The sequence below is a fragment of the Urtica dioica genome, chromosome 11 (assembly GCF_054948205.1).
Source record: "Urtica dioica subsp. dioica isolate 48M chromosome 11, U.dioica_male_clone48M_v1_H2, whole genome shotgun sequence".
NCBI lineage: Eukaryota > Viridiplantae > Streptophyta > Magnoliopsida > Rosales > Urticaceae > Urtica > Urtica dioica.
In genome coordinates this window covers 15382054-15451272 of record NC_142766.1, presented here as the reverse complement: position 1 = coordinate 15451272, position 69219 = coordinate 15382054, and the positions used below count along the sequence as shown (strand labels likewise).

At 36.9% G+C, this 69219-nt stretch overlaps 6 protein-coding genes and 1 long non-coding RNA gene across 7 annotated transcripts; 2 read left to right on the top strand and 5 right to left on the bottom strand.

The window, feature by feature from the left end:
• Positions 1-12340: 12340 nt before the first annotated feature.
• Positions 12341-16677, bottom strand: LOC149381595 (disease resistance protein RPM1-like). The gene is made up of 2 exons (XM_089629823.1): positions 13735-16677; positions 12341-13644 (listed from the first exon to the last, which is right to left on the bottom strand). Exons 1-2 carry the CDS (start codon positions 15194-15196, stop codon positions 12542-12544), a joined length of 2565 nt encoding a protein of 854 aa, XP_089485949.1. The 5' UTR covers positions 15197-16677; the 3' UTR covers positions 12341-12541.
• A 4968-nt stretch (positions 16678-21645) lies between these two features.
• On the bottom strand, positions 21646-24269 carry LOC149381594 (uncharacterized). The gene is made up of 3 exons (XR_016293888.1): positions 23985-24269; positions 22113-22363; positions 21646-22026 (listed from the first exon to the last, which is right to left on the bottom strand). It is a non-coding gene; the product is annotated as an uncharacterized LOC149381594 (long non-coding RNA).
• A 3085-nt stretch (positions 24270-27354) lies between these two features.
• Positions 27355-30089, top strand: LOC149381593 (uncharacterized). The gene is made up of 2 exons (XM_089601385.1): positions 27355-27763; positions 30031-30089. Exons 1-2 carry the CDS (start codon positions 27355-27357, stop codon positions 30087-30089), a joined length of 468 nt encoding a protein of 155 aa, XP_089457511.1.
• Positions 30090-30738: 649 nt separating this feature from the next.
• Positions 30739-41277, bottom strand: LOC149381592 (HEAT/U-box domain-containing protein). The gene is made up of 16 exons (XM_089630137.1): positions 41110-41277; positions 40916-41030; positions 40561-40623; positions 40354-40431; positions 39870-39961; positions 39227-39329; positions 38219-38371; positions 37166-37824; positions 36573-37020; positions 35840-36354; positions 35028-35748; positions 33710-34403; positions 32466-33502; positions 31924-32382; positions 31511-31741; positions 30739-31384 (listed from the first exon to the last, which is right to left on the bottom strand). Exons 1-16 carry the CDS (start codon positions 41163-41165, stop codon positions 31157-31159), a joined length of 5652 nt encoding a protein of 1883 aa, XP_089486263.1. The 5' UTR covers positions 41166-41277; the 3' UTR covers positions 30739-31156.
• A 5267-nt stretch (positions 41278-46544) lies between these two features.
• On the bottom strand, positions 46545-49970 carry LOC149381591 (putative pentatricopeptide repeat-containing protein At1g56570). The gene is made up of 4 exons (XM_089601382.1): positions 48874-49970; positions 47769-48026; positions 47057-47266; positions 46545-46872 (listed from the first exon to the last, which is right to left on the bottom strand). Exons 1-4 carry the CDS (start codon positions 49945-49947, stop codon positions 46747-46749), a joined length of 1668 nt encoding a protein of 555 aa, XP_089457508.1. The 5' UTR covers positions 49948-49970; the 3' UTR covers positions 46545-46746.
• Positions 49971-50258: 288 nt separating this feature from the next.
• Positions 50259-53461, bottom strand: RDM4 (RNA-directed DNA methylation 4). The gene is made up of 10 exons (XM_089629737.1): positions 53200-53461; positions 52999-53079; positions 52608-52696; positions 52447-52527; positions 52287-52328; positions 51499-51650; positions 51300-51415; positions 50961-51042; positions 50775-50845; positions 50259-50685 (listed from the first exon to the last, which is right to left on the bottom strand). Exons 1-10 carry the CDS (start codon positions 53306-53308, stop codon positions 50420-50422), a joined length of 1089 nt encoding a protein of 362 aa, XP_089485863.1. The 5' UTR covers positions 53309-53461; the 3' UTR covers positions 50259-50419.
• Positions 53462-64661: 11200 nt separating this feature from the next.
• On the top strand, positions 64662-67525 carry LOC149381589 (Major facilitator superfamily protein). The gene is made up of 3 exons (XM_089601142.1): positions 64662-65561; positions 65768-66281; positions 67080-67525. The coding sequence occupies exons 1-3, from the start codon at positions 64967-64969 to the stop codon at positions 67513-67515; spliced, it is 1545 nt and encodes a 514-aa protein (XP_089457268.1). The 5' UTR covers positions 64662-64966; the 3' UTR covers positions 67516-67525.
• The last annotated feature ends 1694 nt before the right edge of the window (positions 67526-69219 follow it).

Genomic DNA, 69219 nt, shown 5'->3' with positions numbered 1-69219 from the left:
CGTCAACAGTGTGGAAGAGAAAAAGAGTTCGAATCCCAATAGTTTCTACATTTTCTATGGCTTTCTTAGCATCACCGGATATAATCAAACCGCGACCTTTGCCTCTGAATTTAAAGGCTTTTGCATCCCAGATTTTAAAAAAGCTAACATCTTCGGCCTTCGATAAGATCACATCGTGCATCAAATCATGGACGCGAAAATAATTACCTTCTCCGATGGGCTTTTCAAATTGGTTGAGTGAGACCAAGTTTCTCCGGACGAGCTCCGCCATGTATTCTTCGGCGACCTTTTCTGAGGTTTTATCTCCTTTCGCCTTCAAAAAACCTTCGGCGATCCACAACCGGTACAGTTGTTCATCGGCAATGGAGTAATCCTCCGGAAATAGACCAATGCAGGTGAAACATGGCCTGAGGAAGTGAAGCAGATCGTCATAACTGAGGGACAGGATTTTTATGAACTCAGAGTCAGCTCGGAGCTCATTCTGATCTTGGTAAATGAATTTTAATTACTTATTGAATACTATGAAATCAATTTTTTTTTTTTTTTTTTTTTTTGCTCGGAACACTATGAAATCATTCATTACTGATTGAAAGTGTTTATACATATTTTTTTTTTTTTTTTTTGAAGTGTGTTTATACATAATTGTTCCATGCATCATGTATAATATTGAAAAATTAGTGGTTTAAAAAAAAGGATAAGAAAAAAAAGAAAATTACAGGATCAAGGCCACTTGAAACTATGTCAATTAAGAAATAGTCAAATTTTACTTCTATTTTAATAACTGGGCATGTTAGACAGTTTTTAATAAATCAATTTACTTGTTTTGTCATTCTATTTCTAACTGGTTTTTAATTAGATTTTAGTCTGATTTTTTTTACTTTTTGTTCCACATTGAACAGTTGACTTTCCTATTTTAAAGAAATCTATTTAATTGCTAATTAATCTTGAATTTCCTTATTAAAAAAGAAATTAATCGGTTTTTGTTTTAATTTTATATTTTTCGTTTTTTTAATAAATGCTAAATAGATTAGCAGTCTTTTTTAGCGATGATTTACCTTATTTATAGGGTATTAAGTATAATTCAAAAAACGTGTAGTTGTTTTGTTTTAAAAAAAAACACACATGAGTTTCTATTAGTGTCGATTTAAAATAATAAAAAAAATAAAAACAGATCCATTAACATAAACATTAAAACAACAATTGATGCGGAACTTGAACTTTTTTATTTTTTTATTTTATTTTTAAAGCCTCGTTAAAACCTCTCAAGTGCAAACTCATAGGAAAAATCTCGAGGGTGGAAAGAATGCCTGATACATCTCATTAATGAAAGACTTCAGCCCAACAGTGTCCCGGATACAATCCGCTATTCCGGGCCACCAAACTTTGTTCATACAATTTTGAAAACCAAGCTTCGCTAATCATGCGCAGCCTCATTAACAACTCAGGACAAAAATTAAACTCGACTATCGCAGAAGTCATTAACAGCTTTAATATGCCAAGAGGCCGAGGCATTGGGACTGTCTATCGCGTCACGGATGATGCAGCAGAGACCAATCTTCCCCGTGTTATTATTTATAGCAGCGTCAACATTGGCTTCGATTGATTGTCCCATCCCGAAGGAGGAGGATTCCATATCGAAATACTTGTCCGTTGGTCTCGGTGTGTGACTTTGCCTTGGTTGAATTGACGTTTCCCACTTGGAAGGAGAGAAGATTTGGAACTGAGTTGAGAGAGAAGAAAGACGACTTTGACGTATTCTTTCAACAAAACAAGAGAATGTAACATTATTCACGTCGTCTAGTACTTTATAATTCTTCATTCATTGAACTCCATTCATATGATTCTCCATTCACCATTGTATTGGAAATACACAACACTCTCCGTCATAACCTTAAAAAAAACAAAAATTATCAAGAAGATCTATAATAAAAAATTATGGATTGTTCTAATAAAATATAATAAAAAAATCCACAATATGAATACTATTAATCTGGGATCGAACAGATCGATCAAGTCAACTGGTTCAAACAAGTCGACCGTGTCGACTGCTAATTTTCTAGAATAGTTGACCCGTTCGTTCATCTTCGTTCTAATGTGAAAATTTCAGTAAAAAAAAAAAAGAATTAATTCCTTTTTTACCCCCTGAACTCGTACCTCGATTACGTTTCACCCCCTGGACTCAGAAATGTTGCAGAACTAATCTCAGAACTTAAACACGTGTTACAACTTGTCACTTCCGTCAGTATTTGGACGTTAAATTTAACTTTTTGATGACGTGTCAATATTCTAAATACTTTTAATATTTAAATATTATTATCAGATTAAATAATTAAATATCTCTCTCTCTCTCTCTCTCTCTCTCTCTCTCTCTCTCTCTCTCTCTCTCTCTCTCTCTCTCTCTCTCTTTCCTTTCTTCTTCTTCTTCTTCTTTTCTTCTCTGCATTTTTTTCTTTTCTTCAATAACGAAAGCCCTAAATTCCAACATATCTCAGCCAGAATTAATATATGTTGATCGAGCTTATAAGTGGACAAGGACTCATCCGAGGCTTGTCTGTTCAGCAAAAGGCTCACTTTCGCGTGTCTGCATATGAGCGAATACAGAGCAAAAGTTCCACCTATATAACCACCAAAACCAACACTTAGAAATATAATCACGTACGAGTCTCTCATCAGTCATAAGAGCTAGCAACTAAGTTTTTTTTACTGGCTTACTTACCTTCACCATTGTCATGGGCTCTGAGGACGACGAAGACGTACTTGAAGAGAGGGACGACCGTTAGAGTCCAAAAGACGAAAGAGAGAGCACCGTAAATCTCTTCGTTGTTCTCAGAGTGTTTGATATCTTCGGCGAAAGTGCTCGTGTAGACATATAGCGGCGAAATGCTTAGGTCACTGTACACTACGCCGAGGCTTTGGTAAGCCAACAGAAGAATATTCTTCCATGAATCCTGAATAAACAAAAAAACAAAGATAGAAATGTGGGTCTTTTACTCAAAACAAGTCAGATCTTTCACAAGCTCTCTCACCTTCTGAGGGTTCCAACATTTCCCGGGTCCAAGATCCATTTTTTTTTTTGGTTCTTTTTCACTTTCAAGGCTCTCAGTTGGTGTGGCAGATCTGCATTGAGATGAGATACTTAGAAGATTTGTTTTGTTTTTGTTTTTTTTTTTTTTTTTTTTTCAGGAGAAGTGAAGAAGAAACAGATCAAAGAACAAACCTCGAAGCTCCAATTTGCGGAGCAACAGAAAGGCCAGTCACAGAAGCAAGTCGAGCTTCTCGGCCTCCGATCTAGACCCGGCCCGTTCGGCTCCGTCAAGTCCTCCCGAACCATCCCGACCGTAATCCCGAACGAATCAGCGAACCCAAAGCTCGCCGAGCTCCTCAAACGAGTCGCGATCGACAACGAGCTCGTGGTAGCTCTCGCGAACTCGAACGTTCGAACAATGCTCGCGCTCTGCGAGTCCGAGAAAGTCCCATTCCACGAGCCGCCGGAGGAATTGTTCTCCTCCTCCGCGGCGGCGCGGCGCGCCACGCGGTCTCGGGGGCTCAAGTTCCGAGTCCTGAGACAGTTTCTCGAGCTCGAATACTCCGTTCTCCTCTCCGACGTCGACATCGTGTACCTCCGAAACCCGTTCGAGCATCAACATATATTAATTCTGGTTGAGATATGTTGGAATTTGGGGCTTTTGGATTTTTGTGATGTTTTTATGGATTGAGGTTGGTTTTGATTGTTGAGGTTGTGATTAAACTCGAATTGTTTGATGAGTTTTGTTCGTTATTGAAGAAAAGAAAAAAATGCAGAGAAGAAAAGAAGAAGAAGAAGAAAGGAGAGAGAGAGAGAGAGAAATATTTAATTATTTAATCTGATAATAATATTTAAATATTAAAAGTATTTAGAATATTGCCACGTCATCAAAAAGTTAAATTTAACGTCCAAATACTGACGGAAGTGGCAAGTTGTAACACGTGTTTAAGTTCTGAGATTAGTTCTGCAACATTTCTGAGTCCAGGGGGTGAAACGTAATCGAGGTACGAGTCCAGGGGGTAAAAAAGGAATTAATTCAAAAAAAAAGTCCAGGAGATGAGATACTTAGAAGATTTGTTTGTTTTGTTTTTTTTTTTTTTTTTTTTCAGGAGAAGTGAAGAAGAAACAGATCAAAGAACAAACCTCGAAGCTCCAATTCGCGGAGCAACAGAAAGGCCAGTCACAGAAGCAAGTCGAGCTTCTCGGCCTCCGATCCAGACCCGGCCCGTTCGGCTCCGTCAAGTCCTCCCGAACCAACCCGACCGTAATCCCGAACTAATCAGCGAACCCAAAGCTCGCCGAGCTCCTCAAACGAGTCGCGATCGACAACGAGCTCGTGGTAGCTCTCGCGAACTCGAACGTTCGAACAATGCTCGCGCTCTGCGAGTCCGAGAAAGTCCCATTCCACGAGCCGCCGGAGGAATTGTTCTCCTCCTCCGCGGCGGCGCGGCGCGCCACGCGGTCTCGGGGGCTCAAGTTCCGAGTCCTGAGACAGTTTCTCGAGCTCGAATACTCCGTTCTCCTCTCCGACGTCGACATCGAGTACCTCCGAAACCCGTTCGAGCATCAACATATATTAATTCTGGTTGAGATATGTTGGAATTTGGGGCTTTCGGATTTTTGTGATGTTTTTATGGATTGAGGTTGGTTTTGATTGTTGAGGTTGTGATTAAACTCGAATTGTTTGATGAGTTTTGTTCGTTATTGAAGAAAAGAAAAAAATGCAGAGAAGAAAAGAAGAAGAAGAAGAAAGGAGAGAGAGAGAGAGAGAAATATTTAATTATTTAATCTGATAATAATATTTAAATATTAAAAGTATTTAGAATATTGCCACGTCATCAAAAAGTTAAATTTAACGTCCAAATACTGACGGAAGTGGCAAGTTGTAACACGTGTTTAAGTTCTGAGATTAGTTCTGCAACATTTCTGAGTCCAGGGGGTGAAACGTAATCGAGGTACGAGTCCAGGGGGTAAAAAAGGAATTAATTCAAAAAAAAAAAAAATATAAATCACACACGTAATATATTTTAGAGGAACTTAAACTCTGAACTTCAAAATACTTACTAAGTAACATAAATCTTTCATAAAATAAGAGATTTGAGATAAACTTACAAGTTTTATGTCGATTTCTTCAACTTGTTGAGTTCAACAATGGAAGCCTTGAGTTCTTTTTCAAGATTTTTGAAGTTGGAGAGGATGATTAGGGTGTGGTCTACATTAAAGAAGATGAAAGACTAATGAAAAAAAATTGGATTTGATTAGGGTGAGTACTTTCCATGAGAGAGGATGAAATGCTTATGAAAGAAGGTTTTTTTAATTTTTTTTTTAGGTTAAATTCGTTATTTTTTATATTACATATATTTTATTTTTTTTAAAATGGTATTGTAGGTATTTGAATTATTTCATTTAAGGAGAAGATTAGCCTTGCAAATTGTTTAGCTAAGAAGTTAGTGATGTAAACAAAATCCATTATAAGGTCATTCTTTCAAAGAATTCGAACATACTCACAGCTTCCTAACACCACAATCTATCGCATAAACAAGAACAGAGCGTTTCATGTCATCCATGGAATGTCTTTTTTGTTGCTTTATAGTCAAATTTGATTTGTATAATGCAGAAATAAAAAAAAAATGTGAAGACTCTTATTTGTGGAATTGATGAAAATACAATCCCAATTATTTCCCTTTGCAGCTGTGATGAGAATATCATTGTGATGAGCCACCAACGTCACCAACAATAATTTTATTGTCTTTTAAACAACAATAATTTTGTAAATAATTTTGTAAACAACGTCACCATGTAACTGAGAAATTGTAGTAGTAGTGAACGTGGAACCAACAATAATTTTATTTGACCTGATACTTTTGTGAGATTTATTTTAAACAAATAATTAGCTAACTAAGCCACCAAAACTAGAAGAATTTTTAAATAGTCAATATTTTGTAAATTTTTGGTAATAGCCATTTTGTAAATATTGTTCATATGCAATAAAAAAAAAAATATTCCGAATATGGCGATTTATCAAAAACTATTAGAGTATGTAAACGTGTGTAAATGTCTCAGCCATTAGATCTAGTTTGTTAGTGATCAATGGCTGAGATTGTGTCATTCAAGTGTATTTATAGTCAAGTGTAACGAACGCAAGTCAATCAATCAAATCATCAAATCAGTTACATAAAAATCTCTCTCTCTCTCTCTCTCTCTCTCTCTCTCTCTCTCTCTCTCTCTCTCTCTCTCTCTCTCTCTCCAGTTAGTTACAAAGCTCTCTGAGCTTCTTCATGGTATCAGAGCTCAGTTCTTAGCTCAAGCGATCTCAATCATCCGCGTCAATGGCGTCACAAGGAAGTCACTCTGTTCTCCCTGAAGATCGAACTCAGGCGTATCAGAATTACATTCCGAACGTAAATCCTCTTTCTCTGAAACTTGATCGCAACAATTTTCAATTCTGGACCTCGCAAGTACTTTCAACCACTAGAGCGCATGGCCTGGATGGTTTCTTGCTTGGAACGATTCGATGTCCTCCTCAATTTCTCGAATCTGTGAATGAAAATGGCGTGACAACTCGAAGTAAGAACTCTGAGCATGTGCTTTGGATGAGGCACGATCAGTTCTTGTTGAGCTGGTTATTTCAGTCGATCTCCGAATCAATGTTAGGTCACATCAATCGGTGCACGAACTCTGCAGATGTGTGGTCAACTCTCAAGTCAATCTTTGGAACTGCGTCCAAAGCGAGAGTTCTTCAACTCCGATTCTCACTTCAGACGATGAAGAAAGGAAATCTCAGCATTGATGAGTTCATACTGAAGATGAAGAATGTCGCTGATAATCTCAGCTCTGCAGGATCACCAGTGAATGATGACGATCTAGTCCTCTATGTTCTAGGAGGTCTTGGCTCTGAGTATGAGTCTGTGGCGGTGAATCTGACTAGTAGGTCAGACAGTCCAACACTACAAGAGGCACAATTTGCTCTCCAGTCTCAGGAAATGAGAATTGAAAGCCAAAACTCTGTCAATCTCTCAGATCCAGTCTCAGCACCAATGGCTCATTTTGCAAGTCGAGGTGGCAGAGGAAACTTCAACAACAATGGTGGTAGAAACTCAAATGCTCGAGGTAGAGGACGTGGAGGTAGGTCTGGTGGCCGCAACAACAACAACAACATGCCTACTTGTCAAATCTGTGGAAGAGTTGGACATGTTGCCTTCAAATGCTTCAACAAATTTGATCCATGCTTTCAAGCAGCACAGCAAACCTCACCTCAAGGCACTGGAAATCAAAGCTCAAGTCAAAGGTCTGGTAATGTGGCTCAGGCATACATCACAGTTGGACAAGATCAAGGCACTGACTCGGAGTGGTACCTGGATTCTGGAGCCACAAATCATGTCACAGCTGAACTCAGCAACCTCAACATCCATCATGACTACAAAGGCAAAGACAAGCTAACAGTTGATAATGGTTCTAAACTCCCTATCTTGCATATTGGTAACACTGATTTAAACACTCAATCTGGTTCTCTCTTACTCAAAAACATTCTGCATGTACCTGCAATAACCAAAAACCTAGTCAGCATTTCTCAGTTTACCAAAGACAACAACATTCTAATTGAGTTTTATCATGACAAATGCTTAATCAAGGACAAGGATACGATGAGAACTCTGCTGGTTGCAGCACTTAAAGGAGGACTGTATCATCTTGACTTGTCCAAGATTTCAAAGCATTTGAAGCCAAAAATACAAGCCTTTGTGTCTTCTCTACATAGTCCAATGTTTTCTGTCAAAAATAAAGTTTGTGATAGGTCTGTTTCAGATATGTCAATGTTGTACAATTCATATCCTTGCAGTTCTAGTAAGTCAGACAATGTTCATAGCATTTTTGCTTGTAATACCAGTTCTAATAATGCTAGTACTCAGGATGTAAACATTTGGCATAAAAGACTTGGTCATCCCTCAAAAGAAATACTTGACTGTGTGTTAAAATCTCTGAATTACTCTTTGTCTGTTAAACATCTCACCTTCTGCAAATCATGTGCTATAGGCAAAATGCACCAATTTCATTTTTCAAAGTCTGAGACAAAAACCACAAAACCTTTTCAGCTAATCCACTATGATCTTTGGGGTCCCTCACCTGATCTTTCAGTCACTGGTTTCAAGTACTACATTCACTTTGTAGATGACTTTACACGGTTCACATGGATCTACCCTCTCAAAACAAAATCTGAAACCAAACATGTTTTTCTCAGATTTCTAGCCTATGTGGAAAGGCAATTCAGTGTCAAAGTCAAAACCATTCAAACAGATTGGGGTGGGGAATTCAGACCTCTTGCAAAAGTCCTAGGTGATATTGATATAGTTTTCAGACATCCCTGTCCACATACTCATCAACAAAATGGTAAAGCTGAGAGAAAACATCAACATATCACAGAACTAGGACTCACTCTTCTAGCTCAGTCAGAGTTGCCTTACAATTTTTGGTGGGATGCTTTTGTCTCTGCTGTCTTTATCATCAACAGAATTCCCTCAGCCACACTTCAAATGCAGTCACTTTTTGAACTCCTCTTCGAAACCAAACCAGACTACAAATTTTTCAAAGTTTTTGGATATGCATGTTACCCTCATCTCAAACCCTACAACACAAACAAGTTCAGATTCAAGTCAACTCAATGTGTTTTCCTTGGTTACAGTCCCTTACACAAAGGTTATAGGTGTCTGAGTTCATCTGGTAGAGTCTATGTTGCAAGATCTGTGCTTTTTGATGAAACAGTTTTTTCCCTACAAAAGCTTCTCCACTCAGCCTCAAACTCCAACACCAACCATCCCAGTGTCATCTAACCAACCTGGCATGTCCATTCTTGGATCATATCCCATCACTCCTAGGCAAAACACTTTTTCCCACACTGGCACTAATCAGTTCTCCTCTTCCATGCATCACAATTGCTCATCAGACTCACCACACACCCAAAATACTCAACAAGTGTCACATTCCTCAGAACCAGACTCTTCTGACTCATCAAATGTTAGGTACATGCTTCCAAATCAAATGTCTCTCTCACCTTCAAACCATTCTCAATCTTCACAACCAACCAGCTCACCTCATATCATACCAGAACTGTCAACCACAAACACCCACACCATGATTACTAGAGCAAAAAATGGAATCACCAAACCAAGAGTGTTTAATGTCATGTCACCTTTATGCAATATAGAGATTGAACCTACTAATGTTAGTGAAGCTATTGCTAACCCTGGTTGGAAGAGTGCTATGGACTCTGAACTTGCAGCTCTGCAGAGAAATGGCACTTGGAGTCTTGTTCCCTACAACTCATCAATGAACATAGTCCAAAACAAGTGGGTCTACAGGGTCAAACACAAAGTTGATGGCTCCTTGGACAAGTTGAAGGCAAGATTGGTAGCAAAAGGGTTCCAACAAACTGCAGGAGTGGACTTCTTTGAGACATTCAGTCCTGTGATCAAGCCTGTTACTCTCAGAGTAATTTTTACACTTGCAGTAACCAACAAGTGGGACATTCAACAAGTGGATGTCAACAATGCCTTTTTAAATGGCAAGCTTAAAGAAACAGTGTACATGATGCAACCAGATGGCTTCATCAACAGCTCTAAGCCAGATCATGTGTGTCTCCTACACAAAGCCATCTATGGTCTAAAGCAAGCCCCCAGGGCATGGTATGAAGAACTGAGTCAAGCACTACTCAGATAGGGCTTTATCAACTCCTGCTCAGATCCCTCCTTGTTTACCTACAACCGTGGCAATACCTGCATTTTTCTACTTGTCTATGTAGATGACATTTTGTTCACCGGTAATGACAAGGCTCTAATCAACAAGGCAATATCTGATCTCAACAAATCCTTCACTCTAAGGACACTTGGGCATCTAAACTACTTCCTGGGGTTTGAAGCTACACGCAGTTCTGATAGCTTATGCCTCACACAACAGAAGTATGTGCGTGACCTTCTCCTCAAGACCAAGATGGTTGACTCCAAACCGTGTCTCACGCCCATGTGTCAGAATCAGAAGCTCCACAAAGAGGATAGTCCAGCCTTTGAAGACCCCTCTCTGTATAGAAGTGTCATTGGCTCGTTGCAGTATCTCACAATGACAAGGCCAGATATCTCTTTCGCTGTGAACAAGCTAAGCCAGTTTATGCAAACACCAACAGTGAATCACTGGAGTGCTTGCAAAAGACTGCTCAGATATCTAGCAGGATCACCTTGTCAGGGCTTACGGTTCACGGCTGCAACCAACATGACCCTGTCAGCGTTTACTCATGCAGATTATGCTAGCAACATTGATGATCGTCGCTCAACAACAGGGCTATGTGTTTTTCTTGGAGACAATCTGCTCACGTGGCTATCCAAGAAACAGGCAGTGGTCTCACGGAGCTCCACAGAATCCGAATACCGTGCCTTGGCCACCACGGCAACTAAGATCATGTGGCTACGTTCCCTCTTCGCTGAACTAGGCATCTCAGTCAATACTGCCCCTGTGGTGATCTGGTGTGATAACTTGGGTGCTGGGGCTCTAGCAAACAATCTTGTGTTTCATTCACGGACTAAGCATGTTGAAGTAGACGTTCATTTTGTCAGAGAAAAGGTTGCTGCAGGCTTGGTTGAAGTTCGTTATGTTCCAACTGGTGATCAAATCGCTGATGCTCTCACTAAGCCCCTAGCTATACCTCAGTTAGTCAAGTTGTGTTCCAAGTTCAATCTGGCCTTACCGGTTTGAACTTGAGGGGGGTGTATTAGAGTATGTAAACGTGTGTAAATGTCTCAGCCATTAGATCTAGTTTGTTAGTGATCAATGGCTGAGATTGTGTCATTCAAGTGTATTTATAGTCAAGTGTAACGAACGCAAGTCAATCAATCAAATCATCAAATCAGTTACACAAATATCTCTCTCTCTCTCTCTCTCTCTCTCTCTCTCTCTCTCTCTCTCTCTCTCCGGTTAGTTACAAAGCTCTCTGAGCTTCTTCAAAAACTTACTAAAAATTGGTTAAATGACAAACTAAAAATGTAAATAACGCTCTATATATATATAATGTACCATATTTTAAATGTTAATAAAGTTAAACTGATTGAGCTTGATTAATTGTAAGGGATCTAATCGCTCTTTTATGGGATGGATCCGAGCCTCTAATGTATGCGATCATTTTGGTATCAGCTACCCCAATTAAGCAATAAAGAGTAAAGGTTCAACCATCAATTGTTCGAATCAATTTTATTATACTTATTGACCTGAGTTGAGAGAGAAGAAGGAGAGAAGATTTATGAACTCGAGTCAGCTCAGAGCTCATTCTGATCTTGGTAAATGAATTTTAATTACTTATTGAACACTATGAAAAAAAAAAAAAAAAAAACAGATCCATTAATAAAAAAAAATATTCTGAATATGGCGATTTAACAAAAGCTTACTAAAGATTGGTTAAATGGCAAACTAAAAATGTAAATAACGCTCTATATATATATGATGTACCATATTTTAAATGTTAATCAATCGCTCTTTATGTAAGGTATCTAATCGCTCTTTATGGGATGGATCCGAGCCTCTAATGTATGCGATCATTTCGGTATCAGCCTACCCCAATTAAGCAATAAAGAGTAAAGGTTCAATCATCAATATATTGTTCAAATCAATTTTATTATACTTCAGTATTAACACTTTAATATTGATCAATTATACAAACACGAGAGTAGAATGAGATGTTTAGAGAAGAACAAGTCAAAGGAAAAAAAACATTCCCATATCACCAAAATACTAGAAAATTATTGTTTTGAATGCCAATTTACTCATTAGATTGATTTTGCAACCACGTCACTAAAAAAAGAGTTCATAATTAGCCCTAATAAAAATAATGCAATCTTACTGATGTCATAGCTAAAAGTTGTAGCGATACAACCCTTAAGCTGATACAATTGTTTTCGCAGACGAATAGAGAAACAAAATGGTTTATCTGTATATTTCAAATTGTTAAAGAGTCTTGTACAAAACACAACCGACCTACGAACTTATTTACATAAGATTAAAACAAGATCTGCCACTACAAAATTTGGCTATTTGGTACACAATAGGGATGTGCATGGCAAAAGAGTTCCCAGTGGAAAATCTATTTCTCAATGCGGCAGATTAAAACCCAACCTAGGGTAGAGCATTTTGTTCCATTCAATTCTCAAATCAGAATGGAATTCTGTTCTTATTTGGTCAGATAATAAAGTGAATTGTATGTTTGATTCCGATTCTTATGTTCAGAATTTTCCAGTGATAAAGACACTCGACCCGAAATGAGAATATGAGTTTGAACGCAAAAATATACACGCGAAAGATATACAAATGGAATTTTAGCACTAGTTACCGAACTGCACGATTACCATAACGCTGTTAAATTACATGAACACAAAATCAACATTTTATATGCATATCACTATTATTATTGATGAAGTTCACAGTTATTCAAAATCCAAGTAACAATACACGAGTACAACAATCTTTAAGTAAAAGAGATAATAATCAGACGATATAATTTCCGTTTACCTTTGCATAGTTCAGGTTTTTCAGGTGTTGGACAGAAGGGACCTCTTGAAGCACCCCGCAATAGCATATCTCAAGATGTTCGAGGACAACCAAAGCCCCATCGTTAAACTTCACAGCCCTCAGTTTACTCAACCTAACCAATGTCAGCATCTTTAATCTTCGAAACCCGCCATCCTCGAAACACAACTCCTCTCCCTCGATTGCATCCTCTACCAGCTCAAGTCTCTCCAAGTTAGGCAATCCCATCAACACCTCGATCACCTCTCCAGTCAGCCTCGATGAGTTCAATGCTAGTCCGCGGAGCCTCTTGAGCTCAGAGATCCAGCCCGGAAGCCTCTCGAGCCGGCCGGCCATCACCAGGTCGAGGAGCCCAAGAGGCGGGGATGACACGTGTCCCAGAGATAAGAGTTCCGCCTCGTTGGCTGCAAGTAAAGTCAACCGTTCGAGGCGGTTCAGTTTCCCGCTGACGGAGCAGAGAGCGCAGCTCAGGTCTGCAGTCAACCCCACGACGTCGAGCCACCTCAGCCTCTCCAGCTTCTCCAACTCTCTCAGCAGTTCGGCTCCCCCGGAACGGGCATCCACGGCCGAGAGTGTTTGAAGGCCCTCGAGGTTACCTTCAAAGCCTTTTCGTAGCCTCACTCCGGTTACGTACTCGAAGATTGTTTTGCAGTTTGGGTTGTAACTGTACGCCAATATGTGTTGGAGATTTCTGAGCTCGTTGATATCTTTTGGAAGATCTGTTATCAGTGTGTCTCTGATGTCCAACGAATAGAGATTTTGCAGCTTGCTGATGGATTTGGGCAGCGACTTGAGATTCGTCTTCCTCAAGCCTAAGTACATCAAGAAAAGCAATTTTCCAAGCTCTTTTGGTAGTGTTTCGATACGTGAGCTTTCAAAATCCAACACCTCGAGAAGCTTGAACTTTTCAAACAAAGATGCCAAGAAAGATTCGGTCAGTTGATCGTCGGGGGTGTTGGAGAGTAAAAGAGTTCGAGCCCTAGAGGTTTCTACGTTTTCTAAGGCTTTCTTAGCGTCGCCGGAGATCACCACACGTCGACCGTTGCCTCTGAATTTCGACGCTTTTGCATCCCAGATTTGACAAAACTTCACATCTTCGGCCCTTGATAGGATCACATCGCGCATCAAATCATGGACAGAAAAGAAATTACCTTCTCCGATCATTTCGGATCCGTCGAGTGAGACTAAGTTTCTTCTGACGAGCTCGGCCATGTATTCTTCGGCGACCTCTTCCGAGGTGTTGTCTCCTTCGGCCTTCACAAAACCTTCTGCGATCCATAACCGGTACAGTCGTTCATCGGCAATTGAATAATCCTCCGGAAATAGACAAATGTACATGAAACATGGTCTCAGGGAGTGAGGCAGATCATCATAGCTGAGGGAAAGAATTTTGTGAACTCGGGTCAGCTCGGAGCTCATTCTGATCTTGGAATTAAGATCACAAAGAACTCTTTGCCATTCAGAGACTTCCTTCTCTTTTGTTGCCAATAACCCAGCAATGGCTGTGATAACAAGTGGCAGACCTTGGCATTTACCAACGATCTCCCTGGAAGTTTCCAACAGCTCTTTGGGGCAAACGCCTTGACACTCAGTCCGAAAGGCCGTTCTGCAGAACAGCTCGAAAGCCGGCATTTGAGGCCAGGGTCTGATGTGTTGAACGAGATCTTGAGGCGAGTATTTACAGCGATCCGCGATCGAACTGTTCCGAGTCGTGATCATGATTCTGCTCCCATTGTTGTTCTTGCAAGGCAGAGCAAGCTTTATGTCGTCCCAAAAGCTCTCTTCCCACACATCATCGAGAACAACAAGGTACCTCTTTGTTTGCAGATGGCTCCTCAAACATCCGATCAGGTCTTCCACAGTGCTGGCTCCGCGTGGTCCCACCTTTAGCTTCTCCGCCAGCGTTTCCAGAATCTTCTTCGGGTCGTACGGCTGGGACACTGTGACCCACGCTCGGGCAGATTCGAAGTGTCGCACCACGGCTTTATCGTCGAATACATTCTTGGCGAGTGTGGTCTTCCCGACCCCGCCTTGGCCCACCAACGAAATCACCACAAACTCCGACGGACCTTCCACCAGCTTTTCGATGACCTTGCCCCTCACAGAGTCGACTCCGACAACTTCCTCTTCCTCTAAGAAGAGCGATTCCAACCGAGGGTCAACGTGGTCTTTTCCGGCCCATCCCCGACTCGGCCCGGCCTGATCCAACGGTCTCAAGCCGTATCCCACACCCCGGCCTTTGATGTCAAGCAACGACCTCTTAATGGCCTCAATCTCCGACGCAAGCTTGCGACGGTGCTTCAGAGATGTGACTCTACGGACACAGCCAATGAGCCCTCTCTGGTAGTGGAGTTCAGTGAGATGGTAACGATAGTTGTCGACGAGGTCTTCAATGCGATCGGCTTGAACGCGGATCTGGCTCACCCACGCTTTCACGGCGTCGCTCGTCTCTCCATTCTCCGACTTGGCTTCAGCGTCTCTCAGCAGAGGCTGGATTATCTTCAGCTCCTCATTCAGGCTCTCGACCTCTCCATGTACTCCTTTCAGCGATTTTACTTCTTCGGTCAGCAAATCCGTCAGTTTCTCGATCAGCGGACCCAAGAACGCGTCCATTTTTTTGCCGATCAAATTGACCAGCGTACTTCGATCTGTTTTAGCTTAGTTGATCACAGTACTCGAACAATATTCCTGGCGAAGTGATGTGTTAATATTCGGTAAAGCAACTCCTAGTCTTCTTGCTTAACATTGGTACATATTTAGGGTTTAGGATTGGAGTTGCTTCGCAAAGGTATTCGGTGGCAAATCGGCGAAGGTAATGTGCGGGCTTTTGCTACCCCTTGGCTGCCGAGGAACGGTGCTTTCTCCTTGCTCTCTACGGCACCGGATGATGATTTTCCCTGGCGGGTGGCTGATTTTATGGACGGTAGTTCGTGGAATCGTGAACTCCTTGAAGCGTTTATGGTCCCTTATGATGTGGAGGCGGTGATGAAGATTCCTCTTGGAGTAGGCACTGAGCTTGATCGCCTTGTTTGGCATTACGAGGAAAATGGAGTGTACTCGGTTCGCTCGGGGTACCGGCTTGCAAGGCTGGAAGGTATTCAGGGACCGTCTTCCTCGTCATCTTCGGACGCAGCGTGGTGGGGAAAGCTTTGGGGTTTGTCTGTTCCTCCAAAAATCAAACACATTTTATGGCGTTGTTGGTACGACACCCTTCCAACTTATGGGAATCTTCGGCAAAGAGGCGTTCCGTGCCTCCCCTTCTGCAGCTTCTGTGGAGAACTCCCGGAGAATGTCCTTCATGCGACGTGGAGCTGCGAGCGGGCCCAAGCGATTTGGCGATCATCGCTGCTGTGTAGATGGGTCGAGAAGACAAGTTCGTTACCTTTCCAGGAGATTTCTAGACGTGCTTCGGAGTGCTTGTCTGTGACGGACTTGGAGCTGTTCTGTGGACTGGTTTGGGCTTCGTGGTCGGACCGAAATCGCCGTCTTTTTGATGGCAAAGTCAGACTTCCGGAGGCGTGGGTGACCGAGGTGGCTAGCTGGTTCACGAGCTTCAAGGAACACGCTCAGCGGCTTACTACGGAGAAATCGCCAATAGAGTTGCGCCGGGATTCCTGGGCTCGACCGAGGGAGGGGACGCTGAAATTGAACGTGGACGCCGCTTGGGATGAGGTAACTAAACGCGCAGCGTTGGGAGGAGTTGTTCGAGACCAACTAGGCGAGGTGGTTGGCGTGACGGGCGTACTGCTGGAGGAGGTCGATTCAGCTCTCACGGCCGAGTGTAGAGCCATTGCAGAGGGGCTGCGCTTTGTGCAATCCAGCGGGTGGCGAGTCGCTGTGGTTGAGTCGGACTGTCTGCGAGCCACGCAGCTTATTGGGAGTCGGAACACCCGGAGTCTTCAAGGCCCGCTGATCCAAGGGATTCTGGCCCTTCTTGACCTTCACTCTATTTCCTGTTTTTGGGCGCCTCGGGTTTGTAATGAGGCTGCAAATTGTATTGCAAAAACTAGTCTTAATCGCTTAGATGGCGACTTCTCGTGTCTGATATGCCCTGTGTGGCTAGAGGCTTGTATTAGGAAGGACATACTGTCCTCTTCTTCTTCTTAATGAAACCAGACCTTTTTCCTCAAAAAAAAAAAAAAACATTGGTACATATTTTTTATTTATATTTAATATCAATAAAGTATTAGTAATTCAGCCGACAGTCTAATAGTCGTATCCTTTTTAAAAAGTAACAATTTTTATTATTAAAAAATAGCACACTAAATCCAAAATAAATTAATTACCTAAAGAGTTATTTAATTTACTCTTTAATAATTTAATTTAGAAATTTGTAACTTACTAGATCATTCCAAACATCACGTTTGGGATATAGCTAACGTTTGAAAATTTATTAAAAAGTAATCAACAGATGAGGTGCCACATGAATAAACTATTTGAATTTTCTATTTTGTCCTTCATTTAAAGCCTTTTTTTTATACAGTTATTCGCCACTTTTCTCCCTCATACAGTTTTTTATTTATTTTACATCAAAACTTCAAAAATTCATATATTCCTCATATGAACTCGAAATTGAGTGATTCAAAATCCTACGGATTCGGGGCGAGGAAAGCTTCAAAAATAGACCATTGTGTTGGATGAGAATTCCTATCTACTACTGTAAAATTCTGTCGGAGTCCTCCATTGGTATATATCTCGTTCACTGGCGAGAGGTGGTTTTTGATCCGCATTTTCAAGACCAAGGCATAATAAAACTTCAGGGTCATCATTATCGCCGTCCTTTCTTCTCAGTGATACTCCAAGCTTTTTCTATGAAAAACTATTATGTAATTTTTTTATGGAAATTTTTGGAAATAAATGAAAATTTAATGAAGATTAGTCTGGGTTTTTTGGTTTACAGATAAAAACTAAGAAACGAATTTTTTGAAAATTTTATTTTTAATTAAGAAAGTAAGTTGAAATTTTTTTAGAAATTCGGAGCCCATAAGTCCATAACACTTGTCATTAATTGTCGAATTTTTTAAATTATTTACATTTTTTGTTAATCATATCATGTTTAATACGTGGATATTTAAGTCAAATATAATTGTCATTGGTTATTTTTCTAAACGTTTGCAAACTTTGACTACATCCCAATTTTATAATTTATTTTTTGCTATAAATCTACAACGCCTTTTAATTTACTACATATTTGATAAATTATTAATAAAATAAATTTTGGCTAAAATATTAAAAAAAAGTTAGAAAAATGATTATTTATAATAAATTTTTTAAAATATTAGATACAATATAAATTTTATGATTTTAAATCGTAATATAAGAAAAAATAGTACTGATGTCAATTTTATAAATTATAGATTATTTATTTAACACCTACAAAAATTATTTTTACATGATAAAATTTTATATATGTAATAAATATCGTTAAAATATTCATCACTGTTATGAGAAATAGACATGAAAAATATGTTATAAAACTCCATAAATAGTGAGCATTTTTTAAATAGAAAATTAGGAAAATAGTCTAGTTAAACGTTTGATATTGTTAGATAGCCAACGTTTGGTAAATTTTAGGTAAATAGTCATTTTCAAACATAAATCTTAAGTAAATAGTCAACGTTTAGTATATGAAAGTGAATATTTGCCTAAGATTTACGTCTGAAAATGATTATTTATCTAAGATTTATCAAACGTTGACTATTTAGCAATGTCAAACGTTTAAATTAATTATTTTTCTAATAGACCCTTTTTTTAAAGAGAAATTGTCACATTTGCCACCAATTTCATAATATTTTCTCACTTTCCACCAAAACACTAATTTGTCCCAAAATACCACCGAGATGTCAACATTGTTGACATCAGTCAACAATGTTGACATCTCATAGTGAAGGGAAAAAATAGATGTCAACAATGTTGACATCTCATAGTGAAGGGAAAAAATAGATGTCAACAATGTTGACATCTCATAGTGAAGGAAAAAAATTGATGTCAACATTGTTGACATAGATGTTGTCATTTTGGGAAAAATTAATGTTTTTTTGTGGAAAATGGGAAAATGTTATAAAATTGGTGGTAAATTGGGTCATTTCTCTTTTTTAAATAAGTGAGTGATGGGAGTTTTATTTTTTTTTTAGCTTAACGCTCTCCTTTGTGTTGTAATTCATTGATTTTGGCTTTGGAGAGGACGCCGAACATCCATAGTTTTCTCGTCATTCTTCATGGTTTATGGGCAGTGGGCAAAGTGCTTGTTTTGTTTTGGTACTGGCAATTTTTTTTTTTTTTCATTTCTAGTTTTATTTTGTGTATGTACAGTACATGTGAAATGAGCAGAAGTTGGAGCATGTTTAATTTGGGCAGGGAATTTGGAGAGGACGAAGGTGATACTTGAGTCCAACTCCTACCCACACCACACCCAAATTTGATGTGGGAAGCAGGGTGACACATTAGATTTCTCCAACCCACACCCAAATTTAGTGTAAATAGTTAACATCAAATTTGATGTACCAATACAATTCATTAAACACAATACATACTAAATAAAGTACGCAACTATTATACTAATAAAAATACATATACAACATCAATAAAAATAAAAATAAAAATAAACACACGACATAATAAAAAAAGTGCAAATTAAAAAATACAAGTACATGTATAAAAAAATTTATTAATAAAAAATGTTAATTTCGTAATATCTATGTAATATTTTTTTTATTATGATAAATTAATTTAATATAATTCATATAGAATAATAATATAATATTTATAATGTTACTATTGACATAATAAATTAATAGAGAGGTTAAATGCAATTGATAAAAAGTAATATTAAAAAGTATAAAAAGATAATATTCTTTTAGTGTGAGATTCGGTATTGTGGGTTGGAGATGAAAACACCATACTTACACTAATTTTATGTAAAAATTACACCAATTTAATGTTATGGGTTGGAGATGTTTTAACACATTTTACTTTACAAATAAAAATAAAAATAAAAATAAAAATAAAAAACTTTCTCCACTTTTCCCTTTTTTGTTTGCTTTTGTTGCTGTTGATTTTTAAAAATTTGATCACAATGCAGCAATTGACACATTGATGTTGGTTCCCTTTTTTTTGGAAATTTAATTTTATTGTCAAAAGAGTCGCGGTTGAAAACAAATATTAAAATATTCAACGACTCAAAAGGAATCCAATGGTACTTTTTTAAGAATTTGTTATTTAAATTGGAATATTGTGTGATCGACTTGGTCACGAAATTCATGATTTTGTGACAGACTAGTCACAAAATTTGAGAATTTTGTAACAAATGTGTCATGAAATTGGAAAATTTTCTGATAAATGTGTCACTAAATTGAAGAATTTTGTGATAGATGTGTCACTAAATTGGAGAATTTCGTGACAGACGTGTCATGAAATTCTTCAATTTCGTGACAGATTTCACTAAAGGTATTATAGTGTTTTTACATTTATTTAGTAATAGATCTTTCAAATTTTCATTTTTGGTTAATTTTTAGTAAGTGGTAGCCAAATGATAATATTGATGTCAATATTTTTTTTTAAAAGATGATGGATTATTTAGCTACTGGTCTAATTGTCCTTTTTTGTGTGTAAAAATTTGATCGGAGAGAGATAAAAGAGAAGGAAGAGGAGAGAGGAGAGAAGAGACATTTGGTGTGTGAAAAAGAAAAAAGAAAAAATAAATCAACTTACACTCTTTTTCAGCTTCTTTTTATGTCTTCTTTTATGCATATATATATATATATATATATATATATATATATATAATATGATCAGATTCGTTGGCATATTACAGGTCCAAATATTCGTTAGCATATGTGTATGTGTATGATCAGATTCAGTAACATACACATATGCTATTACAGGTCCAAATATTTGCCGCTTCAAAATTTCATATTTCAAATCTTCTAATTTAGCTTTAAATATTCGAGATACCAAGTCAGGTCTATTTTGAGCAGCTTCATATGGTTGCAATTCGTCATTAATTTCTGACCAGTTTGGATTACAAGTCATTGTTAAAAAAATATCAAGCTTTCCATATTTTTGTACCAATGTCATTGCATCCATATATCTTTTACGCATATCTCTTGGACTACCGATGAAAGAAGCTGGCAATACAATTCTTTTTCCAATTTGTGAACCTCGAGTCACTCCACTTTCAACGCTATCGATGATTCCTTGATATAAATATGCTCTAATTTCATTTTGTGTATTTCTTAAATAATCTAATCTTTGAGTTTCTAATTTAACGTACATATCGACGACATATTGTTGGAAGAGACGACCCGAATGTATTAGTATAGACTTATCATTATCGCGTTTGTAATTTATAACAGTAATATTCACGACAAGTAACACAATTTTTTTTCTTTTTGGTTAATACTGTTGAATGAATTAAAAAGAAAGGAACAAATATCAGGAACTATGGAAAAAGAAAAATAAAAATATAATTCTAAAGAGAAACCAGATATTACCTTTTTCTTCTCCATGGATCAAGTCAGCGACAGATTGAGTATGATTTATATTAAAGGGGGACTGATTTTGACATGTTTGAAGTCCATGTTTTTGGTTTATTTTTAGAATACCTTCATGCCATCCGAAATCTCCGTAAGGAAACAACAAAGGATATTGTAAAGGATCATAACAACCAAAATAATATTTAATTCTTTGTGCTCTTCCTGAATGTAAATATACAATTATGTCGTGACTATTATATTCTTTTGCGATATGGTCATTTAGGCATATAGCAGCTACTTGTGAAACTGAAGGAGTATTATACACTCGTTGATCAAGCTCCACAATAGACCTAAAGCGAATTTGGTAATTTTGAAGTCCATCTATATCTTTAAGATGACGGAAAAAAGAAGCGTATGGATTAACTTTTAAGACATCGAGTAGAATTACAATAATATTTGGATTTAACTTGGGAGAGTCGTTGATTCTATTTTTTATTTCATTATCTGTATCATAAAAATATAGTTGTAGATTTGCTGGAGACTGATCCGATGGTAAAAGGTCATTCATATAATGATAAATCTGCCCATGTAAACGAAAAGTGTATACACCTTTATTTTTTCTGCACAAATCTTTATCGAATTTAGCTCCAAATGAAGTAAATCCAAAGCTATTATTGTATGTTCTTATATACTTTTGAAATTCCAGAAATTCATAAGACATGGAAGTATATAATTCATATAATTGAAAAGGTATTTCATTTGAAAGTAGAGATATTGTTCCATCAGAGCAACAAAATGTTCTGCTTTCGTGTGAAAACTTCTTGGCCTTACAATAGCCACATGTTGTAGGTGAGTTCAGTGAAGTAGGTTTTTGAGCTATCGTTTTCATCTGGTCAATAGTGTTCAATTTTGTACTTCTTCCGAATTGGCGTATGCTTCTCTGTCGGCTCTTAGAATTTTGTGACTCACCTATAAAAAAAAAAGGAAATAGGGGTGAACATGATACTTGATTGAACAAATTCTTTAATTATAAAGATGTATTTATAGAATAATACCTATTTCAAATGTGTGCAAGTTGGATCTTTCTACAGCAGCAAATTTCCGTTTTCGTTCTTTTTGCATTTCCTTATCTTGTTTAGTTAGATTTCCTCGTTGTTGTCGGTATTGATGTTGTCGACGAGCTCTTTTATCTGCTGTGCTATTTTTTTCCTGACAGGCAGAGATACTTGCTGAATTTGTTTTTGATTGAAGGCTATCTCGCCCGTCTTTGGTTGTGTGATTTTCCAGTTCCATTGTATTGCAAAGACTAAAAAAACCATACGTTAGGATTAACAAAATTGATGAAAATAGTTACCATTAGAAGACTATAATATCTTTCAAGTTTAGTACAACAGTGGCACCGAGAATACGCAAATTTATGTGATAAGAATATAAGTTCATAATTGATACTTGGACTAATATATAAAAACACAACAACGTAAACCATTATTTCAGCAGTTAGGAGATCCTAAAACACTACAATCAAAACCAATGAAGCCATTAATATCATGAGTCTAGTATTCGAAACAAGCTCTGAGGGTCTCAAATTCGAAAAGCCCCAAATATAGAACCGAAATTTGGAGTTGAGAAATAAGAAGAGGGAAACGAAAAAGGATCAGAGTGGGATGAAATGGAAAAAATGGTATGCTTGATGTTACATTTTTTCATTTATCTCTCAATAGTTGCCCTCGTATTGTTATTAATAGAATTGACCAATTAGGGCCACATATAAATTTATATGTGATTTGATATTCATTGTTGCCTTTGTTTAGTCAACTAAGTTAGACTTACATGAAAAAAAAGACTGTGTGTGATTAATATTCAAGCCCTACAAACACATCACTGCATGTATTTTAATTTTAGGAGCTCTTTTTTATCATGATTGTAAATTGCGTTTAAAAACAAAAAAGAAACAGGGACATTTGATATTGATATTGGACTTGAAAAGTTCAAGACTTGGGTTTTAAAGTCTGATCCCTGGGAATGTTAATATTAAAGGTTGAGAAAAGCCATTCCCGGGGATAAAAAAACCCAAAAAACCCTGATCCAAAGGGATGAATAAGAAATTATTTCCGAAAAGTGGAAGAGATTGAAGAGGCTGAATGTACATAGGGCTGTGAAATAGTTTATATACACCAGATAGTAGCTGTGAAGGATAAAGTTTGAGCTGTGACGTTAATAATAGAACTCTAACAATAACCATGTTAGCTTAATGTGGGGCCGGACGGGGAGTGGATGTTGGGAGCGGCGGTGGGGACGAGGATGGAGGACAGGGAGAGAGTGAAGCACTTGGTTGGCGCTGGGACCAACGTGGTGGTGGTGGACAGATATTTCCTGTGATTGCTGACGGTGGCATCTCAAACTCTGGGCACATTGTCGAGGCTCTGAAGAACGCTTGTTTATTGCTGCTGATATATTTTTTTTGGTTATGTGAATCTTGTCATTTAAACAATATCTTCTTATTTTGCAGGTGGGTCAAAAAAAGCACGGAAAGAAGAAAGAGATCGCTTCTAGAAAACAATATTAAATATTTTTTTATAGGGGGCTAATCTGATTTTTTTTTTTCCATATTAATATCCATGTTTGACATTTTATCAAACATCTGCCAAGCGGTCACTATTTCTATGAAAAATGCAAACTTTACTTCGATGAATCCTCTCCAAAAACAGATACAAATACAGATAAAACAAAATTAACTTGGATTCATTGAGACTTCAAATTACAAAAAAAAAAAAAAAAAAAAAAAAAAAAAAAAAAAACCCAGCTATCAAGATGTGAGCTATAACAAAGAATTTATGACAGATATTTTGTGTACCCATATACACGAAATAGAAAGGGTGCGAGAAAGAAACAGAGGAAGAGAAAGATGGAGAAATATGTGTACTCACGGTGGTTCTTCTTCACCTCTTTGAGATACGTTCTTAGTGAGGGGGATTTTTAACTTCCTCGAGATACGTTGTTCTTGGCTTTGTTCTTGGTCAGGATTTTTTTTTTTCCAAACTTCCTTAAGATACGTTGTTCTTGGCTTTGTTCTTCGTCAGGGTTTTTTTTTTCCTCTTTACTGGTTTATTCTGCGTAGAAGAATAGAAAAAATGACATAGAAGCCTTTAGAAGTAAAGTAGAGGCGGTGAAAACTTGATGAAGAAAAAAAAGACATTAAATAGGCATATAATTACATCAAGCATGTTGAAGGTTATGCGTGTATGTAGAGGTAATGATATATATATATATATATATATATATATATATATATAATATGATCAGATTCGTTGGCAGCTTTTCAAATGTTCTGTAATCCATGAGAGCCCAAAAATAAAAGTCTATCTTCCCATAATATCACTTTTCTAAAGCCTCTTTCCCACAAATCTCTTTTATAAATATTATATAGTATAGGGAAGAGGTTTTAACTTTTCATTCTACGCAAGGAGAAATATTCAAAGCATGCAATTATGATGTCGGTACAAAATTGCCCTTAAAGAAGATTATAAATTATACAAAATACCATTGATATCTAAACATTTCTAAACTGCTTCGGTCTGCTCAGTGGAAAAGTTATCAACCTGAAAGTATGACAAGATTGGGCTGGTGTTATATAGGTCCAGTTCTAAGAGCATCTCCATCCGACCTCTATATGCTGGGAATAGCGTGTGTAAGTCCTCCAGCCGTACTCTTTATTTTACGCTATTATAGCGTTTCATGCTTTTTCAATTTGGTGTCACGCCAAAATATGGCGTGACACTATTCACTACTCCAAAATATTTTTTTAGTCCCTATAAAGTTTATAATTCATATATTTGTATTGATTTATAAAATTATATCATATTTATCCTTAAATTATTCATTAAATTTATTTTCAAATACAACATTAATATTTGGAGTTTGAAAAAAACTAAAATGACATTAATATTAAAAGAGAAATAAAATAACATTACAACGACATCGAAATGTAAAAAAAAAAAAAAGAACATTAAAATAAATTAAAAAAAAAACAAAATACAACAAAATAAAATTAAACATAAATTTACAATACATAAACTAGTAGTCAGGAAGATTAGCGCCGGATCCTCCAAGACCGGTGAAATATTGTGAATATGAATCAGAATTGGGAAATGGTGTTTGAGATTGTTGTTGTTCGGCTCTCTTTTGTAAAACTTTGGCTTGTTCAGCTTCCCAAAATGCACGAACCTGAGGATCTGATATTTTATTTAAATTCATTTTCATTATTTTATTTTCTTCTCTGATTGTTTTCAAATTATTAGCCTTATCTATATTTTCTAAGAGGCGTTCCCTCATATCACCTGACTTCTTCATCTGCTCAAGAAGTAGTTTATTTCCTTCATCAAGCTTGCTGATGGAGGAAGCTACTTTGTCATCCGTTTTCATTTTTAGTTTGGCTTTTTTCACTCCAATCGGTCGCTCAGAAGGAGATGGTTGTCTAACCGACTCAGGAGTTTGTTGTTCGGACTCCGAAAACGAACACGAACCTCGAGATGTTTGTCTCGCACTTGAGGCTCCGTCTTGAAATTTTTCAAAATTCTTGATGATGTTCCACACATGATCAAACTTCCAACCTTTCTTGAATTTTTCATCATCTGCAAGCAACACTTTAGCTTGATCCATCTGCAAGTCGATATATAACCAATTACAATAACATAATCGGGATCGATTCCAGGACGTGCTTTCATCAATCGGGATCGAGAGAGTGCAGACCGGCGACTTTTCAATGATTACTTCTCAGAATCTCCGCTCTACAACGAGGCCATGTTTCGTCGGAGGTATCGAATGTCTCGCTCTTTATTCCTCCGAATAGTGGATGCTGTTAAAAGCAAGGAAAAAAATGCCGATTTCGTTGCCGTTTCGAGCCTCCTGATTTACGGAAATTCGTCATGCCGATGGAATTTCGAACGGAAAAAGTGTGGAAATGGGCAAGTAAAATGCCGTTTTCAAATGCCGATTTCCATGGAAATTCGACGTGCCGACGGAAAACCGAACGGAAATAATGTGGCGAAACAAACACATAAATATATATATATTTTTAAATGTAGTTCAAATTTAAAACACTTCAAATCATACATATCTAGCATAAATGTTCTATTTGTTCATGAAATAAATATGTTTCACAACCATATAGTTACAATATTAAAAAAAATGTATCAATTTCAATTCAAATTTAAACATGTCAACAAATTTATTTCAACATATCAACAACTTATATTCAAACTCATTTCAATTCAATTCAAAACGTAACAATTTCAATTCATAATCTAATTTAAACATGTCAACAAATTTATTTCAAGATATCAATAAATTCTATTCAAAGTTCAAACTAATTTAATTTCAATTCAAAACGTAACAATTTCAATTCATAATCTAATTTAAACATGCAACAAATATATTTCAACATGTCAAAAATTTCTATTCAAATTCAAACTAATTTCATTTCAATTCAAAACGTAACAATTTCAATATATCAATAAATTCATACACTTAAGTCTTAAATAATTTCATTTCTAGCATATACAAGATAAAAAGTAAACACAAAACCTTACTTAAAAACAGAAATAAAACTTGAATTTTGGTTTTTTCAGTCGCCGGAAAAACTCAAGGTTCGCCGGAAAAAATGGTGTTTCGCCGGAAAATTTCAAGGTTCGCCGGAATTTAACCAAAAAATCTGGAAAAAATATATATGATAGATCGTCACATTACAAACAACTTTCATGAAGAGGATTACATGAAAAAAAATCATATTACTCAAGAAATTGAAGGTGCAAGTTTCAGAATCTAGGGTTTTGGAAATTCTTTGGAAATTCTTGGAAATTCGTCGACATATTGTTGATTTATACCTTCGCCGTGACGGAAATGATGGAAATTCGCCGATGGACGTGGAATTTCTCCGACAGCCGAGTTGTCTCCTTCACAGCCCCGTCTCGTTTTTTTTTTCTTTTCCTTCGAGTTTCTTCGAAATTCTGGGAAATGGGGATGGTTTTATACACACTTTTGAACGACATTGACCGGCATAAAACGACGGAAACGAAATGTCGTTTCGTGGAAATTCCAACGACATCTAACGTGGAAACGACATTTTCTTCTTCCGGTGGCCGCTGACCCGTGGAAATGGAATTTCCAGGCGAATTTCCGGGAATTTCTCCGGCATTTTGTTCCTTGGTTAAAAGTCACGACAACTATTTTGTACAACGGTTGGATCGTGCTGGCAGACTTGGGTTGTCACCACTTCAAAAAATAACTGCTGTCTTTCGGATGCTGGCCTACGGTCTTCCGGCAGATGCCACAGACGAGTACTGCAAAATAGCAGAGTCCACGACAATTGAAAGCCTGAAGAGGTTTTGCCGAGCAATGGTGGAGGTATTTTCTGAGCAATATTTAAGATCACCAACTCCTAATGACGTTGCTAGACTTCTCCATATAGGTCAACAACGTGGCTTTCCGGGAATGTTGGGTAGTTTGGATTGTATGCATTGGAAATGGAAAAATTGCCCTACCGCGTGGGCCGGACAATATACGGGTCGTAGCGGAAAACCTACAATTATTCTAGAAGCTGTGGCTGATTATGATCTTTGGATATGGCACGCTTATTTTGGCATGCCGGGAAGCAATAATGACATCAACGTGTTAGAGTCTTCTCACCTATTTTCCAATCTCACTCAAGGTATTGCTCCTCCCGCTCATTATATCATACAGGGAAATGAGTATAATATGGGTTATTATTTGGCTGATAGTATATATCCAAAATGGTCTACTATTGTTCAAACTATTCGAGAACCCCGTGGCCGAAAAAAACAATATTTTGCAATGAAGCAAGACACCTGTAGAAAAGACGTAGAACGTGCTTTTGGAGTTCTCCAAGAACGGTTTGCAATTGTGGCGGGACCGTCAAGATTTTAGAGAAAAGATGTCTTAAAAGATATAAATAATAATGCATAACATGATAATAGAAGATGAGCGTGATCTCAACGTGCCCATTGAAGTTAACATAGAAACGCCACCATTGGGGGTTGAATTAGCGGAGAATGATGATACACGATTTCATGAGTTTTTCAGTCGCTACAGATAAATAAGAGACAAAGATGCACATATCACGCTCCGAAATGCATTGATCGACCATTTGTGGGAGAGATATTCTAATTCAGATGTGTAATTGTACTTTTTTTTATTTTATTTTATGTTATTTGTTTTGTATTGTATTTTGTGTTTAATAAATATTAAGTTTACTTTGTGTTAATTTGTATTTTCAATAATTTTATGGAGTAATACTTCATTATTAAATAATGAATAAGTGGTATAATTAAAATATATTAAATAAATATAAGGGTATAGAAATAAATAAGAGAAAGTTGAATATAAAATTAATATTTCAATTTGGTGTAAAAAATAGAGTTCGGTTGGAGATAAGGTAGTGTTTGATGTGACATGTACTGTAAAATAGAGTAGAAAATGGTGTTATCGGATGGATAATACCATAAAATTAATATCCTTCTTTAATATTAATTAAATTATAGTGTTTGATGTGACATCATAGCCTCCTGTTTTGTAAATTTTATTTCCATTCTTGACCGACCTCATGGTTCTTTGTGGGAGGTAAAACACGATTCGGCAGAGTTTTTGCACCCCGCTTTTGTAATTAGGGTTTCTGTCCTGTTTATATAAAGATTCTTGTTTCAAAAAAAAAAAAAAAAAGAGTATGACAAGATTATCCAAAAAAATTTACAATTAGTCTTTTTATATTCCTTATTCGTCTATACATAGCTAACCCACCATATCCATTGTTGCTAAAAAATGTAAAGAAAAACAAAGTAAAAACCAGTTTTGAGTAAATCTTTCATGTTCTAAGCAAACAAAGCAGTTTATTGCCTACAAAATCAACCCAAACAAATATCACCTGATTTTTCTTTAATGAGCGGGTTGAAGATATCGGGGATTGTATAAGAGGCTTCAATTAATCTTATTTCATGTTCATTAACAGCCGAGGTTTGACAATTCTTAGACAATTAGTTTGTATTTCAAAGTTTTGGCTTTTATTTAACTTTAAACTTTTTTAAGGCAGCTTAACTGCTAGTGGGGATTGAACTCACGACCTACACTTTGAAAGTGGTGTAAAATTATCAACTAGCATATGCCTACCACACTAATTATTAAAAATTAGCTTTATGTGCAATCATTAATTTACTGTATTTATTTTCAAATAGCCATTTAGTGTATGCGATCATTTTGGTATCACCTACCTCAATTGAGCAATAAAGAGTGAAGGTTCAATCATTAACTGTTAGAATCAATCTATAGGGCGTATTATCCATGTAAATAGCTTTCAATAGCTCTTTTTTGTAAAAAAAAATTAAAAAAAATAAAAATAAAAAAATTAATATTAACCCCTAAATCTTTTATATTTTTATAAATAACCGTTTTAATTTTTGAAGTGTCAATATTTCGCTAACTAACTGTTAACCATATTTCAATAACTATTAATTAGATTTCAATAATAAAAAATTAGGTAACTAGTCAACTAAAACGTTTGAGATTATTATATAGTCAACGTTTCGTAAATCTTAGGTAAATAGCCACAAACATGACATGAAATTCCTAGTTTTCCTTTTCATTGAAATAAAATGGTGGGGTATTTACGTCAATTTACGCGTGTAAATACATAGATGTGACTATTTACCTAAGATTTACGAAACGTTGGCTCTATAGCAATGTGAAACTGTAAATATACCTAATGAACCCTTTCAATAATTGTTAAACAGATTTCAATAGCTATTAACCATATTTCACTAATTGTTAACTATATTTCAATATACCAATATTTTGAACCAGATTTCAATAAATGTTAACCAGATTTCAAAAACTATTGACCAGATTTCAATAAATGATGATCAAATTTCAATAACTGTTAACCGGATTTTAATAACTGTTGACCAGATTTGCAACACACGGATATTTTCGTTCGGAGAAAAGGGAATCGATTACCGCCGAAATGATTTGATAACATCAGTGAGATATGAAAAATGACACACGATTTAGGCTAGTTATATAATTTTTCCTATATTATCCTTAGTAGTTGTTGGTTATGACTTAGGCCCAATCCAGTCCTTAACGGGGCGGAAGCTTCCTATCGTTAACAACCAAAAGTAACGTCCCACTGGAGCCATAATTTCTATGTTTCGGTTATATTTATGTTTTTTAAAATGATTTAACGTAAAACGACATTTAATATATATATATATATATATATATATATATATATGTGTGTGTGTGTGTGTGTGTGTGAATGTTCTCCACGGCGAATAGTTGGAAGATATATATATATATATATATATATATGTGTGTGTGTGAGAGAGAGAGAATGTTCTCCACGGCGAATAGTTGGAAGACACAATCTAGGTGTTGGATTTAAAATCCAACGCTCTAGAATTAATAAAAAAAAAAAAAACAAAACAAAAACGTAAAAGTTCGGAAACTAACGGAAGCATGTACTTCCGTGAGACCATTGCCGCTTCCGCTAGGCTATCGGAAACCTGTCACCGGAACGGTACTTTTGGTGGCGTAAAATTCTTCTCTTCCGGTTATGATATGTTGAGAGAATAAGAAGTCAGATAATATTTTTGAATGCCCAGTTAACTTGTTAAATTGAAATAGCAACCACGTCACTAAAAAAAAGTTCATAATTGGCGCAAATAAAAATAATGCAACCCTGCTGATGTCATAGCTAAAAGTTGTAGCGTGACAACCCTTAAGCTGATACACTTGACGAATAGAGAAACAAAATGGTTTATCTGTATATTTCCAATTGTTCAGAGTTTTGTACCAAAAACAACCGACAACTTATTTACAAGAGATTTATGAGGACGAAAACAAAACAAGACCTGTCACTACAAAATTTGGCTATTTGGTAAACAAAGGGATGTGCATGAAAGAGCTCCCATTGGAAAGTCTATGTCTCAATGCAGCAAATTAAAACCCAAACTGGGGAAGAGATCTCATCACTAGTCATATCACTCTTCGCTGACATTAGCTATACATCGCATTTGTGAGTGCATGGAGATGATCAGAATGGAGACTGACACAGCGGGCAAGTTGACTTATGCGAAGTTGAGAACCACTTGTAAAGGCAAGCAGAGTGGAACTTATGCTTGCAAGTCTTGCAAGCGAGCCGTGGAAGGCCGTGGTTTGTGGTGTGGATGACACTGTAGCAAATAGGGCACTCCTCAACTCCTTCAAATTCTTTGTCGAAATTCCGCTTCCATATTGCAATTGCTTCAGCTAGTGCTCCGTTCTGCATCATCGCAAATAAAACCACACAATAATGCCAAAATTTAGAAATCTATACATCGAAATCATTCCGTAACATAGAAAGTAATTCAGGGTATGAGCTCTTAAGGGTTGGGTTTAACTTAAGTACCTGGTTGCGCACGAAGGACATCATCGACATTAACCATTTCCTTTGCTTCACCTCACTGATCCCCAGGCTTCTTATGCAATCAACGTCCACGGGTTTCAATGGATAAGACGTGGGAAGACGAATCACTAGATCCATCCCCGTCTCGTCCTTTGTATATGTAGCCACAACCTCATTTGCTGATTTGCTTACGACTACAGTAAAATTCTCATCTTCGAATTTATTCTTCTTGATCTGCATTTCAAATTAGATTTAGGTGTCATGTCACAGCAATTGCCAATATAATTCGCAACAATAAATAATGAAGGTTTAACTACATCAGTACGGCTAGAATAACTATTATGTAAGGTTCTTCAGCTATAAGATGAACTAGGAGATTTGGCTTGAGAAAGAATAAAAATTAAAAGTTTGCATACCTGCGACAACTCATTAGCAATTAGAGGAGGGCTACACCAAGTCCTGGTGAAAGATTCAATTAACGATGAGGTAGAGCGGTCGCGTAAATTACTGAACCATTCTCTGACATAAGCTGGAAGAACACGAAGCATCAAACCGAATAGCGCCCCAGCAAAAGAAGCCAACTGCAGTGTTGAGACAGGCCAAAGAGTCTCTACTGAAGAAAATGCTGAACCAGTTGTGATGGCTCGGATCGCTGCAGTTGAAGCCTCTGACAGTCCTTTTGGAAGCTCTGAATCTTTTTTCTTGACACTCTGTGAGGCCCAATCTTCTACGGGAATATGCTGGAAAAGGAAATCTAATATGATTGGGCTAGCTCGATCTTGTACATACTGAACTAGCCGCTCTTTTGTCGGCGAAGATGACGGCAATGAACATAGATGCGACAGCAATAAAGACCACGCAAGGAAGACATTTACCTGAAAATTAACAGTGTATCAATATACAATAGCTACGATGTCCGGAATTAAGAAACTATAACACACAAGTTGGAGAATAGTACCCGTTCATGTGCCATTAAATCTAGTTCAAGGAACTCGTAAGGTAACTTTTCAATCCTCCAAGATATTTCGTCCCTCAAAAGACTGCTCGCTTCTGTCGATAAATCAGCCGGTTGTGAAAGCTCTTCACTGCTAGGGTTACTATCCAACTTAGTGCCATCTTTGATGACAGCCACGTTCGAAACAGGTTCGTTCGAAAGCATAACATAAGCAGCGTGCTGTAACAAAGGAATTGGTTTGGAAGAGAAAAGCATGGTATACAAAGAGCTAACTGGCCCTATGCTCAATCCCCAGAATTCTACCGATTTCACTGCTCTGTCTCTAGCCAGCGCTGAGGATTTAACAATGTGTGAGGCTATTAACTCCCAAAAAAAGAGATGTTCAAATCGTGATGAAGATATGATTGATGAAGCTTCGTGGCACAAAGAACCAGCAGCAGCCTCCGAAATCCCAGTACAAAAGAAAAGGCGCAGAATCCCTTCAAAGATTCGATCATTATTGTGGTCGCAAGTCTCTTTTGCCCTAGGGTTCGCATTTGTTTCATCATCTAATTGTTTGAATCCAAAAGGGCCACGGATTAGAGAAAATGCTAAAAGGGCATTTTTGGCAACATCAATAGGAAAAGGGTCGGAAATTGTAACGATTTGCCTGAGCTTTTCCAGGTTGGAATCCATGTTGTCTGAAGTAGAGTTATTAAGGACGCTATCATCAATACTTTCAGCAACATCTTCCAATATAACAACTGCTGATTGGATCCAGCGCCTCAATCGAGAGAGTACGTATTCCCAGTCTTCCAAATCGAATTCTTCTGAACAATAACCCACTGAAATTACAATTAGGTTTGATAGCAACAGCTGTACCTCAGGTTTCCGATTATCTGTATCTGAAATACCCACACCAGGTCTTTGCTTGCGGAACAAGTCGAGCAATAGTTTCTTCTCCCCATGGCTGATTATCCTCCCATGTTTTAATGTTTGCATGCCCGCAGTTGCATTAAAAGAATAACAAGATATAACCAGCTGCAACCAATCTTCCATCTCTACGGAGAACCAAAGTGAAAATTTAAGAATAACATGAGATAATACACATACCATACTTAAGCAGTTAGAGGATGATAAAAAAATATTAAAAAAAAACAAAATAAAAAAAGTAACATCAACAGAGAAAAGGACTATTGTAGAAGCACATGAGCGGAGTTCTTGGCGCAACAAGATGGGAAAAAATCTAATTATCCAAAAGTATTTACCTTGTCCTGTTTCCCACATGAACATAGGCGGAAATAGTAGAGCTTTTTCAAGCCAGCCAGTCATTGTGGCTTGAATGTAATTTTCTCCTGCAGAATCGTGATGAGCATCTGAACCAGTACCAACAGATTCGCTTTCAAAGAGTGGGTGGACAAGAGCGCTAATGACCCGAGGAAGAATCTTCAAACAGCTGCTGTTTATTGTTTCACCAATGCACAGCTTATTTGTAAGCAGTTTGAAAAGTATTCTAGCTTTTCCTGTTTTCCATATGCCATCGTTGAACAAAGCAAGTATGTAAGATACAAGAGCTCTCAAAAACGGCTCTTCAATATGTTCCACTTCAGTACTTGAAATTTCCCACGTAGTGAAAAAACTGTGTCCAGTAACTCCATGCATAAGAGCACCATCGAGTAAGATGCTGAAAATGGAATCCAAGAGAATTTCCTTGGATGAACTATTGCTACTCTCGGCATATGCAATCAACAAAGGCAAGAAAGAAGCCACAGCACTGCCTCCTGACCATTTCCAGGTACACAATATTTCAACAGCAAGCCAGGCTCGTAGAGAAATTTCTTTGTCCATTGCTTCTTCCGAGATAATCAAAGTCTTCTTAGCATAGCAAGTAAAAACTCGCTCGATCCCAAGTTTTACAATAAGCTTGTCAATAAAGGAAACAAACTTGTCGTGAGCGGAATCCTGCATTCGTCATGCAAATCAATGTTATCCAATTTAAAGATTTTACAAAAGTTTGAAACAAAACATTCATCAATTAAAAAGTGATTCTAACATAAGAACAAAGATAGACTGGTTATGAATACAAATTCGAACATCTATTTTTTTTCATACGACTAATAACTCGGATATTCTAAAATAAATATTTGATTTCAAAAACATTTATAAAAGAAATTTTGATCAAATAAAAAGGAGCGACTTTAAGAAATAGAAATCGTGTCATACTAGACATGTAATATGTGAGAAAATTTCCACCAAATATAACATTGACCAGTTTTCCAGAAAATATTGTTGCATTTTATCTCAGAACCTTAAGGCACTACAGCACCGGTTATAGGACACAACATGGAACTTTGTTAAGCCAGCATAAATAAAGCTTATGACCTCTGCCTGATTCAGAGTCACGGACTCTCTTCTTTATGCTGAACCAATGTCCAGGGAACAACGTTTATCATACTTGAATGCCAAATTTTACATTTTTCCTAAATATTGCATTGGTGAAACTCGTAGGTAACCAAGAAAGAATATCAAAAGCAGTGTATAAAATTTCATATACCATCCTAGTATTTTTGAGTTATAATAACTTACATGGTTTCTGACGGATGATTTTTCAAGACCTAACTGCTCTGCAGGGCTGAAATCCGAAGTAGTCCACAAAGGCCAGGAGGTATTTCTGCAAAGAAGTTGGTTTAATAGCTCTTGTTCTTCAAATTGGTCTCGACATAAATAACTTAACATTTCAAGAAACCACGAGCAGCATAATGAAGTGATAGTCTCTGTGTTCAGTTTGTCTACTGTGAAGATAGCAGCTCGAATGGATTGAATTAGGATACTCTGTAGTTTCTTGAGATAGTGTACACTGAGGCATTTCCCAAATTGATTTCTCCTCTTAAGAAAAAAGGCATGAACCAATTCACCAAAATCAAGCTTGGCCTTAGATCCCACCTTTATTTCATCATTGAAAGTATTATCATTAACTGTTTCCATTCTATACTCCCAATCAATAACAACAATCGCAGCTAAAATACCGGTAACTAACTCACTTTCCTTGCCAAACAATTGCACGCTAAAAAAGCTACCATCAAGCACGTGAAGAGCAAATTGAGCCATCTCAATATAACTCTTGGATTCTGACCTCGTACTTACTGTCCCAGCATCTATAACAGCGCATATATCTCTAACCCAACTAAATGATGATTCAAGAAGAAAAGAAACCAGTTTCTTTAAAACTTCCTCAAATATTAGGATTGATGTATTTTTGGATACAAAGGACGTTTGATCGCCGTCTGTTGATCCGCCAAGTGTAGCACTGTTAAAGATGAAAGTCGTGGGTTAGAATTTTTTTTAAAACAAACCGTGGATATTAGAAATAGTGAATAATGTACAAGGGAATTACGTACCACAGGAATTGAGGAATAGCGCTACCACTCAGAGGAGAAGAACACGCTAAAGCAACAGAAGCGGATTCTAGAAGCTCTGAGTGCCAGTGAAATGGATCGGTTCCTGGTCGGGTTGTGGTATCATCACCTGCTTTCCGATTTGTAATTTCCTTTCTTGCATTCTCTAATAGTAGTGTCAATATTGTAATTTGGTCAAATTCTAGGGACTGAACTGCAATCGTAGAGCCATCTACACTAAAAGCATATGAGAGAACTGCACGCCACTGCTCATAGAAACAGTCATCATCGAGCAATGCAAGCAATAGCTCAAGTCGACTAGAAGTAGACAGGTTGCTTCCATGTAAACACCATGGAACAAAGGTCTCCTTGAATATTTGCAAGAACTCATTTGTCTCCAATTCTTTGCACAGTCCATCCTCAGACTCTTTATTGTGAACAAAAAGTTGTTGGACAATCTTGCGTGGTCCAAATATAGACACAGAAACTGACAGAAGTCTCACTCCTTCCAATGAGTCCTAAGAGATGGACAAAAAAATATATTACCGTTAGAAAATGTAAGAACTATATAGTGGGTAAATTTATGACATCAATTGGTCAAAGGAGTAGAGGACCCTAAAGAAACAAAAAAAAACAAAAAAAAACAAAAAAACAAAAAAAGAAGCTTATACTCATTTATAAGACCAATAATATACTATGTGAATGACTGAACTTAGACTCATTAAAATTTACTTACACGTGATCTGATTAGTGGGAAAGTGTTGGCTAACATTGGTCCAACTAATAACGCCAATGGCCAAGTTTCATCTTTCTGCATTGCATGTTTCCCTATCAAAATAATAAATTGAACAAGTCGTTCGCCATTTTCAGCACTATATCCCATGTCTGTAATAGGCTGAAACAAACTCAGGCAACTCTCCTGAAATGCTGAACAAAAGGCAGAAAGCAAGTCGCGTTCAAGCAAAAAGATGCCTGAGAGAATCTGAATAACGCAGCCTCTCAAGTCAAGCAAATATCCATCTGGATGCTTGATAATTGATGTGTCTGCCGTCTTCTTGCTTGAAGGCAAGTCTCTGTCGGCAGAGGATAATCCAGGGAAATAGTCGACCCACAGAATCTTTACCAGAACATCATTGATGAGTGTGACCCGAAAATGACAAATCGAATCCACTCCATCGTGAAATCTGCTATCAATAGAAAAAACAATAGTTAAAAAGAAAAAAGCAGGGAAGATTTTTTTTAGTGGAATATTAAATAGTCACGGTTAATACAGAAAATGCGAATGAAACTAGGTGCAGAGCGAATGACACAAAATGATAAAAATCCTACCTCGACGCATTTTGCAATGCCCAAAGAAAGCACTCTCTAAATGCCCCAAAAAGCTGATGTACGTTTGTATTTGAGGGAGTGGATTTGCTCCTTCCAATCCAAAGGCTCTCAAATAGATCAAGGAAAAACTTATCGCCTACTATAGCCTTTGATGGCATAGAATCTAAGAATAAAACCAAGGCTGGATAAGAAACCTGCTGGGATCCAAAGCAACCATTCCTCAGGAAATTCCACAAGCGGTTTAGGACAGCTTTCTGGATGTTCAAGGAAGCCCAACTTTCAGGAAATCTTTTCGAAAACAGCAAAACCATGTCCCACATTGATGAGTGACACGCAGGATCTTTCTCCTGAAATGCACCTAAAATTGACCCAGCCATGGTTTTCATATTTCCTTCATTAAAAACATTAGGTACGTTTTTAATGAAACTCCTCAGCAGTGAATATGTTGCTGAACGAATTGAAGCACTTTGCGATTTCAGGAAGTCTGAAAATGATTTATGAGCAGCAAATAACTTCTCGGCAGAAGAGATAGCAGCGACTCTGGCCTTTGATGCGTTCTTTGGTAAACCAGATCCGTCCTCAAAGCCTGGTCTTTCACTTTGTGCGCCAACTAAGACATCAAGGAGCGTTGCCAAAGCTAACAATGATGAAGCTATCACCTACATGTAACAGAAATACGACAAAGATGTTATGTATACGACAAAGATGTTATGTATACGACAAAGATGTTATGTATGCCATTACTGACTTGTTTCCTTCAAATTCATGTACTTGTCTTGTCCATCTATTTGTATTATGTGAAAAGCCTTGCACCTAATTACTTTGAATTTTGCTGAGTGTATTAGACCTGTCTCTTATTTCTTCTTTCTTTGGGTCTTATAATTAATTTATTAAGTCCATGTACTGAACAGAACTAATGAAGGATTAGCCTCTATATAGTAACGGATTCCTCATACTCCATTTTTGTATTCGTGACATGGTATACATATAATGGAACTAACAAAGAGTAGATGAACTATAAACAGATTAATACAACTCATTCAGAAAACTAACCTGTTTATGCATCTCTTCTAATTCATCCAAAGCAGTTGCTTTATCAGACATATCTTTTGGTGTGAGCTTCAAATTTTCTTCCAAATACATGAAAGTCTCGGTTGCGCAAAGAATTAAAGCATCTAATCTTTTTTCCTGAGCTGGAAAAGCGGACTGTTGTAACATTCGGATACTCGGTAAGTACTTTCAGTAGTATACAATCAAGATTTAAGCTTCAGCGGGAAAAAACATGTAAAGAAAGATATTGTAAAGCGTCCTACTTAAGATAAATTTAAATGCAGCAACGCATCCAAAATCTCGACGAACAATAGAACGGTAAAAAAAAATGGAACTAAAGGCAACTTTGATCATAAACAAATGCAGCAGTCAAGGCAGGGGTTCTCGCAGCTTTTTGGGTTCTATGGCTGAACAGGAACAAATGCATTTTTGAAAACGAGGATTGGCGCCTCGGAAATATTACGGAAGCCCTAAACCTAAACATAGCCCTCTGGCTCCACAACTCTTGTAAGGAGTTTAAAAACTTCTCCTTGACAGACCTTCAAAGAGATTGGGCTAGCGTTATATAGGTTCGGTTCAAAAAGATCTTTGTAAAGTTTAATATTAATCTTGACCGGCCTCTTGGTTCTTTGTGGGAGGTAAGACACGGTCCGGCTGTGCTTTCGCACCCTCTTTTGTAAAGTTTATTTTATTTTGACCGGCCTCCTGGTTCTTTGTGGGAGGTAAGACACGGTCCGGCTGTGCTCTCGCACATTGCTTTTGTAATTAGGCTTAATGCCCTGTTAATATAAAGAGTCTCGTTTCAAAATATATATATATATATATATACCTGTTAATATAAAGAGTCTCGTTTCAAAATATATATATATATATATATATATATATATATATATATTCATCTAATTAATTTGTTTCAAAAACTATAATTTACGCTCAAAGATATGGGAAAAACTGATATATGATACTCTACTGGTCTAGTACAGCATATCTTTCATTGTTATATCATCAAACCTGTAATGAACGATTTGCAGCTTGAGAAATTTCATAAACTGGATCAAATTGAGAAAACCACCATGGTCCCATCAAAGACTTCAGATGTGGAGCCAAATCCCTCCTGAGAGAAAAAGAAAAATGCACAACATATCGCTGAGCTCAACTAATTTGTAAAATAGTTCATGATAAAAAATAAAAAAATCCGAAGCAGCATCCATCATTTAGGGTGCATGTACAAGCCATAACAAAAGCATTTAAGAATCAGTAACATTTATCATTAGAAATTGCATATTTGATACAATCAGTTTTTTAAATGGACTATTAGCACGACTCGAGTCCACAACATTTTTGGTGCAGGTGGAGGGGTTTACCACTGAGCTATTCTTTCATGTTCATCCAAACAGAATATATAGACAATAAAAAAAACCAACACGGTCTTGGTATTGCACGCTTGCATAGAAAAATGGCCAGTGTTTTGTTGTATAGTAAAAAAGAACTGGATTACTGCACATAAAGAATACTAAAACTATTTGAATTGGGAGCAAGCAAGCACATGCTAAACTAAACATATTTTCAAAGATCTAAGTTGCTATCTTCAAAGAGAGTAATATGAGAAGAGAAAAGCATCCATATAGATACTATACATGGGAAGAGTTCAAACCCGACAGAAATAACTAGATTTGTCATTGTTTCGTGAGTCGCTTTCCGAACTTCCCTATTATAGTCCACCAACAGCCTTTTGTATTCAAAAGCCTACAAATAATAAATATTGACAAGTTAGACCAATTGGAAAATCAAGTTTTTTTTAGCCACAAGTAGATAAAGGACTACAAGTCTATAGAAAAACAATTTCTGGAGCTCACAAGTTAATCTGGCCCAATAAAATACTCTGCCAATGCTAACACCCTTAAAATCCAAGTATTTTATTGAGGTCTGTTTCAAATAATTTAATTTATCATTGAACTTTCATAACCGATAAATATACCAGGTTGATAGGCATTTACTTGGAGTTAGAAAAGGTAAATAAATAAATAAAAAATAGAAAACAAAGCAAAAGCTCCATATGTACAAAGATGGATGAAGACACACAAAACACATAGAAAAACTGCTTATAATGACAAAGTTATCAAGAGACAAGAAATTACCCATTGTGGGATAATTGTCACTATTTCTTTCGCGGGCTTTTCCTTGAACAATGTCGACAGAGTCGCCAATGCTTTAAGCTGTTGAAAATTCAAAGGAATCAAACGCAGTGCACACACATTAAAGGGGAAACAACGTGATAAAACGAATCAAGAAATTACTAACACTCGAATTCAAAAACAAAAACAAATCTTGAAAGCTGAAATCACCTTGGTGATCGGATCCTTCCTGGCAAGTCTCTTCAAATGTAATGCCACTTCACTATCTACATCCTGATAACATATCAACAACCGACACTGATGAAGTCCATTTCGATTCAATTTTTTATTTATTTTCTATAGTCGTGCTATCGAATCTCGCTGCAAGTTTCGAATTACCACAGAAAAAAAAATGGAAGATCACAGATATGAGCTGCTATAATAACTTAAGGGAAAATGAAATTCATCTATTTGCACTATTTTACATCGCATTTAGGTAAGAAAAAAAAACAAAAGACATAGTTCATAAAAGAACGAAATTTAAGAAAAACAATAAAACAATTGCTAGTAAAATTCAGAAACTAACCAGAAACGGAGTGGCATCGTCTCCGGAGACTGGAGAATCAAAGCGAGAGCTTCCGACGAAGCCTCCGAATCCCGCCACCGCAGAAGAACCCGACGGCAAAAGCGAAGCCGCCAAACTGCATATACACACAGCAAAGCCATATTTACAGATATATAAGAATAATTTCGAAGCAGTGAATGGTATGAAGGAATTACCTGCTGCTGGAAGGGCGTGCCTTTGTCCTGGCTCCATCTCCTTTTTGTCTGCCCATGCTCGGATTCGACGGCGTTTTGAGGGGACTCTGAATATGCAGAGAGAGTTTTGGAAGGAAATTTTTGTTGATACAATAAAGAAGTAGAACCCAAATGGGTTTTTCGATCTGCTATGGTACGGTGTATGATTAGCTTTTCTGCTTTTGCTTAGTTGTGTTTGACTCGTCGTGGCAAACTGCGTCGTTTTATTGCAGTCAAAGTCAAACTATATGCTTCAACTCTTTCTTTCATTTTTTTTTAGATAATAGTGGCATAAGTGCCTAATATTTTTGTTTTGTAACACTGTTCTCAAAGTTTAAATTTCGCGGGATAAGTACTCAATGTTACGAATTTGGCGTACCGTTAGTACTATCGACGTTAACTTTGGATGGATTTTGAATCAACGGCTGAGATTGATTTGTGATATAAAATAACTCTGATATTAATTAATTATGAATAATGATTTAAAAGAAAGAGAAATAAAATATCGGGTCTCTTTCTCTATTTAAACGCACGATAAAGCCCCAAATTGAAACTCCAAATCCCTAAACCCAGACTTCTCAACCGTTGAAGATTTGTGACGACGATGGAAACGGCCGATGGAAGTGACGAAGAAACGCAGAGGAGTCCGCCCGACGAGGATCCCACTGCTGCATCTTTTGAGCTCCACGAAGAGGAGTACGAGAACAAGGAGTCGGAGAATGAGGTCGGCGAGAACGAGGAGACTGAGAACGAAGAAGCTAGGTGTCAATCTCAGTGGTGGTCGGCCATTAACGACGTCTGCAACGACGATCAACAGGCTGATGAAGAATCAAAAGGTGTGGGTTCCGAGAGCAACCTCGACAGCCTTTGCGGTAGTGACGAAGAGCAACTGGCAAAGAGGAAGAACACAACGTACAACCCTTGATCGTATCCCTCTGATTTTAAGTTCAAAATTGGTATGGAATTCCCGAGCATGACTGATTTAAGATATGTAATTGTTGAAGAGTTCATAAAGGCCAATAGGCAATTTGAATACATCTTTAATAACAAGACAAAGTTAAGGGTAAGATGCGAGGGACTGGGTTGTCCATAGATTCTATATGCCCGCCTTAAGGATCCATTGGGTACTACTGTTAGAATAAATACATTAGAAGATACTCATATTTGTGGCATAGTTTTTAATAATAAACATGTCACAAGTCGATGGCTAGTTGAACACCTTCTTGAGGATTTCAGACTCAATTCGAGCATGAATTACAACACTTTCAAAGAGATTGCTTCGTCGACTAAGTTCGTGAATGTCACTTGTCATGTGTTTTGTCGAACCCGGAAATTGGCTAGAGAGATCTTAGAGGGAACCGTTAGCAGTCAATATTGTGTTCTTGAGGATTACGACAACTGATGAGTACTAACCCAGGTATTAGCACTTTAATTTAGCATTTTGTTTGACCATTACTGTGAATTTTCTAATTGACTTTGTACAATTTAGTAGGTTCAACCGCTATTCTCAAAACTGCTCTCATCGATGGTAAGAGAGTGTTTGAGAGAGCTTATATATGCCTCAAGGCTTGCAAGGAGGGTTTCAGAAGTGTGTGCAGGCCTTTGCTCAGCTTCGATGGCTGCTTCCTCAAGGGTTATACCCATGGAATGCTACTAGCGGTATTGACTCTTAACAACTCTCAATACCTTGTTGCATTTGCTATAGTCGAGAAAGAGAACACTTCTACTTGGACATGGTTTCTGTGTCTTCTACGTGAAGATCTCGACGTCCAGAACACTGCTCGTTTCACCATGATGACTGATGGGCAAAAAGGGCTTGAGAAGGCATTGACAGATACATTTCCAGGGGCTTGAGAATGATGCTCAGAAATGGGTCAACGTTGTTGGTAATAGAATTATGTGAATTATAGAGAATCACAAACACATCGCAAAGCATTGTATGCCAACAAATGTTGGGAATGGAAAATTTCAGGTAATTGAATTATTTGATTTGATCTTATTTTAAAATTATTTTGTAGTTTTTATTTGATATTGAAGGTTTTATTTGACAGGTCATATTTCACGGGTCCGAGAGCTTTGTTGTGGACTTAATAGAGAAGACATGTACATGTCGACTCTTTGAGTTGACTGGAATCCCGTGTCCACATGCTTTGGCGTGTATATGGTCCTCGGGGTTACAGATATTTGATTACGTTGATCCATGCTACAAAAAAGCGTCGATTGTGGCTGCTTATTCAGGAATCATCGGCCCTTGACCAGTCCAGACAAGTGGCCAGACTTTGGTCTCAATCCGATTCAGCCTCCTCTTGAGCAACGCTTACCCGGTCGCCCGAAGAAGAAACGGAACAGACACAACGACGAACCTCCACCGGGAACAAAACAGGCTTCCACTCGAAAAGGACAAACCGATCATTGTAGCAATTGCAAACAAATAGGACACTCGAAACGAACCTGTCAAAATGAAAAAGTCGTTCAGGTACTTTGGTGTCTTTGTTAAGTTTTTATGTGTTAAGTGTAAATGAACTTATGCTTCTTTCTTTCTGATAGGACTCGGCTCCAAAAAAGAAAGGAAGACCTTTCAAAACAAACCCGACAGCTGAAACGATCAAACGGGCTGAAAGGCGCAAGAAGCAAAAAGAAAAGGAGCTTGCTGTGGAGTGATAGGTCTGATATTTTTAGGGATTTAGGTGATGTAAAGAATACTGTTTTGGGTGATAGGACTGATGTTTTTCTGTTTTGAGGGACATGTTTTTTTGGGAGATATTGGTATGATGTACTTAATGGTTTATGAAGGATTATTGACATATATTGGCTTGACTGAATTATGAAGGATTATGAAGGATGTTTTGATTATGAAGGATTATGAACTATGTATTTTCAGGCTTCTTTTCTCTTTTCAATTTTACAGACTTTTACACTTATAGTCTCTTAAATGCCAACAACCATCAATAATACCAACTCATTTTACATTGCCAACAATTCATTTTACAAATCTGAAACAAATAACCATGAAACAACACCAACAATTTATTTTACATTAACCAACCAACAAGAATACCAAATACAATTCCAATTACAAAACCTACGAAAATTGATCTAATCTTCAAGCTTTTACATTTTCCAATGGCTTCCTCTTCTTGTTTGCCCGTGCAACTTCTAGAAATTTTGAATTCAAACTAGTTTAGTCTTCTAAGCAAACCAGGTATGATTTCCTTTGACCTTGGGCAAATTTCAGGGTCTACACATTGGAAAAATGGGCATTGATCCTTAACCTGAATGTGAAATTAAGTTAGTTAGTCCATGAAGACAATCAGTCCAAATATACGATATTTTCCTCTATTTTCTAACTTACTTGTGACTTATAGCAGCTTACGAATCTCCTCCCGGATTCAAATCCGTCCATGAAGTCCTCTGCACCACTTCTACGCCAGAAGAACAAAACCGAGTCCGAAATCCTATGCTTGTCGATTCTCCAGATCCCCGGATTGGGCGGCAACTCTTGCTGCTGCATCGACTAATAAATGAAGAGCTTGTTCCATCCATAAGCTTGATTCGTGGTAGAGGAAGAAGGATGGCGAAATTGGTGATTTACTGATTTGGCGATTTAGGGTTAGAAGAACGAGTATTTAGGGATTTATGTCGACAGTGAGAAAGAGAAGAAATGTTTACATAATGTAATTAATTTTCGGTTTTTAAACAATTAAATAATAGAGTCAGAATAGGATTGCGACACGTGGAATAACATCCAAAGTTAATGTCGAGAGTACTAACGGTATACCAAATTCGTAACATTGGGTACTTATCCCGCGAAATTTAAACTTTGGGAACACAAGTGTTACAAAACGAAAATATTGGGCACTTATGCCGCAATCATCTCTTTTTTTTTCTCATCCCTTTAAGAAATTGTAGTGAATTGGTATTTCTTAAAATAAAAAATTACATCATTATTTAAAAGATCTTTTAGCTATATAGCCATTTAACTTATAGCGTTTTGTATAATAGCCAACTTTTATTTTCTGTAAATAGTCACCTCAACTTATTTACGGCACTCAAAAAGACAAAAAAAACTCAAAATAGGCGGGAATATTTTTTAGTATTTTTGTCTTTTTAAGTGTCGTAAATAAGTTCATGTGGCTATTTACAAAAAAATTACAAAAGGTTGGCTATCTAGCAATTCTTAGATTTTCGATGGTTTATTTTGCTAATTTGGTGTTATTTAAATACTACTGAATATTCTAAGGGCTGATCAAGTTGAATTTGCATTCTTGGTATGGTCCCTCAAAGCAAGTAGAAAATATTTAACAAGAGAGACTAATTCATATGAATATGAAAAGCCAAATTTTAAATGTTACAAAATTTCTATATATATATAAACTGTCTTTATTTTACCAAGATTGAATAATTTGACTTGAGATTTTTAGTATAGTTGGCATTTCTGAGTATCTGAAAATTTTATAACTAACTTAAAATATCACTTTTCATATTTTATACATATTTTCAAAACATTTTACCTGTAAGTGTTTCTCTTTTTTCGAATAAAAATACCATCATGTTTTCAAAATTTAGTCAACAATTATTAAAATTCGATCACCAATTATTGAAATTTGGTCAAAAACTATTGAAATATGGTTAAGTGTTATTGAAATTTGATTAGCGGTTATTAAAGTCTGTTTAAAAGTTATTGAAATATGGTCAACAACTATTAAAATTTGAACTGTTATTGAAAACAATTATTTATGAAAATTAGAAAGTTCAACGATTAATATTGAATTTTTTTTACAAAAAACGGTTACTTTCGACTATTTCCACACTCTACTCCTTAGTATAAAAATAATCAACAAAATGGGTACCTATGTGTCCAAGTAGCAGGAGTATCATAGCTCATATGGATAATTTGGCAAATTTGTGGGTAGTTACATTGCAAACTTAAGAGGAATAAAAATGACAGAAATGGAAGAGCTCAAGCATCTTAGGGATCGACTTCGTAATCAGTCTGAACCTGGAGGTTAGAGACCCCGAGAAGAAGAGCTTCTTGTAAACAGAGTCTGAACGCCAGCGTTTCCGTGACCAGATGACTAGGAACGCCACTATGGGGGAAGATGAAGGAACGAAGGACCTTCCCGGTACTGATGCGAAAGATGCCACCGCGATCACAACTGAGACCATCGTTGGAGTGAGCGTGTTCTTTGTTCCTCTGAACTCTTGAGTACCAACTCCTTGTTCATTGAATGCCCAACTCAGGCAAATATTGAATGCAATTCTCAACTTCTTGTTCAAGGGTGCTTAATCCTAATTCCTAACCTTTGATATATTGAATTCAATGTCTTCTAAATAACAAATAGTATATCACTCTGTATTGACTTTCTCATGTCTTTGGAAAGTCTTTTTTATCCCCTTCAAATTATAGTAGAAATGGCTGACGAGAAAACTATTGAAGTGAGATAGTCCCACATTTATTGTATGTTGTGTGAGTGAATTAACATGTGTGTATATATAGGTTGAACCTCTCCATTTGACACCAATTGGTTTTAAGATGAAATTCAACAAAAACAACATAAGAACAAAAAAAAATAACGGTAATTGTACAAATATGCTTCCTTAGTTCATTCTTGTGTTTTCTCATTCATTTAGAAAAATTACTATCAAAGCCACGATCCAAGAATGATCAATAGATCCAGGGAATATTGTCAGTCTGAATTTATCCCTCTTTACAAAAATCTGATTCAGTTTGTGCATTAGGCTCGTCTGCAACAAAATCATAGTAAGATCGTGAAAAAAAAAAAAAAAAAAAAAAAAAAAAAAAAAAAAAAAAAAAAAACACACACATTGTCAAAAGGTATTAATGAAACAATTATAAAAAGAACTTATTTGAATTTGGTCCTCACATACCGTATGATTTATAAAGCCAATGATGGTTTTAATTATATACCTGGGCTATTATGTCGTTCCCTTTGTAGATGGTACATGATCTCTTAAAGGGAAAACCTTTGACCTTCAAGTCCGGGGTTGAATCTTCAGAATCTTCGCCGGCAAGAAATATGCCCAACTCGGTCCGGGTGAGCGTGTTCTTCGTCCTCTGAACTCTGAATACCAACTCCTTGTTCTCGCCGCCCTCCTTGAAGCATTTCCAAGATCCGTTCTACAATCGCATAAGATAAACACCATGATCAAATGTCCTATTCACATTGAACCCCCGGAGAGTTTTAGAATCCGTTAATCCACATGTTCTAATCAATTAGCCGTTTTAAGTTTGTTAATCAAAACAGTGATTAGTTGATAAACTACTCCTCTAAAGAGGGAAACTTAATAATTTGTTTTTTATTACAAGCTTAGCTTAGCGAATAAATATAAAATTATTTGATTTAGTTGAAGTAAGATATGAAGAATCTTACATAATGCCCTTTCTAAAAATAAGCCTAATTTTCAGAATTGTAAAATCTGTAACTCCTGGGACAAAGAGCACAAGTTCGAAATGTATTTCAATAAAACAGTGCTAATTCCGCTCTATGTATCAACAGTGCGAACCAAGCACAAACATGTAATCACCTGAAATTTCTATTATTTTTGCCGGGGAAACGTTTCTTTTTTCAGAGAAACAAACAGACGAATTAGAGAGAAAGAAACTATGAAACTTGACGTACATGGTTTCGGTGCATAGAGAGGAGAGGATTCCCGGCAGAATCGAGCAAAACACGGCGATGATCAACCTTATAAACCGTGTTTGAATCGGAATCGACGAAGCACAAATCGCCGTCTTTGTAATTCGACGGGTGTTTCTTCGACACGAATAGATCCACTGGGATCGGAAAATTTGTATCTGAAATGCTCATTTCCATCAACCAACCTCTCTCTCTCGCTATCTTTGTAATTGACAAAGAATCGAATTTTCTTTTCCTAAATCAACTATCTGACTTCTGGAATATTTTAGATGATTAATCTTCAAAAAAAAGAAAAAGATGATTATTCTGTGAGTTGGAAAGTAAAAATGCCGATGGAAACCAGAGAGGAAATAGAAATAAAATTGTTAATTTAAGTCAAACAGCCAGCCTCGCAATCAATTCAATAAATTTTTCTTGAATAGATAAACACCGATAGAGAGAATTGTAAAAAGTAAAAACAGAAATGAAGATATAAGAGAGAGAGAGAGAGAGAGAGAGAGAGAGAGAGAGAAGCAAACGTGTTAGTCTCTTGAGCCGGTTTCTTTGAACATTTCCTGGTAAATTTGGTCGGCGGGTAATATTATTATGATTTAACCACTCTCGTATAACACAAGAATTACTACCAAGCAAGATTACTATTATTATTATTAAAATGTACTAATCGTCGCAATCAATAATTATGATTATTCAACCTACTGTAAACATTTTCACGTTAATCAGGGTGTTTTGAGGGCTAGAGGGCCTTCACAAAACCTACACCGTTTTGACCACAAATATTCAATAATAACAATCAGTTCAATTTGTGTATGTAGCCAAATTTCTATCGATTAATTCACAAGACATTAACTTATTTGCATGGTCTCGGTCCAAGTACGAGCCGTGTTTTAGTTAACACCCCTTCCAAGTCCCCGGAGCCCTACGCCAGCTCAGCACCGTCGCGCCGCCAGCAGCAGCCGAGAGAGACAGAGCCAATTAAGGTCCAACAAAGGCTTAAACCCTCTCAAAGTTTTTTCTTAAATTTTTTTTTACCCAAATTTCATTTACTTTTTTTTCTCTTATTTTCACCGTGAAAATTTATAAATTAGTCCCCCCTTAACCGGCACGAGCTGAGCAAAGCCACAAGCAGCCCTGAGTCGGGCATAATGGGCATGGCTTCAACGACCCGCCACGCCTCGTGGACCATCCCGGCCCGCCCCAACATGTCCACCACGCACGTGTAGTGTTCCAAACCCGCCTCAACTCTCATCGACTCGAATACCCGAAGCCCTTCTCTCACCATCCCCGAGTGATTGCACGCCTGCAGAGCCGCCAGGTAAGTCACCCCGTTCGGAGCCACCTCGCCACGCCTCTCCATGGCATCAAATCTCTCGAGAGCTTCGACTCCCATCCCTTGCCTCCCGAGCCCGGTGATCAGAGCCGTCCACGTCACCACGTTCTTCGCCTCGATGTCCTCGAACGACGAGACCAAGCCGCGAGTGTCTCCGCACTTCGCGTACATGTCCAGCGTTGCGTTTCCGACGGGGACGTATCGGCCGTGGCCGAGCCGGACCGCCAGCCCGTGGGCTCGCCTTCCTTCCCTGAGAGCGGCGAGGCCGGCGCATTTCGAGAGGATCGTGGCCATCGTGAGGCCGTCCGGTCGAACCCCCTCGGACCTCATCCTCGCGAAAATGGACAGCCCGTCGGCTCGGCTCGAGATCATGATGTTCCACGAGTCTGCGTTTCTCTCGGCAGCCATGCTCTCGAAGAGCCTCTCGGCCTCCTCCTCCGAGGTCGATTCGGACCGGCACAGGCCCGAGAGCATGGTGTTCTTGGCGACGATGTCCTTCTCGGGCATTTCGTCGAACAAGTGGCGGGCTTCTTCGAGGCGGTTGGATTTGCAGTACATGTCGAGGAGGGAGGTTGTGAGGACCAAGTCTCCGGCGTGGCCTCTCTTGGTGGCTAAGCAGTGGAGCTGTCGGCCCTCCGTCACGGCGGCGATTCGCGCGCAGGCTCGGAGGGTGGCGGAGAGGGTGAACTCTGTGATGGATGAGCCGAGGCGAGAGAAGAGCGATAGTGCTTCACGGCTCTTTCCTTGGTTCACCAGACTAATTATCGTTTTCGCATATGATACTTTCTCATACACCAACTTTACTGCAACGATTACTTGCGATTTTTTGGACATTAATGAAATTTAACTTAACCGTGGATTTTTATGACAGTTTTCGCCGTAGCTGACGATGTAGTTTCTGGTATTTTTGACACAAGATAGGCTAAATCATGTCACAAAACACACACGATCTATCTCTCAACTCAGTCATGTCTGGCCCCAGGAGTGACGCCTAAACAGAATTTGGACTTTTGGATGAACTGAGACGAATATTTTTCAGATTATTTTTTTTTTATTATAAGAAAGCAGTTCATTACTTTTGATATAAGTAGCCAGTTCTTTACCTCTTTCCAGTTGGTGTATAACAGGCTCATTTAAATCCGCCATGGTCAAAAACAGATTAAGCTATATTCTTTGAAGAAATTATCGTCTTACAATAAAAAAAATTAATAAGAAATAACTAATCGAAGCCTGTTTCTTTTCTTTTCTTTTTCTTTACTTTTCTCGAAAGAAAATTTATGTACTGAAGAACGTTGTGCCAAAGTGATCATTGTTCTTTTGAAGTAACTATACCCTCGTCATTGTACTCGTACACAGAGCCATCATCGCTGTAAGCATCATCGTCTTCGCTGTAAACATCGTCTTCTTTAAAGAAATCCACCTGCTCTGGCCGGCCATCAAGGTCCAAATCCTCAGATGCTAGAGATCTATCGCTGTCACTTTCTTCCTCAGATTCGCCATCAGAGTCTGAACTTTCTTCTTCCTCTTCAGACGTTTCCTCATCCGGGTACTCATTCAGTGGATTATTTTCGGCTGTGAATATCATCACCAGATGTGATTTGAGCACAGGAACGGAAAATATAAAGGAAGTCCGGGGACAGGTAAAGAGAAAATAGGCTTACCATTAGAGTCGTCACTTCCATAATCGGAATCATCGGGTCCATCACAGTAGTCCTCTTCCTCTACTTGTACACTGAAAAAATTGAACGAAAAAAAAAAAGAAAAAAGAACATAAAAGAGAAAAAAGGAATGAGTATAAAAACACATGGATAAGATGAGACAAACTGATTCAGAGGCTGTGAACTAACAGAGGAAATGGGTGGCTTGAAGCATCTATGACGGTCTCATCTGCTTCTTCCCTCACAGTATAGAAGTCATACACATAGTCATCTGCATAGAAATGTTGACATGTATAGCTGGTCAAAATATAAAAGAAAGATCAAATTCAAAGCAGAATCTAAAACTAATGAGAGCGTTTTAAAACGACACAGCAGGTTTATCTCTTGTTCCAGTACAGAACAAAAGGCCTCAACTTTTAGTTGTTCCTCTTTGAGACAATTTTTTGGTGTTTATTTTGTCCAAAAAGCTAGATGGAGACTGCTCAACGAACCGGGCGTAAAACAATAAAATTCAGAATATATTTTAACCTTTTCCGACATTGCAACTAAGCAAGTCTGATTCAATTTGCTCGGCAGCACTCGGGATATGCTCCCTTAGCATATCCATATAGTTGCTTAAAAGTCGGCGCTCCTCTAAGCTCTCTCTGCATCATTTTAAGAGAGATTCCATTCTCATAAACTTGGGCGTAGAAATAGGAAAGGAAATTACACTATTCACAAAACTTACTCCATGCGTTTTGTTTCTCTTGCTCTCTCTTCCACGTCAATACGGACAACATCATAGAACTGACATATGTCCTGTAATTTTCCATCAACAGTTTCGTTGTTTCCCTTCCTGCTCCTCCATATTTGCTCAAAACGAGCACTTTTTGCAACAGCCTTTTTACATTACACAAGAGACACATGTAAACAAATTTTCAACAAGTAGATTAAATCCTCTCCAATCTCATGAAAGCATGTAGTTTTCTTTCTCGCATATTTTTCTAAAATACGTATTTTAAAAAATATTATGGTTACATAATTGGGGGATATCAGCCACTAGTAACCAATTTTCAGAATGTAAACTTTCAACTATTTCCTTCATTTAGAACTACGGCATAATAAAAACGTGAACCAAAAGCTGGGCATGAATTAAATCTCAACCAACACGGCGGTCACGACAATCCACGAAAATGGATTACCTATTGTTCATAAATATCTGGGATGAATTAGAAATAAATTTAAGAAACATGAATCAATATAGTAAAGTGTGAAGTTTATATGAATTAAATGCAGAATTTGATTTTCTTCTACCGTGATCAGAAAATCAATGAAGAACCCTCGAATAAAAAAAGAGAACTGTAATTTAAGGGATGCCTGAAATTTGGGCGGTATGCTGAATAATAATGACCAATATAAAAGAATGTCAAGGTTCAAGTTCTATTCTCCAAAGATATTCAACTTAAACCTACAGAACGGGAAACGAATTCATGTGCTTGCAGATAAACTAACATGACAGAGTCCTATATAAAATACCTCCTGTTTCTGCCTGGTTTTGGACAAAATCTGGTCTTGTCTCTGTTGCAAAATGAATTAAAATATGTTAAGACTTTATAGTAAATCACTGATTAGACAAAGAAGAAAACACCTGCAACATCTAAAAGCTACGTAAAGAAAGAAAAAAAAAAAAGCTTACATTCTCATTTTCTTTCTTGAAATTGTGTCTCCGATCCTCGCTCTTTGTTTTCGATCCAGACACCTCGGCCAAATGAGGTTCCTAATATCACTACGAATATTTCAGCACCCTATCACTACAAGTACAAAAAACTACAAAGATATAATGACAGCATTTCTGACCACAAACGATTGCACGATATGAACAGTGGCCTCAGCGCTGTTCACAGTCTCCACATGTTGCACAAATACCTTCGTACTCTTCAATTCCTCTAATACGAAAAAAAAAACGACACATCATAACTAACTAAGAGAGCCGTGTTCTGATAGCCATAAACTTTAAACAATTCTACAACTTAAAAAGTAAAACCACGGTTCAATGGAAAACGGATCAAATTTAAGCGCTAACGAAAAAGCTAAAGTTAAGAGAAAGTTCACTAGAGTAGCAAGCACCAACATTTCATCAAAGGCTTTGCCCAAGCAAAGCCTACAAAATACAGGCTATTTTTGTTTTACTAATCCTACATTGACCCAAATTTCTCGGCCACTGGTCTTATACACGATAATTCAATACCTTTTGTAGACGATTTAGAAAGAGAGAGCTTTTCGAAATCCAACAACGCGCGCTTCAGAGGCCTCTCGTTTATCTCCAACCCTAAACAAAAAACCACCGAAAGGTCATAAACTATGAGTTTTACCTACCGATCATTTCTTGCGAACCGAACCAGAAAGGCAAAAGAGAAAAAAGAAAAACCACAGGAAAAATAAAACTCACAGAAAGCATCGAGCGGAGACTGAGAGGCTTTGCGCTTGACCCTAACGACGACTGGCTTGGCGTCGGAGTGGTTTGGAGGAGCCGAAGAGCTCGCTCCGGTCGCCGCCATAGCCTGAGCACGCAGAGAGAGCTGAACTAGGGTTAAAGAAGTCGTCCCCGTCCCAAGTCTTGGGATACACCGATGTGTACTTCAAAGTTCAAAGCTGACAAATGACGGTTATTCTGAGAGGTCTGAAAGAGCGAGCAAAGACTAATTAAAAACAAAACATATATAATAAAATATATGAAAAATGACAAAATTGGAACTAAAATGCTCTTAATATCGAATATATCAGGGTTTTTTTTTTTTTTTTTTTTTTTCTCTTTCAACTCAATTTTCTCAGAACGAAATCTATGCAATTGATGATTTAGATAAAAAAAAATAATAATAAAAAAAATGCAGAATTCAAGATGGAGAAATCTTCAACATAACAAATTTAAACAATTTATGAAAGAGTACGAAATAATAAAAAAAATAACACTAAAATTCTTAAAAAAAATAAATAGTAACAAAAAATATTAAGATGCATATGACGGGATCCTTTTCTCGTCTTCCAAACAAACAAGAGAACTACTAAAATTGACGGAGGATTTCTCTATCGATCTCAACGTTGATCTTTGATGAATCGAAGATCGTAACTTTAACGAAGTTGCTTCCGGCTTTGAGATCGATATATTTTAGAAAAATTACATGAATTAGCCAACTTAAAACGTTAGAATTACAACTAGCCAAATCTTTAGCAAAATAGTCATAATTGATGACATGTCATATCAATTTATTTTATATTCCCATTTTAACCTTTAATATTTTCGTTTTTTTAATAAATAAATTCTTGAATTTAATCAAGAAATTCATTTTATGTTGAAAATATTAATGAATTCATTCCATATTTATAGCAACAAATCCATTCAATAATTAAAACCACGACACAGCTTTTCAAAATGGCAAAATCTCTCTCACAATCTGAAAGCTCAACTTTCTGTATATACAAGGTATGATCAACTTCATCATGCTCTCTTTATTCAATTTTTTCCCTTCTTTCTTCCATCTTTGGCTTTCTTTCTTCCAGAGTCATCAACTTTTTGAATTGTATTTGTTTGATTATTTGACTGCTTGGGTCAATGAAGCTTCAAAGCGCCCAATTGGATAAACACTACTGCCATTCGACCTCTCCGGCGAATGATCCGAGCTCCTCCGCAACGGCGCGGATCGCCACCGATTCGTAGTCCTTCGGGTTCATCTTCTCCAAAAGCGGTCTATCGCGGCGGTGAAAAGTTTTGTCGGAGAGCTCTTGGAGAATATCGACGAGTTGGCTGTTCCGATCACCATAAAGGATTCGGATGGTGAAGATGTGGACTGTACGGATTAGAGGATTCAAATCGGCGAACGATGTTTTGCCTTCATTGATTTTGAGACAAAGATCTGTGGATCAAAACTCGCTCTGTCTCTTGACGCATCGACACATATCTGCGGCACCAGCAGTGAGACGGCCATCACTGCGTTGATATATGTAAGCAAATTTTTGTGTTAATGCATGTCAATTCGTGTTAATTTGGTTTATTTCTATTTATTTCGTAATTAATTTATGTAATTCGGAATTAATTCATGTTAATTCGGTTTATTTCTGTTTGTTCGTATTAATTTCGATTTATTTGTAGGAGAATTGGCAATTATATGTCTCTGGAAACAAATCAAATAAATTCCATTCGTGCTCAATAATAATGGACAACTGTATATATTAGATTTGAACTTTGCAATTACTAATGTTTACTTCAATCTTTCAAATAGCGAGTATTTTCGCTCCATTTTATTCACTACTATACAAAATAGAATTAAAAGTCGCTTTTATTATCAAACACCAAAAATGGCTATTTTTCAATTGAATAACTAATTAAATTAAATAAATCAATCAAAATGTTAATATGTCATCAAAATCAAAGCTGGACGTCGCTTTCATATAAAGCGACTTGGAAAATGTCTTGAAAAGTGAGTTTTAATTCTTAACTCACTTTATACGTTGCATGTTAGATAATAAGTAATAAAAAGTAAACAGTAAAATTCTACATGTATATATAAGTTCTCTGGTTATGTGACAACAATTGTAGAGAGACATCTTGTTGAACTTGGTATCTCCAAAGAAAATTGTCACACCGGAGAAGTAAGAGCATGGATAAAATTGGCCAACTGAGATCTAGGAACCGGAGTTCCGGGCCATACCACATTTTGGCATAAGCAGGAGTTCTGTTTTTTAATCCTGTTTTAGAATAAAAAAAATTTAAATAAAACCTAACATTTTTTTTACTGAAAAATCTTTTTGAAACGCCTACAATATCAAATTTTAAAACCATTTAATAAAGACAGAAAGTAGCATTATAATTTCAAGAAATTTGTACCAATTAGGCCACATCAAACTTATTATTTTTGTTATAGCCAACATTTAAAAAGCTTAAAGTAAATTATTCAAAAAAAAAAAGCTTAAAGTAAATAGCTAAAATGATGAGTTGGCAATTAAATAAACATGTTTAAATGCCTGATATGCCCTTTGACAAATATTGGTAGTTTGTTTTCTTTTTGTAATTAAAGACATGTTTATTTTTATTTTTTTTTGTAGTGCTTAGTTATTGGTGATCATAAGCAATTATTTAAATTATGATGCTATTTTTCAGCGTTCATTCTTCTTAATTAACTCTCTCTCTCTCTCACGATAAACAAAAAAATATACTGTGTGGCTCCCACTCTAGGCGTGGCTCACACTCTCAGTTGGCTCGGCGGTGGTGCTTCATTCTCGTCGTTGTGGGTTCACTGTGTAGAATCTCTCCCTTTCGCTCAGCTCTTTCCCGCAGTAAATTATATTGTTGCAAAGAACTTCAATGCAAAAAGTCTTACTAATAACTATTCAAAATATTGCTTTCAAAATTAATATGCAACCGACTAAATAATTGTGAGTAGCAACTTCCTATTAATTTTTGGAAAGAAATCAAGGACTTTATAATGCTAGGAATACTAACAATCAGTTTTTTATTCCACGTATAAATGCTGGTTATATCAATCAAAAAGTTGTTATTGAATATCGGAAATGATTAGTGACGCATCACTAATGCGTTTTTTAATATAATTTTCGAATTTATTTTAAGGAAATCAACAGTTTAGTTTAAGGATAAATTAGGCATACAATTTTATCAATGTATGACGCGTGGCTATTTTTCTAAATGTTTTCAAACGTTGGCTACATGATACATCTGAATTTGGTAGTTTTATTTTGCCTACTTTGCTACAATTCAACTGTGTATATATCAAAATCAAACAAAACAAAAAATAAAAATAAAAATAAAAAAGAAAATAGGCTAGACGGTCAGCACTGGGAGACTCAATCACTGTCTGGTTGTAAAGTGTAAACAATACCGTGATTTTCCCATCTCGATTCCATTACCTCTAGATATATTCGAAATTCCGCTGCCTCAATGGCTCCCAAAAAAATGGGAAACGACAAATTATCAGCTTTATGCGGAGGAGGGAACTTTAATATGTGAAATTCAGCAAGTTATTGCCAACGTGCTCGACCTCAACCATACATGCCGATCCAAAAAAGAAATTAATAATAAAAAGAAATCAATCAAACAAGCACAAAAAAGTTTCTTGCTACTTGCAAAATGCAATGGACGTTAAGTCAAAATCGGTGGGAAATAGTCCCTTCAAAATATAGAATACGAATGCAACGTCATCTCTGAGGAAAGAAATTAGTCTTGATATGGTCATTACTGTTGTTTTGTTTGCAGAGGGGTTATAAATGGTTAGCCGAAAATATCAGTGAAGTTGGTGTGTAGTGTCTATCTAACCACGTTGAAGATGGAATAACATGCGTTCAAGAATGCAACACCCACAACCATAAATGGGTATTAATTACCAAATTTGAATTGTTGCAACAAAGACAACCTCTCAATAAATATATATAGTTAAATATAGGTGGTTTGGGGTTACCTTCGGATTGATAAAGACGCCTCTCCAATTTGGACACTTAGTGGCATTTTGGATTTTACACGATTTCTTAAAAAAATTCCTATTTTTACCATTTTAAATGTATACTTGCATTAGTTGGGAGTTTCTGAAGAGTAACATTACTATCAAAATGAGAAGGCCGTTATAGAGTGCCATATTAGATGGAAGAATGATCGTGTACAACTAATATTGATCCGGTTTGACACAGTTGCTAATCTCTGTTTTTGTTTTTAGGAAAAAAATTAAACTGTTTGTTTGCGTTTGGTAAAATAGTTTTTAGAAAAAACATCAAAAGAAATTTTAGAAATTGTACATGAAACGGAAAAGCTAAGAATCATAGCTTTTGGAAAAAGCGTTTATGTACCTTGATATACAATTACGTACTTTAATATCCTCATTTTTTTGTGAAATCTCGAAATTATCTCCTAAAAAAACTTTATCTAATTTATATTAAAAAACTTTATTAAATTGTTTTTTAATAATTAAAAAACTTTATATTAAAAATAAAATAACTTTTTGTTGTCCATATATATCCAATTTATTATTATAATTCATATATATGCATATAAATCATCATATTAATAATTATTATTTAATTTTTAAAAACATGTCTATTTTAGTCTTTTTACAATAATATATTTATTTTACCAAACGCAAAATCAGTTTTTGTTACCAGCAACAACTATTTTATAAACAGTTTACCAAACACCTGTCAATTTAAAAAAAAAATTAAAAACAAAGATATGTCAAACGGTGCCGTTATTTTTTTTTTTAGATCATTCATGCATTATATAGATATATAAGCTTGGATTATTAAAACATAATAAAACAACAAATGAAATAGAAAAAAGAAAACTCCATTAGAATTGAAGCCGACTGGCGATATTTCACGCAACAGAGATTAAATCGTTGGTGGAGTGACGTAAAGTTAGAGCTCTTGACGACTAGCCATAAAGAGTCAAGAGTTTTTCATTGGCAACAAACACTAATGAATATGTGAAAAAAATGTAGAAAATCAGTTCGTGAGCTCGTCCAACTCGGTTTCACTCAAGCTCGATTTCACTCCAGCTCGTGTCAACACTTATTCGTTCTCTCTCGGAGTCCGCACTCCGAACTTACATCACCACCTTGGAATCAGTCGGTTCCTTGGAACTCATCTCACTTGGGAAAAGTGTTGCATTTATTTTTTTATTCTATTTTCTATGTCTTGTTCTCTGTGTAGTATTTATTATTCTCTATTTCCTAGAAATAGTTATTACGCATATTTATTACACTGATCATGTATATAGTCTAGTCTAATGTATCCACCATATGTATAAATAGGTGATACAATTTCATATCAATATAAGCAGAATATTTCTCAGATTCGGCTCTCTCTCTCTCTCTCTATAAATATCTACATGGTATCAAAGCAGTAGATCTGTGACCTCAAAGCTTCCGCCAACTCTGCCCGACGGCGATCGTCGTCGGGCGGAACACAAAAATACATATTTCACTCTTACACAATTATATGAGCTTATTTCCTGGTCCGATACCAAAAGCTCTGCCCATTTCCTTACTCACGTATAGTTTATTATATACTCTGAAAATAACTCTGAGCATATTTCTCGGCCTCAAGCCAAAAGCTCTTTCACACTTCCATATCTTCCAAATTCAGGAAACATCAAAAGCGATTTGTTTTTTGTTCCAAACGGCCTCCTATCCGCAAGTGTCTCATCATCAAGTTTCCTCATCACCGATTATTCTCGTCGCCAAATCAGCTCTTCACCGAGCTTTACTCTGGTGACCTTTTTCACTTCGGTGACATCTCCACTCTTGCATCCTAGTTCTCCGACAACTCCACAACCTTCGGCGCCATCCACAACGGACACCCCGCAACGTTGCCAAAGATTCAAGAGCGAGCGCCGCGTCTGCGACCGAGTCTTCTCTGATCTCTAATTCATGGACGTCTGTCGCAGCTCCGCAATTCAGCTCCTCGACTTCGCCATCGGAACATGCTCCCCAGAACGCCTCTTCAAGATCCTCGACTTCGCCACTCATTCCAAGCTCGACCTCGACTTCGCCACTCAGTCTTGGACCTTCTCGACCTCGACTTGGACCTCGACCTCAGTTTGTTTTTGGAAAAGTGACTACGAGGTAATATTTCTATATATATAGCGTCCAACTTCCGATAGTTAGGAGGAGAACCAAAACAATGCCTATCCGAAGTGGTAAACCTTGATAGAAAAATATCAAGCGTTAAACCTATTTTCCAAGTGAAGAATTCCGAGTCTCATCATCATCACGTCTCAGCTTCTCACCGAGTCATCTCCTCTCTGAGTCATATCCTCACCGTATATATCAATTGGTGACCTCACACTCAGCGAGTCCTCACTCGGTGAATTATTACTAGGTGACCCCTCACTCAAAGAAATTCACATGAAAAGCTTAAATTGATATACTTTGGATAGTCAGGGGGAGAAATGAATCAATGACTATCCAAAGTGGGAAATGGCACACACTGAGCACACATCATTGAGCTTATCGCAAAGAACTTTCATCGTCAAGCTCATTGCAGACATTGAGTTCTCATCAACGTGCTTGCCTCACCACCTCGACCTCGTCACAACGAGCTCACCACCTCGACCTCGTCACAACGAGCTCACCACGTACCTCGACCTCTCCACAACGAACTCACCACCACGAGCTCATATCATCAAGCTGAGCTCTCTGCAACGAGCACTCGCCACCAAGTCTTCTCATCACCGAATCTTCTCGTCACCAAATCAGCTCTTAAACTGAGCCTTACTCCGGTGACCTCTTCACTTCGGTGACATATCCACTTGGTGTCATTTCGTCTCAGGACGTTATTCCCCACTACATCGAGCTCACAACTCACCACTAAGAAGTCTTCACTCTCAAGAGATCATCTTTCTTCTCCACTTCTGATAATCAGGGGGAGAACAGAATGACTATCAGAAGTGAACGACACAGTCGGGCTCTCACCAAATGAGCTCTTTACTTCATCATTAAGCTCTCTTATCCAACAAGCTCCTCACTCCATGTTCGGTTAGTCAAGGGGAGAACTTGATCAATGACTATTCGATCTAGTCCCGCCAAATTCTCACTAAGTCGCTCGAGCTCATGATTCAAAGCTACCATCTATGTCAATACTGGAAGAATCTCTACGCTGCTCAGACAAGTCAAGCTCCAACATCACTCCAGACAATAACATGATTCGAGAACCGGCCCCAAGACTCAACTTCTATTTCGGACGCCTGTTAACATAGACCAGGTATACTTGGAAGTAAATAAGCTCCAAGACGCAACTCTAGGAACGAAGACCCGCAAAAGAGACAGGCATGCTTGGAGGAAAATTAGTTGTAGTCGTGCGGTAGAAAATCGGAAGCTCGTATCACCGAGCAAGCATATTCCAGTTCGGACTCGTCTCACTTCGAAGCTCTTCTCACATTAAGCTCTCAACACAAGTTGTAGCCCAACTCGCCGAAGTTTTCAGCTTTCAAGATGGATCCGAAGTCCTCGCAGCTCGCATCTCAACAAAGAAACCTCGCAATGTCCGAGCTCATCCTCAGACTCGTCTGCATTCACCTCGCATCGAGACCAACCACGAGAAAGTTCAACTCCGAAGCAAACCACATGGTCTCATCAATTTTTTGTAATAGGCGAGCCTCTTCGAATTGTGCAATCCAAGCTCGATTTGTTCATCATACCAAATCAAGCTTGAGGGGGAGTGTAGAAAATCAGTTCGTGAGCTCGTCTCACCTTCCAGCTCGGTTTCACTCAAGCTCGGTTTCACTCCAGCTCGTGTCAACACTTATTCGTTCTCTCTCAGAGTCCGCACTCCGAACTGACATCACCACCTTGGAGTCAGTCGGTTCCTTGGAACTCATCTCACTTGGGAAAAGTATTGCATTTATTTTTTATTCTATTTTCTATGTCTTGTTCTCTGTGTAGTATTTATTATTCTCTATTTCTTAGAAGTAGTTATTACGCATATTTATTACACTGATCATGTATCTAGTCTAGTCTAATGTATCCACCAGATGTATAAATAAGTGATACAATTTCATATAAATATAAGCAGAATATTTCTCAGATTCGACTCTCTCTTTTTCTCTCTAAATATCTACAAAAAAAAAAATACCTTCCTTCGGAGCGAGAGCAGTTCGTTAATTAGTCTAGGCTAAAAATCAGTCTCAATGTCTAGAGAGTTGATGACGTCGTGGATTGATTATTTTCATTTTTTAAATATATAAAGAATAGAGCACGTCCTAGTTTGAGACTTGAGAGCAACTTCCATATTGGTAGTACTACTGCTAGATATAGTCGAAATTAAATCTTAACAAACTTTTAAAATCACAAATAGTCGTGATTAAACGAAACTACTAAAATGAATATAGACTAAATTGTCATGATTAAACTAAAACTACTAAAATGATTAAAATTACAACTTCCATATTGCGTGAATATAGACTAAATTGTCATGATTAAACTAAAACTACTAAAATGATTAAAATTACACTTGGTCCCACCAAAGAATAACCTAGTTAATTGGAGCAAGATATCCCAGCTCCTCGAAATTTTTTATTATTCCATCAATTTCCTCAGGCTTGAAATGCGATATTAATCACTAACAAATCATCAAATTCATAACTCATAAAGAAAACAAGACATACAAATAATAGTAAAAAATTACTGAAAATAATTCTTTTAAATTTCATAAGCCTCTTACTACGGTATCAACATATACCAAGAGAGCAGATATCATTCGGAAAGATGAAAATAAAAATGGTTTTGAACAATCGCAGATTCAAGGAAGAAAGTCAGAAACACCAAAGCAAAAACAATCGAAGAATCGAGATCGGAGATCCATTACAGAAAAGAGAAATTGAACAAAAACGCAAAGAGAGAGAGAGAGAGAGAGAGAGAGAGAGAGAGAGAGATGTCGGAGGAGAGAGAAAGATTAAATTTTAATTTTTCTAATTTTAATTTTTATATATAATAATAAATAAAAACAAAATAAAACAATGAAGAAAAAGTGAAAAATACAATTTTAACCTTAATTATTTAACACCATCCCAAAAATTTTAATAGAAGGGGTAAATTTATAACGATGTACGATTTCAAGATCTGTCATGTATGATTTTAGAATTCAATGGGTGAATTGTTATTAAGGTATTTTTTAAAATGAGAGTGGATTATTGGGCTACTGAACTACTTGCCCCTATTATTTAGTGGAAATAGCTCCAATAGTAAAAAAAAAATATTAGCCGTTGAATCTTTTATTTTTCATAAATAATCATTTTAATTTTTGAAGTGATTATTTTAGTTTTAATAATTGTTAACTAGATTTCAATAATTATTGATCAGATTTAGAACACAAAGGTCTTTTTGTCCGGATAAAAGGGAAACGATTATTGTCGAAATGTTTACATGAGTGAGATATAAAAAGTGACACACGTTTTAAACTAATTATGTACTTTTCCCAATTATTTATATGCTATGCAAAGCTCGGAACTAAAGCATAAAAAGCCCACAATATTGCCCTTTAGAGTGAAAATAAATGAAATTGGTACTTTAATTCAAATTAAATTATTTTATTCTCCTGTGCAAAGTTAATTAAACAAATACAAATATATAGAATAACAAACTATATATATATATATATATATATATATATATATCTGAACCAAGATGCATAAATCTTCTGTTATATATCAAAATCACAACCACTTTCCATACTCTTTTCTGCTATACTAAGCAATACGTAGTTATAATTGATACAAGCAGCATCCAAACATAAGTGATGTTTAAAAAAAAACAAATACAAATATAAAGAATAACAAACTATATTTATATCTGAAACAAGATGCGTAAATCTTCTGTTATATATCAAAATCACAACCACTTTCATACTCTTTTCTGCTATACTAAGCAATAAGTAGTTATAATTAGTACGATACAACACGGAGGATACCACTTAACGGAGTTTTTTTTATTTCATAATCATCTAAGTTGAGAAAGATGATTATGCGGGTTCTTAACGAAAAAAAATCATATATTTAGTAAGATGATAGAGGCGATTTAGTTAACCTAAAAAACTCATTGATTAATTCATTTGAATATAATACACAGGACCAAGAACAAATGGGAGGGCTTTGCCTAAAAGCACTTGAAAGTGACATCCTTGAAAAGTGATTGTACGGGATAATAGCTAAGCGATGATGTCAATTTCGTTTTTTTTTTTTTTTTTTTTTATATCATTTGAAAAATCATTTATACAAAACTAGCTCAGTTAAAACCTCCCATTGTGAATTTTACAATACTTAAAAATTGTTGTAAAATGATTCTATAACACTTTTTTTTATCGTTGTATAATTCAATGTAATATATGGTGTAATTTTTATCTCAATAACTTTTACACCAAATTTTTATTTTACTCCAATAACACAACACCAAAATTTACACTAAATAGAATATTTTAAAAAATGTGCTTTTATATTAAGTTTTTTAATTTCATTATTGACTAATTATATGTAAAATCATGTAACTATATTTTATTTATTAATTATGTTTAACATTTAGTATAAAATAATAATAAATTATTTAAAAATAAAAATTATAATTATTAAAAATAAAAAATTAATAGGCTTCATTATATGGTACAATATTTTTTAGTGAATAAATACACTCTTAAAAAACATAAATATGAAAATTACGTATTTTAATTAGATTAATTACTAAAAAAAAGTTACTATAAAAATATGCAAATTAAATTATTTAAGTTATATGGAAGGAAATAAATAAACAACTAGCTGAGGCCTAACATTTTGTAGGTTCAGCATTTTATTTAAGCGGATTTATTGTTTTATAATTTCAGTAAGATTTATTTTGATTTACCCAGTCACAGTCAGTAGTGTATATACTAAATTACTAATTAACCAATATACGAGTTTGTTTTCAGCTCAGAATTACGGCAAGTGTCATATGTATATTTAGAACCAATATATATTAATTAATATTTTAAACCTTATGGCTAACTAACTCAAAGTTATTATTCAATGATACTGATAATTGTTAGATAATTTATAGTTGCACCGATGTGATGTTCATGTTAAAAAAGATTGTTATACGTGGAACAAAAACAGATTCAGGACCATAACAGCATTAAGAGAGAGAGAGAGAGAGAGAGAGAGAACTCCAATGACTACTTAATTACGTCATAATTAATCATATTCTTTTTTGTCCCAATAATTGATCATTTTCATGTATATACATATACAGTCACGGGAATTAATATTTAAAACCCCAAAACAGTCATTGATGAAATAAAGATCACAAGTTTTCGTATCTCAGAATCTGGCGGGGACAAAGAAAGACCACGATGTGTCACAATGCCTAAGCCACTCTTAGAAGAACTCTCCCAAATAACCGGCCTATACACACTACACACTCACTCTTCTTCACATTCCCATATTAATTACTCACTCTTCCTCACAATTCTACATTAATTACTAATAAATCACGTACCCTCAAAACCCTCTCACTATTATCATTTATATACAAACGTTTCCAAAACCGTGCACCACTGAATAATAGCAGCAACAAAACTATGATTACCACTTCCTTCCCCCAACATATATAAATACAATACGACTCTGTTCCTTCAAAACTAAGCTCCCAATAAACACGCAAATCTCAATTTTTTTTATTTATTTATTTTGTCGTGACATGTTTGCTCTATCGAAACCAACTCTCCAATGGCTGAGCCTGGTGGGAATAATCTGGCTTCAGGCCATAAACGGGACGAACACGAATTTTCCTGCGTACTCTTCCCATCTCAAAGCCTCTCTATCTCTCTCCCAACTACAGCTCAACAACCTCGCTTTCGCCTCCGACGCCGGAAAAATCTTCGGCAGCATCGCCGGAATCGCCGCTTTGATTCTCCCTCTACCGGCCGTACTAGTTGGCGGCTCTGCACTCGGCCTAGTCGGCTACGGCCTCCAGTATCTCTCAGTCGCCGGCCACGCGCCGCCGCTACCCTATTGGCAGGTCTTTGCCCTAACTGCAGTCGCCGGAAACAGCATATGCTGGATCAACACCGTCTGTTACGCCGTCGCCATCGGAAACTTCCCGGTCGGACTCCGGCAAACCGCCGTCGGCCTCGCCACCAGCTATCAGGGCCTCAGCGCCAAGCTTTACTCCGACGCCGCAGGATTTCTCGCCGGAAAATCAGATCGGTCGTATCTCCTCCTCAATTCAGTCTCGCCTATGGCAGTGTGCCTCGCCACAGCGCCGTTTGTGAGAGCCGTCGACGTAGGAGAAGGTACTCAAATGCCACGTTTGCAATCCGAATTTTTAAAAAAAAAAAGAGTGTGAGAAGGAAGAGAAATAAATGTGCAATATTTTCATTTTACCGTTTAAATAATTATTTTTAATATACATTTTTCCTCAAAAATTTATCGACAAAAAAAATATGCATGCGAGGGATTAATTTCTAGATTTTTTTATTATTTTAATTATATTTTTTAGGTTCGAAAGAAGCTAGAATGGAATCAGGGTTTCTGGTGATGTTCGTGATCACGGTGGTGACGGGGATATACTCTGTGGCGACGAGCCTCGGGGCGTTAGGGCTTCACAGTTCGGTGTCGGCGATCGGGACGGTGGTTCTGATGGCGGCGCCGATGGTGGTTCCGGCGGGGAGGGTGGTGGCGGAGAGGTGGCGGAATAAGAGGAAGGTCCACAGCTTCGCGGAGGAGAGTGGCGGCGGTGTGAAGTTGGAGGGCGGTGGTGGTGATGACGTGGAGGGCAGTGGGGTGATTATGGAGGAGGTCGGCGCGTGGGCGATGGTGAGGCGAGTGGATTTCTGGTTGTATTTCTGGGCCTACTTCGGGAGTGTCACGGTGGGTTTGGTGTTCTTGAATAATCTCGGCCAGATCGCTGACTCTCGGGGCTGCTCTGCCACGTCATCGCTTGTCTCTCTGTCTTCCTCGTTTGGTTTCTTCGGACGCCTCATGCCATCTCTTCTTGACTACCACTTCTCCAGGTATGAATCCACTGCTCTCTCTCTCTCTCTCTCGATTGGGTCAAATAAGTGGTGACGTGTCTGGAGAGTTAATTCACACATTGAATGTTAGGTTGTACGACAGTTATATGTTGGTAGGGGAAGTAGGATTCATTAAGGATTCTTTGGCGTTTTGTGGTCGAAATTTTAGGGAGGTTCATGAAAGCGGGATTGTTTATTTAGTTGGTTTTTTTTTAGCATAGTAGGATGTTTTTTTAGATTCGAGGAGAGCAGAGATGTGAGACGTGGTGATGATGGTACGTAGAGAGAGAGAGAGAAAAAAAAAGGGAGTAATTTTTTTTTTCAAAACAATTCCGTTAAAAAAATTGTTCCAGTTAAATAGTCTATTAAAGTTAATAAATTTGTTATATAATTAATATTTATCTAAATTTAGTGAAATAGTTAATTTTAGAGGATATACCTTTGATATTGTTGTTAAGAATTTAAAACTTTGTTAATTAATTAATTTCAAAAAAATTTATAACTTTTTCTTAAAGAAATCCGCCCATTTTTTTAGCTGGTTCCAATTCCAATTCCAATCCGTATGATTTGTTTCGTTTTTGGCAATTATGAATCATCTGATTTTTTAAAATAACTAAAATTACCATGACATACAATGTTAGGTAACGTACATATAAGACAATTTATCGAAAGATACACACACACACATATCAAATTTTATTTATTCGTTAGGTATAGTATATAACAATACTAGTGTAGTAGTACGTCGTACGTACCAGTGCATGTAATATAACAATTTAAAAATATTTTCCTCCGCAGGAGCAAGTACGTTATTTCAAGGCCGGGCATGATAGCAATTCTAGCGGCTCCGATGGCCGGAGCGTTCTTCATTCTCCTGATTCCGACCGACCACGCTCTCCACGCCGGCACGGCGGTCGTCGGAGTCTGCACCGGCGCTATCACCTCCATATCCGTTTCGACCACGTCCGAGCTTTTCGGGACCCGAAACTTCTCCATGAACCACAACGTTCTCGTGGCCAACATCCCAATCGGATCCTTCCTTTTCGGCTACTTGGCCGCTGTGTTTTACAACCGAGAAAGGAACAAGTTCGCCGACGACGATGGGAATTGCATGGGAATGGAATGCTATAGAGTTAGTTTCATCGTTTGGGGCTGTGTCAGTTTGATTGGGACCCTTTTGGCGTTTATTCTGTATGTTAGAACAAAGAAGTTCTATTCGCAATCGCGTATGTAATTTATGTCACACGTACGAATAATAGTGTAGTTTAGGATACTATATTTTGTTTGTTAGTATACGTAGTTATTGTATGATATATATATGCTAGAGAGATTTTGGCTTTTTATTGTTTTCTGTTTGCCAACCTATCTGCAATTATCAGAGAAGATTTTTGTAAGCTGTAAATATAACGTTAGAATAGCGATGACACTTGAACATAAAAGTGGAGTTAGGAATGGAAGAAAACAAAATATTGAGAAACAATAAAGAGAGAAAAATAAAGGATTGCTTGAAAAAAAACTTGGACAAATTAATAGAAAAAATTATGATTATGATTCTCATAATTACCACATAGTATAATGAATTTCATAGTTACAACAAAGATTTAAAGAAAAAACAATACTCACCAAGAATAAATATTAACGGACTCCAAATACATTTTTTTAGGGCCGGTGAGGTATCTAGCCCAAATTGACCACCTCTTTTAAAATTCTAGCCCAACTATTACTTAAATTAGGTAACTAACTCAATCCACTACCAAACAATATTATATTTTTATCTTACCCCTCATCAAATACACACCAAATAAATTTTCGGATCCGATTCCAAATTCTTCAATCCTCCAATATTGCCTCCGAACTCTCCGTCGATCTCGGACCATCCGATAGTAAATAATATTTACTATCGGATCATCCGATAGTAAATATTATTTACCATTCGAAAAAACAAAATATTTGTCTCCGATTTGACGGACGATTCCATGATTCAAATCTGATGATGAATAACAGGAAAAAAATTGGAATTAACAACCAAATAAGAACGAAGTTGTAAGAAACTAAAGAACCTAAACACCTGTACACTAGACAAACATAAACCAAGAATGATTAAATGACTAACCTAAACGAACAGATAATATAAGAACAATAGAAGAACATCTATGAAATCGATGATCCTACTATTCCAAATGACTTGTCGAATATCCTGGTTGCAAATCGCAGGATAATTTTAATGGTAAATAATATTTACAGTCGGGCCATCCGATAGTAAATATTATTTATACCATTCGAAAAAACAAAATACATGTCTCCGATTTGGAGAACGATTCCATGATTCAAATTCGATGATTAATAACTGGAAAAAATCTAGAATTAACAAACAAATAAGAACGAAGTTTTATGAAACCAATGGCAATTTTGGAAATATGAGAAATATGGGTTATTTCCCTAAATAAATAGATAGTTGGGCTATAATTTAAAAGTCCCCTCTATAAATAGGCTAGTTGTTTATAAAGTATATAGTCATATCTACACTTTCACATTATTATATAGCCAACTTTTCGTAAATACTAGATAAATGACCACGTCTATGTATTTACATGCGTAAATTGACATAAATACACAATCATTTTATTTCAATGAAAGGGTAAACCAGAAATGTCACGTCATATTTGTGATCATTTACCTAATATTTACGAAATGATGACTATATAGCAATGTGAAAACGTAAGTAAAACTAGTCATCTAATTATTTGTTTTTTTATTTATGTTTAAATAAAAAAAATTCAAATCCACACCAGTCTCGATATTCTTACTCAATCATACCTTAGAGTGAGAGAGAGAGAGAGAGAGAGAGAGAGAGAGAGAGAGAGAGAGATTTATGAACGCTTTCCACCACTAATTAAGGACCTCATGGTCGAGTGTTTCTCTATCGAAGAGCCTGAAA

Bases quoted from the DNA above. Each gene is read 5' to 3' on its own strand.
- LOC149381595 (XM_089629823.1), bottom strand. From the start codon at position 15,196: ATGGACGCGTTCTTGGGTCCGCTGATCGAGAAACTGACGGATTTGCTG. The intron at 13,645-13,734 runs GTAATTTCTTTT...GGGATGCAAAAG, and splicing joins ATCCGAAATGATCGGAGAAG to CGTCGAAATTCAGAGGCAAC.
- LOC149381591 (XM_089601382.1), bottom strand. From the start codon at position 49,947: ATGTCCAAAAAATCGCAAGTAATCGTTGCAGTAAAGTTGGTGTATGAG. The intron at 48,027-48,873 runs GACTAATTTATA...TCAGATAGTTGA, and splicing joins GCTCGTGCCGGTTAAGGGGG to TTTAGGAAAAGAAAATTCGA. The intron at 46,873-47,056 runs GTATATAATTAA...ATTTTGTTGCAG, and splicing joins GGAACGACATAATAGCCCAG to ACGAGCCTAATGCACAAACT.
- LOC149381592 (XM_089630137.1), bottom strand. From the start codon at position 41,165: ATGGGCAGACAAAAAGGAGATGGAGCCAGGACAAAGGCACGCCCTTCC. The intron at 38,372-39,226 runs GTTTGATGATAT...ATGTTACAACAG, and splicing joins CTGCAAATCGTTCATTACAG to TCCGCTTTTCCAGCTCAGGA. The intron at 31,742-31,923 runs GTATGCAAACTT...TTTGAAATGCAG, and splicing joins TTGCTAATGAGTTGTCGCAG to ATCAAGAAGAATAAATTCGA.
- RDM4 (XM_089629737.1), bottom strand. From the start codon at position 53,308: ATGGCGGCGACCGGAGCGAGCTCTTCGGCTCCTCCAAACCACTCCGAC. The intron at 53,080-53,199 runs GTGAGTTTTATT...TTTTTTGTTTAG, and splicing joins GTCTCCGCTCGATGCTTTCT to GGTTGGAGATAAACGAGAGG. The intron at 52,528-52,607 runs GTCAGAAATGCT...TAGTGATATTAG, and splicing joins ATATCGTGCAATCGTTTGTG to GAACCTCATTTGGCCGAGGT.
- LOC149381589 (XM_089601142.1), top strand. From the start codon at position 64,967: ATGTTTGCTCTATCGAAACCAACTCTCCAATGGCTGAGCCTGGTGGGA. The intron at 65,562-65,767 runs GTACTCAAATGC...TATATTTTTTAG, and splicing joins AGCCGTCGACGTAGGAGAAG to GTTCGAAAGAAGCTAGAATG. The intron at 66,282-67,079 runs GTATGAATCCAC...TTTCCTCCGCAG, and splicing joins CTTGACTACCACTTCTCCAG to GAGCAAGTACGTTATTTCAA.
- LOC149381593 (XM_089601385.1), top strand. From the start codon at position 27,355: ATGCTGGCCTACGGTCTTCCGGCAGATGCCACAGACGAGTACTGCAAA. The intron at 27,764-30,030 runs GTATTGCTCCTC...ACTGTTGACCAG, and splicing joins ATTTTCCAATCTCACTCAAG to ATTTGCAACACACGGATATT.